The sequence below is a fragment of the Artemia franciscana genome, chromosome 12, assembly GCF_032884065.1.
Source record: "Artemia franciscana chromosome 12, ASM3288406v1, whole genome shotgun sequence".
Classification (NCBI taxonomy): Eukaryota; Metazoa; Arthropoda; class Branchiopoda; order Anostraca; family Artemiidae; genus Artemia; species Artemia franciscana.
Genome location: NC_088874.1, coordinates 27,918,629 through 27,990,717, shown reverse-complemented (window position 1 = coordinate 27,990,717; position 72,089 = coordinate 27,918,629). Strand labels below are relative to the sequence as shown.

At 34.1% G+C, this 72,089-nt stretch overlaps 1 protein-coding gene and 1 long non-coding RNA gene across 5 annotated transcripts in view; one reads left to right on the top strand and one right to left on the bottom strand.

The window, feature by feature from the left end:
* Window positions 1-19,917: 19,917 nt before the first annotated feature.
* LOC136033944 (uncharacterized) lies at window positions 19,918-45,716 on the top strand. Of its 2 annotated transcripts, none has more exons than XR_010619065.1 (5): window positions 19,918-19,954; window positions 33,291-33,449; window positions 35,463-36,896; window positions 42,040-43,835; window positions 45,582-45,716. XR_010619065.1 is itself a non-coding variant. In XM_065714965.1 (5 exons), exons 1-3 carry the CDS (start codon window positions 20,532-20,534, stop codon window positions 35,771-35,773), a joined length of 480 nt encoding a protein of 159 aa, XP_065571037.1. In that variant the 5' UTR covers window positions 20,517-20,531; the 3' UTR covers window positions 35,774-36,896; window positions 42,040-43,835; window positions 45,582-45,716. The 2 variants fall into 2 exon arrangements, 1 of the variants encoding a protein (XP_065571037.1); XM_065714965.1 differs by lacking the exon at window positions 19,918-19,954 and adding an exon at window positions 20,517-20,541.
* Window positions 45,717-66,772: 21,056 nt separating this feature from the next.
* The window catches only part of LOC136033943 (uncharacterized), a 14,547-nt gene continuing 9,230 nt past the window's right edge, over window positions 66,773-72,089 (bottom strand). For 2 of the 3 annotated variants that reach the window (XR_010619062.1, XR_010619064.1), the window contains exons 2-4: window positions 70,774-70,976; window positions 69,543-69,721; window positions 66,773-67,552 (exon numbers count right to left, since the gene is read on the bottom strand). This is a non-coding gene — a long non-coding RNA (uncharacterized LOC136033943). The remainder of the gene's footprint in view (window positions 67,553-69,542; window positions 69,722-70,773; window positions 70,977-72,089) is intronic. The other variant, XR_010619063.1, reaches the window with a different exon arrangement.

The window sequence follows — 72,089 nt, the reverse complement described above, 5'->3', positions numbered from 1 at the left end:
CTTTAAGAAGATAAAGAATAGCATACGGAACTTCAATTTTTCGTAAATTAGGGAATCATTTTTATTCTCTTTTCTCCTGATATATCACTTTGAAGAAAAAAATCTGCTACAAAAGTAAACTATCTCGTTTCATTTCGTATTGAATACTAATACGTATCAATAAATTGAATATCTTATTTTAGAGGAGATTTCATAAATGCTTGCTCTGTCAAGCCAGTTTATAAGCAAATAGAGTGACATAGTTTCTTTTTACGATAGTAGAAATTTAACTTGAAAAAGCTTATGCGGTTCACCTCTATTCTGGTACTTTCAGATGTGGTTTAGTTTGAAAAAAAAAATTGGGGAATATTGATTCATTTTAAAATTTATAGATTACTATTTTCACAATTCATTAGAGATGAATACAATTCAAGAGAGATCGTTTCTTGTGGGACACCTCCTGTATAAGAAACCCTGATGTGAGTTTACTTTCTAAGAACCTATTCTTATAATATTAGGCCCATCGGTGATTATGGACGCCAGCTTTTTCAGGGGTTTCCGGAACCCTTATGGTTGGCACCAGAAGAAATCTCAAATTAAGTCTTTCAGGGCCACCTCCTTCTGACGATACGTCTTGACTAGTGCTACCATTTGCTAATGGTATAATAAGAAACGCATGAATTCAACAATTCAAGAGAGCGAACCGTACTACTGTTTTTTATTTGCATGTCTCCAACTAGATCGACCCATATTCTTTGAAGCACATATAACAAGAGTTGTAGAATGTATCCTTAGATATCTTTACTTCTAGACAGAGGCAGAATCTGTTGATAGTAATGCCGTGTGACAATGCTTGTTGGGTATCTTGACAGAGAAGTAAGCCCCTGCTATGCAGCTTTTTTTTAGAAACAATTATTCGCGTTTTAGAAATAAATTTAAACGTTGATTTGTCATGGGATTCGAGGACGGAGAGTTTCTTAAGAATTAGTTTCGAGTTGAAAGGACTTCAAAATTTAAAGCATACTTCCAAATATTGTATTTGGGTTTTAGTTAATACAAAAAGCCTATAAAAATGTTTCTTGTGGTGACATTGGATAGTCTTTATTTTAAAGCATTTTAACTTAAACCTTAGTGAAGAAGATTCTTAAGTCTTACCAGTTTCAAACGTTATGCAAATGACTTAAATAGATTAAACTGACAAACAGGCTCTGTCAAGCTTTTCGAGACTATATATAGAAAAAACAGACTAAGCAGGTCCTTACAAAAGTTTTGAACTTTTAGCCTTTAGGAATTAAAAAACTAACTGAAACCTGCATTCTAATCTTGATAAATAAAAAATTCAACACAAGGTCCTGTAGCTTCTCCAGAGTCAATTGAGCTATAATCAATCACTTCCCAAATGAAAAATAGTTTTTTTGATAATTTTTTTTTTTTCGATTTTTTTCAAATGAATAATTGTTTTTTTCAGATTTTTATGCTAGATGGCGCTAAAGAGTAAATGAAGTCAATCCACTAAGTTTTCAGATTTCGGGGGGTTCTTGAAAAAAAGGTCAGCTGCTAAATCGCAAGTAACTAAGTGCTATTACTTAAGAAAAAGTGTTGAACAGTTGAACGAAGAAACAATTCAACCAGTGAAAAGCAGATTTAACAGAAAAAGCCAAATAAGTTCAAAACAAACGTCAGAAACCCATGTACAAATCGAGAGGCAACCGAAATACAAAGGAAAATCTATATATTTCTTCCTAGCAGCTTGAGCTTGAATCGGTGTTTTTCTAAACAAAAACATTTTCTATTCAAATTCTTGTGCATGAAGTGGCGAAGAAAAACACTAGGTTTTATAACCTTTCTAGGGTTTCTAAGACAGACACAGCACTTGCATCATAAGTAACTTAGTAATATTACTAAAGAAAAAAAATGTAGTACATGTAAAGCCAGTACAGTGAAAAGTAAAAAAAAAAAGAATGTAATTGTGTCAATTAATAACTCCGATCAGCCATTTCCAATGCAAAAAGACGAAGACAGAAAATTCAGAAACAAAACAATAAGGCATCATAAACGAAACAAAATTATCCACTACAAAAATACACCAACTACCAACCCCGAGTTGTTTTTCGTATAGTTTTTCCCAAGGTCAATATTTCGTCGCTTATTTGTTCCAATTTTTTTACGTCATGTTTAGCCAATGTGGCATTAGAATTTATTTATAGGGTACCATTAAAGCCTCGAGCATTCAATGTTCTTAGATTGCAGCTAATATTGTAAACGATTTCTTTGTGAGGTCATCGATAAATTTTCTCAGAAAGCTCATAGTCTTGAAGCAGTTTCTGCTTTGTTTTTACATAAATCAGTCTTCCACTAATATAGTTGTTTCTAATAAAGTTGTTCCCTATAAACGTCGATATATCATGTTGTTTCTTATTAATGCTCCAAGCGATGTTCCCTTTTTCCAAAAAAAATAGGATATGGAATAGCTTTATATTTTTTCAGGAAAAGTGGCCCAGAAGATATCATACTTTTATATTTTCAATTACGATGACCCAGCTTAGTATGATGATTCAGAAAGACAATTTGTTTGGGGCGGGGCAATTTAAAGAGAAACAGGAAGCCCATTTATAAAGAAAAAGTTGAGATTCTTCTGAAAACTTGTAGACCCGTTTGCTTGGAAAATGAGGAATAAGTTTCTTGAATATTGAACTCAAATTTATTGTATGCTTAAGTTGATTCAGGTGTTATCTTAAATTTAAACAAAACAAATATCCATTTAATATGAGAATCACAGGTGACATTCATAATAATAAATTTATATTTCTCAGAACTAGACCTAGCTGCTTGGTGAGTAAGAAACGATTGAGTGCTAATTTCATTTAACATGAAACTTACCTCCGCAAGAACTTTTGACTAAATTTCACCATAACCTTCAACACGAGCTGGAATTATCTGAGACAACGTAGGATGTATTACTAAATAGTATTTTTTCTCAAAACTTTGATCTATTTAAATGGCAAGTGAACGATAATTAAAAGAAGAGAGAGGGTGGAGGTTTTTTGAGCTCATTTATTATCTCATTAATATTATCTCTTATTATTTGTTATCTCGCCTGACAACATTTCAGAAAAAGTTGAACGCTTAGAAGAGTTAAGTGTAGCTTGATCTTGGCTTAGTTTTACATCGGAGTTAAGATTTAGCTTGTTTTGTACCGATTTATGACTTGGCACATTTTTCAACAAATCAAGGCTTTGCTACTATTTGAATCAAATTAGAACTTGGCTTGACTATAGACTGAGTAAGAGTTAAGCTTGCTTAGTCACATGCATCACCCAAAGCACTGAAGTTCAGAGTTGGCTCACGTCTGTGCCGAGCTAGAGTTTGGCTTATTTTCCCTTTAATGCAGGTGTCGTCTGTATATCTTTCTAAGAAGTTGACAGTTTGGAATGTTTAAATGAATACTGGATGATGAACGTTTTCCTGATGATTAAAGAGTTCAAATTTTATGAATTTCTGTTATATACAGAAAAGATTCTGCAGTTTGGACTTTGTTACAGTACCAATCAAGGCCTTACCTTTGTTTGACACCAAGTTAGCAAGCAACCAGGCTATGAAATACCATAATATTGACCTGTTGAATTACTTCGGTCGTTGGATAATATGGAACTTTGGATGAATGGGGTCATCGGATTTCACTTTTCTTGTTTTCCCCCCATTAGCTTGGTTTTCACCGTTTAACTAGAAATCTGCAGCTTAGGATTTTTTGAATACAATCAGAGCCTAGCGTATAATTCTCATAATCAAGACTTGGCAACTTTCTACACCGAATCAGAACTAATCCAGGGTTAGCATTGAGTCGGTCAACAACCTGGAATAACCTTGTTTCGTCTCCGAGGCAGAATTAATGTCACTCTGACACCAAGCTCCTACTGTTAAACTCATCCCCCCCCCCCCTAATGTTACAAAATCTCAAAATTGCATATAAATTGGGGCTAAACAAGGTAAAATCTTTTGCAAAAGCTTTTGGCATTTTAGTGAGAGGGTAGGGCTCATGGGTTAGCTGCTCCAATCATTCGAAGTTGTGGTGATTCAAATGTGACTCAGTTTTTAAACTGCAAGATACCCATTTCTTTTCAAAAATAAATTTCAAGATTTTTTTTTAAAAAGCGAAAAATAAAACTTAAAATAAGAAGAAATAAATTCTTATCTTTAATTAAACTTAAAACGAAGAGAAATCCCTATGCCAGAATTAATTAAAACAAAACAAGCCTAAATATCAATTACTGATCAAGTACGGGTCAAAATGAATAGAAAATACCACCAATAGAAATTTAGATGCATCGCCATCAAACCCCCTGAGAGTATTAGCGTCACCTGTCCAATAAGCACAATATATGAAATGTTGTATTATTTTGTCAAGTTTTCAAAGAAAAGCAACAAATCTAAAATGGGAATTTAGTCTACGTGAAGATTTTTTAACATTAACATATTTGCTAAAATGAATTCACTTTTACATATGTAAAGGAGACTTTTATTCAGCACATGCGTTTCTTCTCACCCAAATTATACAGAATTGAAACTAAAATATAAAAAATAAAACGTTATTTCTCCAACGTTGGAGATCTATGTTTAATTTTTGGTACGAAGTGTTATGCTGAAATAAAAATGGTAAACAGTATATATTTTAAAAAGATGTCTTTTTGTCATAACTGAAGAGCAAGATTAAACGAGATACCGGTAGTAATGGGTTAATATTTACAAATGCAGTCCCTTCCTGGTGTACTATTAGAGTTACTAACCGTTCAAATCTTTTAAATAAATACAAACGCATCCCTATCCTGGTGTACTATTGGATTTACTAAACCTCCATATACCTTACGTAAATACAAGCGTAGCTCTATTCCAGTGTACTATTGAAGTTACTAACCCCTCAAATACCTTACACAATTACAAACACAGCCCTAACACTGGCGCACTATTGGAGTTATTAGTCCCTTATATCTCATACACAAATATAAACGCAGCCCTATTCCGGTATAATATTGGAGTTACTAGCCCCTCATATACCTTACAGACATACAAACGCAGTCCAATCCTGATGTACTATTGGAGTTACCAATCCCTCGCATCTGGTCTTTAGAGATATTGACATTCCTGGGAACATCCCTTCCCAGGTGTTATTTCTGGGCAATACAATATGTTATTTTTGACAATAAAATCTTTTTGACGATTTTATTGTCCTTCACTCTTGTTTAGTATCAACCAATGATCTTCTAGCAAGAACATCTTAGTAGAACTAAAAACGAAGAATGGCAAAAACAAACGCAGATTTTAATTTTGTCCTCTATATATAGGATCGGTTTTAAGTTTTAGAGCTGTTCTTTTTTTTTTATCACTTCTTTCCTTGTCTTTTATGTCCAATCGATTGACGTCCTTTTCCTTTTCTATGTCGAATTTTACAGCTGAGCAGTAATTCATAACAAACCCTGTGGAAAACTTTTTGCTGTTGCCGTCTTTTTGTGTAATGGCGTTTGTTTTTACATAAAAAGTCGTTGCAACATAACAGGCATCAAGTAATTGTAAAATTCAAATAAAAATCAAGGATTTTCAATCTTAAATTCATTAAATTATCCGTGAAATTCTTGCTTTTGCTCCTTTCTCTCCCTTTCTCAAATTTTAAAAGAAACAGAACTCTTTACATTTTGGAATAAATTATCTTTTTTGCTCTCCCCTCACTAAAAGAATTTACTGCTCATCCAAACTCTTTTACTCCTTTATGACCTGTATGCTCCTTTTGATCCTTATATGGCCTGTATGTTCCTTTTGCTCCTTGTATGGCCTATATGCTCCTTTTGGTCATTATATGGCCTTCTTAAGCCAAGAAACCGCTTTTGGATTCAACAAACGGTAAAAATAAAGAATCCAGGACATTTTATTTTTCCTTTATTTTAATAATAATTGAAAAACTTGTTTAAGTAGAACTTTATTATATCGTTTTCTTATAGCTTATCATATACTTACTTCTTCATGTTCTTAGAGTTAGGTTTTATAGAAGAGACACAGATAAAAAGATTGAATAAATTGGAACGACAATCTTGCTCAACATCCTAATCCTAGAATTCGTCATTGTTTTTTATCTTAGAAAAAGAAGTGCAGTATCTTTGCGCTCGTTAATCTATACTGCTGGATTAACAGAATAATAAATATATAATAAATAAAATAGTCTAATACTTCAAATATAATTATAGTGCAGTTAATTGGCAAATCGATTCTTTCAGTTTGATTATTTACAGGAATGCATTTATGCTCTTAATTTGTAAAATTGTGTCTTCTTTATGCTGAAAAGAAAGCATTGATTGATTTTTTTCTTTTTGAAATAGCATTGTATTTGTGTATACAGTGCTTTTGTGCTGGTGATAGAATCGGGTAGACGGAGAAGTGTTCAAAGCTGGAATACTTGTTGTTTTTTGATGGGTATCTCTAAGCTCTGTTTTGAAAGCCAGAGCAAATTTCCAAGATAGAAACGCTAATGAAAATACTATAGAAGAATCTCAACTATGCTACAAAAGAACTCTACAGAATTTTAATCAAAAACCAGGAGTGTCCTGTAAAGTACTCTTAAATATTGCCGAAAATGATAATTGAAAGAGGATTTTTTTTTATAGATAGGTATATTATTCAAAAAAAAAATACTCTACTTCTTGTCAAGTTCTTTTTTTTCTTTTATCCTCTGATGATTGTTCTATTCTGAGATAATCTAAATGTAAATCCCTTCCATGTTTCCTCTTTCTATTTTTGTATGGAAAATAAATTTGTTGCCATCACATATTTCTTACAGTTATCCTACATTTTTGTTCACTATTATAACTTTTCTAACCTATTCAGTTTTGCATTAGTATTAAACCTCTGAAAGACCCAGTCATTTGCTAAATTCTTACTTCAAAGATTATGCTTCACTTTGAAAATTTTAGTGCTATCAAAAGAGGCCAAACCATAACGGATAATGTCATCTTTGTTAATTCCTGTGTTAAAACTCCTTTGAACAAAATCCAGCATCGGGGAAATTATTAGTTTATCTTGATTGTCCGTTTCTCGCATAGCTGAGCTCATCGGTTATTATTGGCTGCATGGCATCATATCTATTTCTTCTTTATACAAGTGTTTGGAGAACTAGGTTAGCTAGTCTTCAAGAGTAAAAAAGCTTCCACCTCCAGGAAATAAGTTTGGTGGCACGTCTTTTAAAACTGTTGTTTGCTTTTTTTAATATAGGGAGGATATAAAAAATTATAGCTTCGAGCTTAAAACCAATAAGTCCACCACACGGAAGGCTTGTGGCTTTTGGAGATCGATTGGAAAGGTTATACTTAACTAGCCGCATATTTCTTAGCATGGGTGCTGAAATTAAGTTCACTGTGAATAAAAAATCTCACTCGTTATTTACAAAGAGGATTGGATGGCTTCAAAGAAAATAACCACGCCTTATTTAGTATCTACCAACTAAAGGCAAGCCGACACATCAATTAAGATATGGCTTAAGTGTGAGATTTACGATACTCAGGGAACATATTCATAGACAGAAAACGTAGCAACGCTGGTCGGATATTCCCTCCATCACCATCATCAAGTCTTCCGACATATTAGCTGTGTTTCTCTTGAAGTCCGCACGGATGACTGACCTATTGCGGACTAGGCTGCCAAATTGACACATTTTGTGTCAAAATGACACAATTTGATGTGGAGTGACACAATGACACATTCAGTCAAAATGATGACACAATCGTCGTAAATGACACATTTTTCGATAAAAAATGACACAATCGACGAAAATGAAACATTTTTAAAAAAAAATGACACAATTTTGTCATCCAAGTCTTGTTTTTTAAATGATAATAAAAGAAAAGTAAAATTTAAGTTTTCTATCTCCAGGAAAGCTACAAATTAACGGAAGAGAATAGCACTATCTAACGGTGGTAGTAGTACACAAACAGTGTGGAATAAAGAGCAGATGCCATAACCATATTTAAAATTTAAACCACGAGAAGAAAGCAGCCGTAGGTGGAAATTTCAAATCAAAATGCACGTTTAATATCTGAACTTAATTGGCTGCTTAATTGAGTATGTGATGTAGCTAACTGGTACATACTTGAAAAGTAAACAGCGAACAGTTTACCAAATCTGTACGAATAAGCAGCAACTCAAATTTTTAAGAGTACAGGAGGGGTATCCCACCGCGGACAAGATTGCAAATTTTCAGAGAAGTCTATCCTTCATAATAATCCATCTGGCTTAAAAAGGCACCAACAAATATGACAAAAATACTAGATTGAAGCTAGTTGAATGGCTTACATATTGAGTAAATAAACAAAGCTTCAAAATTTCTAACTGAACATCCTTCTACTTTCAAACAAGATTACTTTATTTTAACCTCACCTTGTTTCACTTATAAATGATGAAAAAGGTCAACAAGATCAGTTGCTTGAATTTGGAGTTCCAAAGAAGTGACACTCGCATTCACAAACTCCTTTCCAGCTCAAGGGCAACCATGAAGTCTATCATGAAGTATTTTGTCAAAACTGACATCTTAGAGAATGATGATGCTTTTGTCATAACCATGATCTCAGGTTGTTTCAAGTAAATCTCCGAGATTTCTTTTGGTTCAAATACCGAAATACACGTGCTGAAATATAAGGATGTGATACCCTCGAATGATCTCAAACAGTTTAGGTTGAACTGCCTGAGCTTCCTTGTAGAAGTTTTCAAACAAATGAAGAAATGAACTCTTTATTCTGATCCCACTTTAAAAGCTCTGGCTTGTTTAGACCCAGTGACTGCTTTGAGCGGAAAAGTTGGCACTCTAGTGGGACTGACTAGTCGTTCATCAGCTTATTTGGAAAACATGAAGGTGAAGTGGAAATTTCAAGGAATGTAATAGAGACTCAGTGGATCTTGATGAGTGAGGACAGGGATGAGATTATCAGAACCATGGGAACTGAAATGTCTCCTTCGATCTTTTGGAAGACGTTATTGAATGCAAAAGATGTTCAAGGCAAGCCACAGTTCGAAGAACTGTTCCTTTTCATGGTCAATCTGTGTACTCTTCCGCATTCCAGTGCAGCTGCAGAACGTCAATTTTCAGTTCTATCAAATATAAAAGCAAAACTCAGTCTACTTCTCGACACGAAAGACTCACTGATGCATGCAAAGCAGCTGGTCTCTCGTACCTCAGGAACGGTGCGCGACTGGGATATTCCTTCCGATATGCGGAATAATTTTATGGCCTGGTACAGGGAGAAAGAAAAAATACCAATGATCCCTAGATATAGCCAGGGTCGAATATACTTGAAGTTCTGGGGAGAGGGGTCTGTGTGTGAAAGGTTACCAAGTTGTTCGGTGCTTATATATCTGATATTCATCTTTAATTTTCAGTACAAATATACGATTAATTTTGGCTTACATTTTTCCTCGGCCTCTAGGTCCATTGAAAGTACGATTTTAACCATTAAGATAGGAAGACGCCTTAGTAGTATTGTTGATTCAAGCTAAGCTTCAATGAGGGCACAATGAACCACAAACAGGTTGATAGACAGACAGTTGGAACTGTTTTTTATGGGAACTAAGTTTCGATGGCCGAATCAAAGTGGCATACTGTACAAGAGAAGAATAGTAGGCATACAAGCATGTTAAAACAAAAGAAATTGTGTTCAGGCGTTATACTTCATTTTTACGAATTTCTTCTCGATTGAATCCTGGTCTCGGACAAGTTTTATGCTCGCAAACTAAAAACTCAAACGCCCCTACTGTGGTCTAATATTTTTCCCCTTTCGAAGGTGTCAACTAAAGCTTAGCCGATTACGATTACGACGTCATGCGAAAGTCTTTAATTTACTGTCGGATTTGATTGTCTCTAAAACTTTTATAAATGTAAGCTTGCCGCGTTAGCCACCCAGACACTAATTCACAATGTGTAGCATTAATTTAATCGAAGGTTCCTATTACTTTCATGACGTCATAAACGTCTCGAACGCCTCGATTAAGATAATAGTTAAAGGTTAAGTTTACTCCTTTTTTAACTGATTTGGAAAAGATTATATATTCAAAATTCTAAATAAAGATTGGTAATTAAATTTGATACCACCTGCAGCCAAAAATGACACATTTTGTGACACATTATGGAATCTGAGATGACACAAAAAGCACATTTTCGGAAAAAATATGACACACTCCTTAAAGAAAAATTTGGCAGCCCTGATTGCGGAGCTCCAAAAAGTCGTTTTTCTTGCAGCGGAGAGTACCATAGCGTACATCAGTTGGCAGTGCTAAGAAAAACGTGAAGAAGCGACGGACTAAGCAGACTATTCAAATTCAAGATAACGTTGAAAGGTTTAAGTTAATACTAATAAGCATAGTTATTCAATGTCGTAACTTTTTTTGTTAAGAGTGGCATTCTATTATAATTAAATGATTTAGCGCTGGCTTAATATCCTCCGGATTTTACATATTTCACATTAATTTGAGGTCAGAGTGAGTTGAAAAATTATCTAACATACTCTCTGGTATATTTGAAGAGATAGGAAGGGGCTAAATTAGTGGAATCTTTGGTTAAGTTGTTCAGATAATATCTTGGAAAATGTTTTATTCATACTTTAAAAGCAAAATCATCTATAAAAAGTCCTAAATGATAAGATTTTGGCTTTGTTGAGCTACCCTATACAGAGGGTAAAATTCTAGTTTGACTTTTTTTTGTTTTGAATTTGGAATTCTAATACCAGGCTATAGATTAAATTTCCAGTGAAATCTCAGTTTAGCTACTTTTTGCTATCTTTGAAAGGAGTTGTGTTAGAAGAATGAAACTTTTAGTGATTAATCCATAACTAAAAATATGCTCTGAGAAGCTATTGCTAAGCTTATGTGATAACCCTCTTCTGATTTTTAAGTCTTAGAATTTTGCATACTTGACTTGTCTTTAACTATTAAAATTTTGGCAAAACAATATCTTACCTTAATTTTCAGCTAGCAGTTTCTATTTCTCTTGTTTTAGCTCTGAAAATGCAATTCTTGTTACTTGAGTAGAATCTTAAGCCATAGGCTATCAGTGTTTCATATTTGAATTTAGGAAATGTATTTCCTGGAATTTTCCAAATCTTGGAAACTTCATAAATTGGAATTGAACAAAGTTATGACCCTAAAAATGCTTTTTTTCTTGTCATCTAAGTAGAAGATTTATTTTGCACTTTTATAACACAGTCATTTTTAAGGGTGTAGACCAAATATTGAGATTTCCAACTGTCTTCATCACTAACCAGCAATTCTACAGGATTTAATCCTTATTTCATTGGACAATGTGATTTAAAGTAATTTAAGGTACATATTTTTAAGAGACAGAAGGAGTAGAGTTATATGCTTCAAAACACTTTCCCATTACATAGTTTAGTCTCTAGACCCATCCTTGAAAGTTTCATTTTTGTAACCTATACCTTTTTCAAGATAATACAAATTTATCTAAAATAGAATTTTACCAAACAGAGTTTTTAACCTCATAACTTGTAATAACATATTGTTCAGGCTAGCCTTTGCAATCCCTACAAATTTTGACTCTTCACAATAAAGCACTGTCATAGGCTTAGCCTAACAAAAGAACAGTAGACCTACCTAACTGATTTGAAAGCCAAATCTTATATATATAGAGAAGAAAAAATTCAATTTGACTATCGATATCTTACTCAAAACATAGGAACCCTGATTTCAGAGAGCAATAATTATCTAGAGTTTTATTTAGCTTAGAAACAGAGAAGTTGTTTTGAAGTCAAGTTTTAATGTCATTCTCTGGTTCTAACACTTCATAACCAACATGTCTGCAATATAACATTCTAATAGCTCTTTTATAGCCTAAAGCATAGCTATTTGTTATCATAAAAAATTAAGTGCAGTTCTATAATGAAAAGAAAATGGCAAACTGCTTAATCTTAATAAAAAAAAAATCTGAAGTGCTTTATGTTTCCTCAATACAAAATATATATTAATTTTGTTTTTAGTAGAATACTAGTTAAGTATAAACCAGCAAATGTGTAAGAATTTTTTGAGGGGGGGGGAGCAGCTGCCTAAAATTAACAAAATATTTCTGATAAGTACAAAAATATAACAAATTAAGCTAAACTAGGAAAATAGTTTTTTTTCCTCACTGAACTGTTACCATGACACATAATATGTTGTAAGATTTTTGCAGTACTTGTACATTATAGCCACCACACTCAAGTTCTATTGAGAAGTTAAGTTTGGCTAATGTTTATGACATAAAATAAAAAATGATTAATATATGACACTTTATCAACAAATTTATGAAAACTACAACAAAGAATCTTGGAATTTGTAAATCAGCATTGTATCTAAATATATCTTACATTGTGATAGATTGTTTTAATGCCCTACTGTACAGGGGTAAATATTTAAATTATGTATGATAGGCAATTATCAGAAGAGTAATCTATTAAAAGTCTCCTGAGAAATATAGGGAAGTTTTTTTTTCTTTTTTACTTGCTTTAGCTTGTATCCATTTTCTGATTGCCATATAAATTCCATAAGTCATAGTTAAATAACATAAGCTTATATATATATATATATATATATAGACTATAGCTTGTTGCTAATTTTTCTAGGTATAGAATGTTTGATTTGGTAAAGCCCTAGAGAAGGACCTGAAAAGAAAAAAACATAATACAAAAAATAATTCATGCTTCATAATTTTTAGAATAATAGCTGGTAACACGTTTTATGTACAACTTTGCTCTACTTTACCCCTCAATCCTCCAAATATAAAAATCTATTGCTGAAATTTCCAATTTCCCATTTTTTTTTGTCAATATGTCTCTCTAACTTCAACCCATGTAGCTGTAAATTAAACCAAATGTGACAAACAATAACTAGAGAAACAGGTGACAGGAGGTTAAATGCATTGAAAATATGAGATTTGGGCCATATTTCTGCACATTAGGAGGGGGATAGAGATAAAGCATATCCTAGCTGAATGATTTTCTCTTGCTATGTAGGGTAATTGGAAGGTCACTTGTGTATGATGCTGTCCCTTTTGGTTTTAGTTGGATAGAAAAAAAAATGAAAGAAAGTCCCCTTTGAAAAGATAGGAGTCCCAAAGTGAGATTATATTTGTCAAAGCTTGGAGGTTTGTCCCTTCTGTCTGTTTAAACAAAACAGATTCTTAATTGAAGCTTTGTTCATTTCTCTCTTAAGGGTGCCCAATAATTATGATATAAGGTACTTTTCTTTATTCATTTGTCTTTTTTGTTTTCTAAAAGACTTTATTTTAATCTAGATGTATCACAAATTGCTCATTTTTACCAGAGGTTCCTTTGACCTACTTTGAAATCCCTGGTCTCAAAATTACATTTGACTTTGTTAAAGCTAGGAGACATAGACCTTGTGTTTGTTTAAAGAAAGTGAATAAACATTAGTAAGTTGTATTGCACTAGAGCCCTAGGGCCATGACAATTCAAAACAAAAAAGAAAATTCACTTTAGAATATTCAACATTGTCTAACATAACAGAAACAAAGAAAAAAAAATACAAAATTTACTTCTGTGCTCTATTGTCAACGTGAAAAGTTGTCCAAAATTTTAAAATCTTGCAAAACATCCATCCCTTATCACATTTGTAAGCCATCTCTCATCAAAGCTACACTTCATTTCTCATTCCACTCAATTCTACACATACTTCAAATGACCCACACTCTCATTAGTACTTCCACAGATATGGCCAAAGTAAGGACCATCTTGCTTACATTTTATTATATCTAAAAGTTTTCTGTAGCTAAGTCAGTACTTAAATATTTTCTTACACCTTTGTAAAAAACCTCAAGATGGTAAAATAGGTTCGATTATCAAAATTTTTTGTGACCTCAATATATTTCAATCATTACCAAGTGTAATATAAAGGGCAGCCAATGGCAAAGGACCTGAATAAATATTTTAAGGTAATTAAAAAGGTTTATTACCCAAAAACTTGATAAAACTAAAAGGGAATTCTTAATGATTGATTACTTTAAAATATATACATTATACACAACAATAAACCTTTGCTATAAAGGGAAAGTCAGAAAGGCCCAAAGAACTATTTAATACTAATTGTGCTTTGAGACTGTTAGGTGATTGTCTAAATGATCTTGGAAATCAATGAAGATAAAATGTGTCCAAACTCAACACCAATATGCAAGTAAGTAAGTATGGCAGCACTGACACATCACGATCTAAACTGGCAGTGCTAATTTCCACTTTGTGACCCTGTGGCCAAGAATTGCAATGAAGGGCTGGGGGCCAGAAATCCTGTGCATTTGTACACCCCCCCCCCCCTGCTTACCTTTCCCGTATATCTCCATTTGCCCATTTAAAGCTGGTTTAAATCAGTCTAACATCACTGACCCCCATTCAAAACAAATAAACTGGCAATACCAGGAATCAAACCTGTACCTCATGGACAAAGGATTTCTAACTAAGAGTGCTTTCCACTTAGCCAGGAACACCATTATGACCAGAGTAAAACAACCATTTTAAAAAAAAATATGGAAAAAAAACCAAGATGGATTTACAGCCATTTTCACTAATCTTCTATACACATTATATTTTACTTAGACAAGCTATTTTAAGGCAGGTGTCAACAAAGCTCCAGCAGGGATTGCATTTACTCAAGATGCAAACTAGCATGGTGAATGCTTAGCTTTGTGATATTCTTGTCTTAAAATAATAAAAACAGCAAATTTACATTTGCTACTTGTTTTCTAAACACTCATTTAAACAAAACCATTTGTAACAGCAATACGCCCATGGTTAGGATCTATCTAAAATGCTTTACAACAGAAGGGACACATGTCTTCCAAAGCAAATATGCAGCTTTAATGCTGTTCTTTGTCATCTATGAAAATAATTAAACTGTATCAGATGTATATTGATTTAAGATACTTCTAAGACTTTTAGCCAATTCTGTTAAATAAAAGGCCAGGCATTTCTTCACGATTTATACAATGTGTAAAAGAGCACCAGGGGATTAGATTAAAAAAAAACTTTCAGGGACAGGTCTAAAGGCTAAAGTATGTCCTGGGAAGGTCTGCTTATATATAAAATACAAAGAAACTAGTTTCAGTTTCACAACTTTCCTCAATCCCACTTTACAAGGTTTTAAAGATATGCAAATACACTTCCTGAATTTTGAAAATCAATAATTATAAATCATATAAGTCTACAGTTATAAACAATGACAGTTTTGGTTAAATCAAAGTTCAACCAGTCAATTTTTTCAGGCAAAAACACTTTTCATGACAACCTTGTTTGTCACTGTTTCACGCAAAACAGCGGTTGAGCTCAACCACACCAAGTGGTTGAGCTTTGGTTGACGCAAGTCTCTACGGTATTATATTTGGTTGAGCATAGTCTCTTTGGTTGACGCAAAAAAAGGCCTTAGCCTTGGTCTACATGTATGTCTAATTTTAAAATATAATGCCGGAAACCCTTTTTTAATATTTTAAGAAACCTTGGATTAGTTTCCCATAAAACCAAGATAATCTTTAATGATGAATGGATAAGATTCCAAAATCTTAACCAACATCCTGAATTTTCACCTTTCAGAAGTTTTGAATTCAGCGCTTCTTTCCATTGATCCGACGGACGTCGGCCCCATTCACAGCGGATAAAAATTTAGCACGCCAGTGGACGACTTAAAAAAATGGAATTGAGCAAAGTTATGATGCTGAAAACAATTTTGTTGTACTTCAATTAAGCAGAAGATCTATTTTGCAAGGTTTCACTTTTATAATACACATATTTTTAAAGGTCATCAAAGATCAGGGCCATCTAGAGGGAGAAGGAGTGGAGGTAGTTGCTTCAAAATACCTTCCCAAGACATACTTTGGTCTGTAAATTCATCCCTGAAAGTTTCATTTTCCTAACCTAAACCCTTTCTCAGATAGCAAGAAGTCAATTAACTAGAATTTTATCCAAAATTATTTTCAGCCTCATGGCTTGCTCAATTCCATTTTATAAGGTTTTAAAGATATGCAAATAAATTTCCTAAATCTTGAAAAAAAAACATTGATATGGCTCCAAATTATACTCAAATAACAGGAATTGCATTTTAAGAACTAAAGGCAGAGAAAAACCAACTAGTAACTGAAAATTAAGGTAAAATGTTGTTTTGTCAAAATTTCAATTGGTGTAGACCTGTCATGTAGGCAAATTTCTGGGCCCTCTGGAGGGAGAAGGAGTGGAGGTGGGTACTTTAAACACCTTCCCAGGGTATACTTTAACCTGTAGACCTATCCCTGAAAGTTTCAAACAGTTCATGGTAACGAACTGTAGTAAGGAGCGACCTGGCTCAATAGTAAACAAAACTCTAAAAAACAATCAAAAAGAATAAAAAACATCAAAAGAATCGCATTTTCATGCTGATTTTAAATATATAAGTTATGTCAAATTTAGTCTTTGTTTGCAAAAGTTACGAGCCTGTGAAAATTTGCCTTATTTTGGAAAATAGGGGGAAACACCCACTAAAAGTCATAGAATCTTAACGAAAATCACACCATCGTATTCGGCGTATCAGAGAACCCATTAGCAAGAATTTCAAGCTCGTATCTACAAAAATGTGGAATTTCGTATTTTTTGCCAGAAGACAAATCATGGGTGCGTGTTTATTTGTTTGTTTGTTTTTGTTTTCCCAGGGGTCATTGTATCGACCAAGTGGTCCTAGAATGTCGCGAGAGGGCTCATTCTAACAGAAATGAAAAGTTCTAGTGTCCTTTTTATGTGACCAAAACAATTGGAGGGCACCTAGGCCCCCTCCCACGCTCATTTTTTCTCAAAGTCAACGAATCAAAATTTTGAGATAGCCAGTTTGTTTCACGTAGTCAAAAACCATAATAAATGTCTTTGGGAATTACTTGCTCCCCCACAGTCCTTGGGGGAGGGGCTGCAAGTTACAAACTTTGACCAGTGTTTACATACAGTAATGGTTATTGGGAAGTGTACAGACGTTTTCAGGGGATTTTTTTTGTTATGGGGTTGGGTTTGAGGGGAGGGGGCTATGTGGGAGGATCTAACCTTGGAGAAATATGTCAAGGGGGAGCAGAAATTCAATGAAAAGGGCACAGGATTTTCTAAAATTTCTATAAGAAAACAATGAAAAAATAAACATGGAAAAGTTTTTTTCAATTGAAAGTAAGGAGTAGCATTGAAACTTAAAACGAACAGAGATTATTATGCATATGAGGGGTTCTAAAAATACTTTAGCATAAAGAGAGAGGTATTTAGGAGGAGATAAATACCTTGCTCTTTATGCTATAGTATTTTTAGTAATTTCAACTATTTATTCTACGGCCTTTCTGATTCAGGTGTCATTTTTAAAGAATTGGGACAAAACTTACGATTTAGTGTAAAGAGTGAGGTATTAACAAGGGTAAAAACCCCTCATATAAATAATAAAAAATATAAAAATATAAAAGTTTGTTACGTAAGTTAATTCTTAAGTTACGTATAGTTTTTACTAATAAAAACATTTGTTAAAAATTAAAATTTATAGTTGCCTTTTTATGTAACCGAAAATTTACAGGGCAACTAGGCCTCCTTCCCCACCCCTTATTTCTCAAAATCGGATGATCAAAACTAAGAGAAAGTCATTTAGCCAAAAAAGGAATTAATATGCAAATTTCATTTTAATAATATATGTGTGGAGAGTCAAAATCAAATATTTATTAATTCAAAAACATTCAGAAATTACATAAAAAAAACTAGTTTTTTTAACTGAAAGTAAGGAGCGACATTAAAACTTAAAACTAACAGAAATTACTCCGTATATGAAATGAGTTGTTCGCTCTGCAATCCCTCACTCTTTACGCTAAAGTTTGACTCTTTGCCACAATTCTGCTTTTTAAAACAATTAAAAGCTTCAACGTAAAGAGCGAGGGATTGCAGAGCGAACAACCCATTTCATATACGGAGTAATTTCTGTTCGTTTTAAGTTTTAATGTCGCTCCTTACTTTCAGTTAAAAAACTAGTTTTTTTTTTATGTAATCATTTTCTTAACTTAAACCCTTTCCAAGATAGCAAGAAGTCAATTAACTAGAGTTTTACCAAATGAAACTTTCAGGGATGGATTTACAGGCCAAATGATGTCCCAGGAAAGTATTTTGAACTATCTAACTCCACCCTCTTTCCCTCTAGAGGGTCCTAACCTTCGATGACCTTTAAAAATATATGTGTTATAAAAGTGAAACCTTGTAAAATAGATCTTCTACTTGAATGAAGTACAACAAATTGTTTTCAGCTTCACATTGCTCAATCCCATTTATAAGGTTTTAAACATATGCTAATACATTTTCTGCTAATACATTTTCTAAATAAAAAAAAATATTGATCAAACAGTGTGTGGTAACGAACTGTAGTAAGGAGCAACCCGGCTCAATAGTAACCAAAACTCTAAAAAACGGAATTTTGATACCAATAGTTACATCAAAAGAATCGCATTTTAATGCTGATTTTAAATATATAAGTTTCATCAAGTTTAGTCTTAACCATCAAAAGTTAAGAACCTGAGAAAATCTGCCCTATTTTAGAAAATAGGGTGAAACACCCCATAGAAGTCATAGAATCTTAATGAAAATCATACCATCACATTCAGCGTATCAGAGAACCCTATTGTATAAGTTCCAAGATCCTATCTTCAAAAATGTGGAATTTTGTATTTTTTGCCAGAAGACAAATCATGGATGCCTGTTTTTTCTTTTTCCCATGGGTGATCGTATCGACCCGTTGGTCCTAGAATTTTGCGAGAGGGCTCATTCGAACGGAAATGAAAAGTTCTAGTGCCCTTTTTAAGCGACCAAAAAAATCGGAGGACACCTAGGCCCCCTCCCACGCTCATTTTTTTCCCAAAGTAGTCGGATCAAAATTCTGAGATAGCCATTTTATTCAACATAGTCGAAAAACCTTATAACTATGTCTTTGGAAGACTTACTCCCCCACAGTCCCCGTGGGAGGGGCTGCAAGTTGCAAATTTTGACCAGTGTTTGTATATATTAATGGTTATTGGGAAATGTAGAGACGTTTTCAGGGGGATTTTTTGGTTTGGAGGGGGGTTTGAGAAGAGGGGGCTACGTGGGGGAAATTTTCCATGAAGGAATTTGTCACAGGGGAAGAAGATTTCCATAAAGGGGGCACAGCATTTTCTAGCATTATTTAAAAAACAATGAGAAAATAAATATGTAAAAGTTTTTTTTTCAACTGGAAGTATGGAGTAGCATTAAAACTTAAAACAAACAGAAAATATTACGCATATAAGGGGTTCACCTCCTCCTGATACCTCACTCTTTACGATAAAGGATTTTTAGTAATTTCAACAATTTATTCTATGGTCTTTGTGATTCAGGGGACAAAATTTAAGCTTTAATGCAAAGAGTTATTGACAAGGTATTGACGAGTGGGCAAACCTTCTCATATACCTAATAAAAACATACAAACATTGAAGTTTGTTACGTAAGCTAATTTGTAAGTTACATATATCTTTTACTAATGAAAACGTTCATAAAAACTAAAAGTTCTAGTTGCCTTTTTAAGTACCCAAAAAACTGGAGAGCAACTGGGCCTCCTTCCTCTCCTTTTTTTGCAAAATCATTTGATCAAAACTATGGGAAAGCCATTTAGCCAAATAAATTCGCTTTAATTATTCATCTGCGGAGAGCCGAAATCAAAACATGGATTAACTAAAAAACGTTCAGAAATTAAATAAAAAAAAAGTTTTTTTTACTGAAAGTAAGGAGTGACATTAAAACTTAAAACGAACAGAAATTACCCCGTATATGAAAGAGGCTGCTCCTTCTTCAACGCCCTGCTCTTTACGCTAAAGTTTTTACTGTTTTAAAAAGTAGAGTTGAGAGAAAGAGTCAAACTTTAGCGTAAAGAGCGGGGCGTTGAAGAAGGAGCAGCCCCTTTCATATACGGGGTAATTTCTGTTCGTTTTAAGTTTTAATGTTGCTCCTTATTTTCAGTTAAAAAAAACTTTTTTTTTATTAAATAGGGCTCAGAATTCTACTCAAATAATAGAAATTGCATTTTCAGAACTAAAGAATGTAGGCAAATTTCAGGGCCCTGTAGAGGGGGAATGAGTAGATGTGGGTACTTTAAAATACCTTCCTGGGATATACTTTAGCCTGTAGACCCATCCCTGAAAGTTTCATTTTTCTAACCTAACCCCTTTTCAAGGTAGTAAGAAGTCACTAAACTAGAATTTTACCAGTACTGGTATGTCATGATTAAGTTAAATAATCTTAAATTTTGACTAAATGTCGAAATATATGTGTTTTTATCAAATTGGGATTGGTTGGATCAATACAGCAGAGGACCCAATAAATTATATTTAAATGTTTTTGAGTAATTAGTATTTACTTTTTCTTGGGGGGACTTCAAACCATGTTATTGAAATGACTATAAATATGTTATAGCCCAGTTCTAAAGATGGTTTTTGGTCACATCCTACTTCCTCTTGTTTTGCCTTTGCTGCTTCTACAGAATTGCATATCATGTATCAGGGTAGGAGTAATAAATATTTTGTCTTTTAAAGACAGGACTCTAATATCTTGCATCCTTTGTATTAATATGAATAGGATAATCATTTCTCAGTCTTCCCTTTTTGTGAGGAAAATGGTTTGTGTTAGTGTTAAAATATGTGCTGAAGAAGAGACATGCAGTATAACTTATAAAAATGGTTTTCAAAAATGGAAAGAAATGTATGATACTATTAGGCCTAAAAAGGAATAGAAATAAACTACCTTATGTTACATATTACAAGTAAAATATTGTTTTACAAATCAGAGGTGTATTACTTATGATTAAAAGATACATTATAATAAGTCAACCTTAATATCAACATGACTAGTTCTTTTTAATATTGCTTCTCGGATTCTACCTCTAGGGTTGAAATTTGTTCCATCACCTAGTTAATAGGCAAATTAAATGTGTAATCTGTTTAATTTAATCAGCTGGCAAGAGAGGGTGAGCAACAGAAAGAAGATTTATTTTTAGCTTTAGTCCATCTAAAGTTTTTTAATTTCCTTGGCATAAAGTAAAGGTTAATTATAAGTTTGTTCTAGCTGGCACAGCTATAATAATTTTACCCTTATGTGAAGATATATAAACAAAATTTATTTCCATCTCTTTCAAAGATGCTGTCCATGAAATTTTCTATAATTTTCATTTCTAAGAATTAGCTAAAATATTTTTATGAAATATTAGATATGTTTTTGCATCTGATACAGTGTTTTTCTATGCATGAGTGTATTTTGTTTTCCTGAAAACTGGCATTCCTTGTTTAAATGCTCCAGCCTGTGGAGGAGCACTGTGTTGGCTAGGGCTATTCTGGTGTGAACTGTGTTAACCCAGAAGTTTTATTTTTCTGATGTGCAAAGTAGTTTTAACAAAATGATTATCTCAAAATGTTTGTCAGATGAGTTTTTGAAAAAAGGACACAAGGAGGCTAGATCTGATATATTTGGGGGAAAACAACATGGTTAGGATGGCTAGTTTTCCTCCAATCACTTTTGACTCTTACTAGTGGCACTAGAACTCCCAATCTTCAATCAAATGAGCCCCCTGTGAATTTTATATAACAATCCCTTCCATATGAAGTACCTCTGGGAGAAAAAATTGCAACCATAGGCAGTGCTATAGCACTACCTCTCAAATACTCCTCCCAGTGGATTAGCATTGTTTATCTCGCAGACAAAGAATATGTCCAAGGTAATGGCATCCTCATTGCCCAACCACAGAGCCAATTTTTTTGTTATGTGTAAGTACAGATCTTGTCATTGCTGACACGATCTCACTAGATAATCCAGCAAAGACAGTTATTTTCAAACAGAGTTTCTCTTGTTCTGCAATTAGCTTTGTGCATTCTATTGATCAACTGAGAACAGAAAAAAAAACCTTTGCTCAGTAACAGTTGGGGCTTCAAGTTCTGTGAGTATACTGTTGATTTTCAGATTGGTTAAAATCTGAAATACTGCTTTGGCTATTCTGATGGATTGTTTTTTTTTTTTTTTTTTTTTTTTTTTTTTTTTTTTTTTTTTTTTTTTTTTTTTTTTTTTTTAGTCACAATGGGAAGCTACTGTACTGCCTAAGCACTTGAAGTTTGTCATGTTTTTTGCCTTTATCTCTTAGTTGGATTCCCGTGGGTGAATTTCCTCATTTACATAGTTTTAGACTCTGTAATGTAGATATGTAATTCAGATTGTTCTGCTTTCTTTCAGAGTTTGTTCAGAAAATTCTGACAGTTTTGCCTGTCTCTTTGGGTTAAACTATGGCATTTATGAACTCTTTTGGGGAGGGGGGAGTTATGTGCAAACATAGTTGGCAAAATTGACATCCTGGAGAGGCTTTCTTGCAATTCAGATTTGATTTTAATTCCCCTGACTTAGATGTCTTTGACTAGGCTGAAGAGAAAAGGTGACAATTCAGTCTTGCTTTTTGCCAGTCATCACTTTGAGATATTGTGTGTTGCCATCAGAAGTTTTTAACACAGCACTTTGTCTCTTATTACATGGTAACTATTAGACAGGCTTGCTTTTTGGGAATAATGACATTAATGTTTTGAAAAATATAGATAATCCTTTTATTTAGATTGAACATTATTTTGAAATATATGACTATGTTTGACAAAGTATCAGTAAGGGGGATTCTGTGTCAGTTCAACACAGTGGCCCTGCTTTATCATCTTCGATTTTGATGAATAGCGATAGCCCATATGAGAAACTCCCAAACTTGAAATTATAGGTGTTTTGTTTGACTGGTGTCCAAGATATGGGTAATTGAACATTGCCCCAAACTGCCTGATTTATGCCAACCAGCCAACAGTTAAACTGCTGTATCTCGACTCCTATTGCACCTAGAAACAAAAGTAAAATACCAAATAATAGCTATAAATCTAGAAATAGTTATTTTTATTAACCAGACAAATATGAGCAAATGTAATCTAGTAACCCTCAACTGGGTCAGTTTGTCCAAACAGAATTTTATGTGCTTTTATTCATACAAAGCTCTTATTGTTTCAAACAACTGGTGAAAATTTCAGAGTGGGATCTTCAAGGTTTTTTTGTTATGATTTTTTTTTAATGACCACCCATGGTACTGGGACATGTCCCATTACATACCACAAGTGGTATACCACTTGATGCACAGAAAAGTAACTGTAGTGCTGTAGTCATAAATAATCTTAAGTTGTTGTAAGAATTATAATTTCAATTGGCAGTTTTTAAAGGAATCAAAAAGACTCTATGAAAAGGGTAATTTATTCTTGGTTAAATTTTCAAATCTGGGATTAATTTTTTTTTTCTTACCAGATATTGGTTATCCATTTTAAAATTTAATAAATCCAGAGCAAGAATTAAATTTTCTCTATGGAATGATTGACTGTTTCAGGTAAACAAAAATTTTCCAAATATTTCTACAAATTGGCTTATCCACTAGCTCCTCTCTATTAACAATCCAGGGTGGGTTACCATTATCCTATTTCTTCCCTGAAATCAGTTTTTCCACTGTTTTATAAACTCTACTTGCAGGTTGTCTAAAATGTAACTTCTCCAGAATTTCTCAATACAAATCTTTCTTTGCTTCCCCTGTTTGACACCCAAAGGCTGCATATTGTCTTTGACACATTAGAAAGTTTGGGAATTGCCTGTACCTTCTTCTTGTCTCTAACAAATGTTTCTTTGCAATTGTACATTCATTGTTCCACTGAAAACTCAGTTTACAGTGACTAGGAACTCTCTCACTATTTAGAGTCAGTTCTTATGCAATTGCTAGGAGTGAATTTTGAAATGTCTCTATTTTCCCATTGACATCTTCATAACAGTTCACTTGTGACTCAACGTCTGTTTCTTGTAATTTATTCTTAAAAGCTTCCCAGTTAATTTTCTTTAACTTAACTTTACTAGGTTCTTCATAATTTGCGTATGTACTATTATCTAGAGAAATCTCTACCAAAATGGGAAAATGATCACTATATTGGGAAGATTCCTTATCACTGATTACTGCAACTTTTGGAGTGAAATAATGAAGCTGACCCTATGGTCACTGATCTTCCTGTTCTGCTATTGATTCTAGTTGGTAAATCCTTTGGGGTAATCGTTTGGGCTATTTGTTTGCATGATTCCCAAACTTTCAATAATATTACAGAGTTTATATACTTTTTCTCTGATAGGCAAGTTCTCTATGCTTACAATTTGTGGTGACAACACTAGACCAATCGCATCATTCTTGTCTAACATCTTGTATTTGATACATTTAAACAAGGTGGGATTCTTTTTAATTAGTCTACAATTCTCTGTAACAATATAGCAAACAAGCAAAGCAAACTTTCGCATGCAAACCGATTAGGGTTCGCGTAGCGCAGGTGCCGATCTCCTGATTCTCAGCCCTCGGCCGGGGTGCAATGCGTGGTTGGGGGCAAGCCATCCGACGCTTTCCCGTGCTTTTCCCTAGATTTCTCTAGGTACCCATTTGAAGCTGGGTGGACTTTTGGCTTGTCTTACGGGGAAACGCCACTAACCCTCGTCCTAAACCAAACGGTCGGCACCACCGAGATTCGAACCAGCGAACCTTCGCTTGTGAGTTCGGCGCGTTAACCACTCGGCCACGGACGGACAATATAGGCTAAAGGAAAGATATTGACTACCAAGGTTTTCAGTTTTATCTGTTCCAAACACCTATATAGGGTATAAAAAATAAAAGAAAAAGGCTGGTAATATTAGTCTTAAGTTTCCCCTTTTGAAAAATACAACAGCAACTTGTTTCAAGAAACAATTATCCTACCATTGTTTTTAATTTATCAAATTGCTTTTAAGGGAGGAAGCCCATGTTGCCTAGGCCCTATCTGTTTTTTAAGACATGTGGCAGTCATAATATTCTGCGGGGGGGGGGGATTTAAGACCCATATTAGCAGCTTATTGTTTTATTTCAGCTTTATTTAGCCTAGGCTGCTAATATTGGTTGCAAGTGCTCCAAACAAAATTAGACTATAACATCCACTTGCCTCATGAAACCAAGTGTCTTTAAAAACTTTCAAAATACCATCAGTGCATGCCAATGGCTTGGAAATTAACTGCCATCAATTTCTTTAGAAATGATGTGCCATTTCTTCTATTATATCTTGTCACACTTTATGTTAGCCATTGTAAATTATTAATTAAAGCTGCTCCAGCTTCTGATCCGTGATCTGTCCATATTGACCATGACATTCTTGGAAATTTGGTTGCTACATAGCTCCTTGCCTGCAATATTAGGGAATATTATGTGCTTGACTTTGGCAAACATAATCAACACTGGCAGCCTCCAAGGTGATCTTCTTTTTACAATATCTGAAGAAAAAGATCTCAGACTAAATATTAGGAACAGATTGAATTTCACCATCCATGCCAAAACTATATTGCCATCTTCTCATGAAACTGTTAAATGTATTGGTCTGATTGCAACGAGATTGGCCTACGAAAGTCTGTCTTTCTGCAAACATATGAAAACAATGTCTCTAAAAGTCTTGCGAAATATCAAATTCTTTCTCGTTCACGCCATTTTTTCCCAATATTTTTTTAATCCAAAATCCAAAAACTCACAAGTACAAAAATTTCTTCCTCCCTAAGGAAAATAATAAAATCTACTCTTAACGAAAAATGGCATTTTTCAAGAAGAGTAGATTTTCTCTTATATCGACGACGAATCCAATGGCAAAATAAGATTTTCCCTATACTTTCTGAGATACGACCTTTTCTCAACAGGAAAAAAAAAAGATTTCATGGAATTACCGTTACTAAAACCTTGAATAGATATGTTTAAATTGCTAGAAGTGGAAACTGGCCCTATTGTTGACAGAAAAACGCCAACCCCATCTAGTTTTTGACGATACTTGTCATTTTTAAAGGCGTAGGAGGGGGCCTAGTTGCCATCCAATCTTTTTGGTTACTCAAGAATGGCACTAGAACTTTTAATTTCCTTTTGAATGAGCTCTCCTCTGATATTCTACGACCAATGGGTCGATACAATAAAAAAAAAAAAAAAAAAAAAACACTCATCTGTGATCTTTCTTCAGGCAAAAAAAATTCCACGTTTTGCTGATAGGAGCTTGAAACCTCTACGGTATAATTCTCTTATATGCTGAATCTGGTGTCATTTTCATTAAGATTCTATGATTTTAAGGGGTATTTTCCCTTTTTTTCGAAAATTGGGCAAATTTTCTCTGGTTTGTAACCTTTGATGGATAGATCTAAACTTAATGAAACATATATATATATATATATATATATATATATATATATATATATATATATATATATATATATATATATATATATATATATTTGAAATCAGAGTAGTCAATTCTTTGAATATATCTATCGATGTCAAAATTCTGTTATTTAGAGTTTCGGTTACTATTGAGCCGGGTCGCTCCTTACTTACAATGTCTGTTATCACGAACTGTTTGATAATAAAATAACAAGGTGTTTTAAAATCTCTTATCTTCCCGCAGACTTTTTAGATATTGTACATAAATTTTTGCTAATGTTTTACTTCCCCCTTCTGTTGTGAAAGAACCTTGAGACGAGTCACATCAGTTTGTTTTAGCCTTCTGTTATTTATTCAAGACATCTAATAACAAGTTGTGCTTCATAACATTTTTCAACAAACACCCGTTAATTCGGAAAAAATAGAAAAATTGAAGCATTTTTAACTTACAAACGGTTGATCAGATCTTAATGAAATTTGATGTTTGGAAGGATATCGTGTCTCAGAGCTGTTACTTTAAATCCTGACCGGATCTGGTGATATTGGGGGGGGGGGAGTTGGGAGGGGGAAACCTAAAATCTGTGAAAAAACTTAGAGTGGAGGGATTGGGATGAAACTTAGTTGAAAAAATAAGCACAAGTCCTAGATACATGATTGACATAACCGGAACGGATCCGCTCTCTTTTGGATAGTTAGGGGGGGGGGGTTAATTCTGAAAAATTAAAAAAAATGCGGTATTTTTAACTTACGAACGGGTGATCGGATCTCAATGAAATTTGATATTTAGAAGGATATCGTTTCTCAGAGCTCTTACTTTAAATCCCGACCGGATATGGTGACATTGAGGGGGAGTTGGGAGGGGTAAACCTAAAACTTGGAAAACACTTAGAGTGGAGGGATTGGGATGAAACTCGGTGGGGAAAATAAGCACAAGTCCTAGATATATGATTGACATAACCGGAATGGATTCGCTCTCTTTGGGGTAGTTAAGGGGGGGGTTATTCTGAAAAATTAGAAGAAATGACTTATTTTTAACTTACGAAGGAGTGATCGGATCTTCATGATACTTCATATTTAGAAGGACCTCGTAACTCAGATCTCTTAGTTAAATCTCAACCGGATCCAGCGTAATTGGGGGTGGGGGCAGTTGGGGGAGACTGGAAATCTTAGATGAAAGTAAAGTTGAATCTGACACAATTTCATTATCAAGGTTGGAAGTAAGACCACCACGATAGTGAATATAAGTAAATAGAAGATCTTTATCTGCAAGATGGAATCCTCCGGGTAGTGAATCGAGAAAGATTTCAGATCGGTCAGAATTAGATAATAAGTCAGTGTTCTTGTCGCCGGCGAGAACCCATTTTGTATTTTGTTTTGAAAGGTCACTAAGTAGTGTTCGTTGGCGATTACATGCTTGTGAAAAACTAGACGATGACTACGCAGTCTTTTTATCACAGGGGAAATAAATGTTTATAAATGTGGTATTACCACATTTTATCGCTAAGATGTTAGCGTCACTTTGCAATAATATCAGCTGAGTCTTGTGTCTGAAATAGATGGCCAGACCTCCCGATGGTCTTCCATGGGTTTTCTGGACGGCTCTCAAGAAGGTATAATGGGTCCGAAAACGCTTTAGGCTATCAACATTCACTTTAGAGAGAAGGTGCTCCTGTAGAAACATAGTATCATTTTCAAGCAGCTCACTAATCAGTAGATCCTTGTCTTTTGTACCATTAATATTAAGGGACACAAAGCTTAACGGAGTTTGAGCATTCATTTATTTGCGTTGTTGAGAGCCGATCGGAGAAATTTGCTTTTCAGACTAAAACTTACGTTTTCCATAGTGCATTTTGCACATTTTGGTGACGCTTGTCAAGGGGTTTCCTTGGAATTCACATGAGGGCCAGAACATCTGGAACACTTGGGATGTGCTGGTGAGTGGGAACAAGCTCCAATCAGGTGATCAGTACTTTGACAGCGAAAGCATCGACGCGGAATAGATTGAAAGGGCTTAGTGCGAAAAATTTCGTTCCCAATACGGATTCCCGACTGCAGTACCGCGTTCAGAGCGGTTTTGTCGATAAACTCGATGCGAAAAGTGCGAGAATCGCCGATTTGATTAGCATTAATAAGTCCCTCTACTGAGGCCTCTAAATCAGCTCTTGAATAGTTGTGGGGTATTTCACGGACAACAGCTAAAGGCTTTTTATCAATTACTTTGGTTTCAACGTTTGGAATGGAGCTAGTAACAGCTGCAGCCAGCGTGTCGACTGAGCGTGTATCACGTACCATCGCAACCCAGCTTCTGCTGTGTGGCTCAGATTTCGGATTTACGATCCCGTCGTGACCATCCAACGTTTCGAGCATTTTCATGCGAAGGATTGGGTCGATGAAACTTGGTGGGAAAAATAAGCAGAAGTCTTAGATACGTGATTTACATAATTGGAACGGATCCGCTCTATTGGGGGGGGGGGGGGGTAATTCTGAAAAATTAGAAAAAAATTCGTATTATTAACTTAGCCTACGAAGGAGTGATCGGATCTTCATGAAACTTCATATTTAGAAGGACCTCGTAACTCAGATCTCTTATTTTAAATCTCAGGCGGATCCTGCGTAATTGGGGGGGGGGGCAGTTGGGGGACCGAAAATCTTAGAAAATACTTTAAGTGGTGAGATCAGGATGAAACTGGACGGGAAGAATAAAAACCTGTCGAAGATACGTGACTGATATAACCGGACCGGATCTGCTCTCTTTGGTGGAGTTGGAGGGGGGGATAATTTTGAAAATTGAGGTATTTTTTAACTTACGAAAGGGTGACCAGAGCTTAATGAAATTTGATATTTAGAAGGATCTTGTGCTTTAAAGCTCTAATTTTAAATTCCAACCAGAATCTGTGACATTGGGGGAGTTGGAGGGGGGAATTCTTGGAAAACGTGAAAATTGGGGTATTTTTATCTTACAAATAGGTGATCGGATCTTAATGAAATTTGATATTTAGAAGCAATTCATGTCTCAGAGCTCTTATTTCAAATCCTGACCATATCTTTTGACATTGGGGGGAGTTGGAGCGGGAAATCTTGGAAAAGATTCTGGAAATCTTTTGACATTGGGGGGAGTTGGAGCGGGAAATCTTGGAAACATCTTTGGAAATCTTGGAGCGGGAATCTTGGAGTGGAGGAATCGGGATGAAGCTTGGTGGATAGAATAAGCAAATATTCTTGATACGTGATTGACGAAACCATACTAGATTCACTCTCTTTGGGGGAGGGGTTCAGTGATTTGGCGAGTTTGGTGCTTCTGGACGTGCTAGGACGATGAAAATTGGTAGAGGTGTCAGGGAGCTGCACGAATTAACTTGATAAAGTCGTTTTCCCAAGTTCGACCATCTGGGGGCTAAAGGGAGAGGAAAAATTAGAAAAAATGAGGTATTGATAACTTACGAGTGGGTGATCGGATCTTATTGAATTTTGATTTCTAGAAGCACATCGTGACTCAGAGCTCTTATTTTAAATCCTGACCGGCATTGAGCCTCTTATTTTCCTTTTAAATCAATCTATCGACTCATAGAATTTTGTTAGAGCTCATGCCATATGATCTCTTGGCTCTTAGCTGTTCTTGCCTCGTCACAAGAGCCATATGAGCTCTTGGCTCTTGTCTTATCATAGTATTGGGGTAGAAAATTTTTTTTGAAGATATTTCATAATATAAAATTATGGAACATGACATTTTTCTACAGACTGGTAAGCCACTCTCCTTTAATGCAGCAATGGCAGGGGCATAATCAGGTGGTGTAGGCAAATTAGGGTAGCACTCTCCACGTGTTGGTACCAAGAGAAGAAAGTGGAAGGTTATGTTACTTCTGAAGTATACTTACCATGTAGTTTTTCCTCTGAGCTTGATCTAATCGTCTCCAAATTCAGACAGTATAACTCTATTTTTCTGAGATCTTACATAGCAAAATTCTTGAGTGTGTTTTGAATAATTAACAAGCACCAAATTTTGTTCAAAATAAATATTCGCTGATTTGAACCTTCATAGCCTAATCTTGTAGGAAAAGGAAGAGAAAAAGAAACATCGTATTTCTGAGAATATTCATTCATGAAGTAGTTGAACCAGCTACAACACAAGTTTCTGGGCCCTAGTTTAAAGTTTAATTCGTATTATATATTAAGCATAAGTATAGATGCTTTGAAAGACCAATATTTTTCTCTTCTAGAAGTCTCCATGTCTCCTAAAAAGTTTACTTGTAAAAAGTATCGTTACTCAAATTTTCGTATTTTTTACTGGCATAATCATTTTTTGGAAATTCATGTTCACATTTAGAAAAGTATTGGGGTTCCCTTGCCTGTAAAATGCCCCCTTCATTCCTCTCCTGGAAATCTTAATCAAGAACCAGAATTTTCATTTCATCGCTTTTAACTGTTTCCCTGGTTTGACTGGTATGCACCCAACGCAGTCCAAAAAATAAACTGACCCGATTTTCAACGCAACGGCTTGAAAGGAAAAGACTATCAAAACAATTAAGTGCTGTAAAAAAAACTCCTGATTTGAACAGACAGATCACAAGACAGGATTAACACAGTGTACGTAGAGTTGAACTTCTGGCAATTAGTGTTCAGTCACATCTGGCGCGATTGAAAAAACTGGGTTATTCTGAAACGCGTGGGAAGGGTTAAAAAATGGGGTGAATAGAAAAACAAATTTCGGATTGGCTTTAAAACAGATAAAAGGTAATAAAGTAGTTCATTCTCTGATTCAATAAGTAAAAAACCGAGCAGCAACAAACATCAATTTTAAAAGTAAGGAGTCAAGTGAGTCAGCTGTAGACATTTTTAATAAGAGCAATCAAAGCTCAATAAAAAGGAGCAGCAAAAATCCACACTTTCGGCAGCTAGCTGAAGGTCGCTGGCTGTCAGCTTGCTGAACGAAAGGAACACTATGAAAATGAAGTCTTGATTCATACTTTGACGACATGTCTCGCCCTCGACGCCTTTACAAGGAAATTGCCTCCAGTATACAAGTTAAATTTCAGACGCGCTATGAAAATGTATGACATCTACATCCATTGGCTGGTTTTCACTCAAGCAAGCCGCATGCCGCGTAGTCAATTCAGATGGTTGGTAAAACTCCCTACAAACATATATTATAAAATCACGTGCCTGCAGCAAGCCCGCTGATTCAGACGCATTTCATATGGTTGGTCCAACTGCCAAAGTTTTCAGAAGTTGCACCTTATGTATTCCTAGCAGTAGTTTTCACACCATGATGTGGCAAAAACCATGAGACTTTGTCAGAAATCTCCTCAGAAAAAAGGAATAAAAACAAGTAATTTGTTGGCTTTAATATGGCTCATTTTGGAAAAGGGTTGTTTCCAGGCTTTGGGCAAGCCATGGATGGAATTAGTTATAGGCCCAACTAAATTGAAGGGAAATTCAACTTCCTTAAACTTGAAACCCCCTCACCCTATTTGAGATAGGGTTTGTGATATCAGAGCTGGATATAAGCTCTGATCCTAGGCATCTTTAGTCTAGCTTTCATTTGGATCCGTCGTTCCATTCACAAGTTATACTGAATTCAACAAAAAAGCTCGAATTTTTCCAGCACTTAAAACCCACTCCCCCTCGTTCTATTTGTGCTAGGATTTTCATCTAAAAAATTGATGCCTTTCTTGGTCTTAGGAATCTTTGCTTCTATTTTCATTGAGATCCATCACTCCACTCGCTAGTGAATTAAATGAAAACTCACTTTTTTCTAGCACTTAAAGCACCTTCCCCCTCACCCTAATCTCCAGGGCCTCCTAATCTCTAGGATCTTCATCTCCAAACATCATGTATCTTATGGTTTTTGGCATCTTTGGCTTAATTATCATTGAGATCAATTACTTCATTTGCAAGTTAAACTGAGTTAAACAAAAAATTCAACTTTTTTTTACCACTTAAAGCCCCCTCCCCTTCGCCCTAAATAAGCTATGGTCTCCGTCCCAGAAATTAATGCTTATGATACTCTTAGGCATCTTCATTAAATTTTCGTCGAAATTCATCCCTCCATTCGCAAGTTACACTGAATTAAATGAAAAACTCCTATTTTTTTAACACATAAAGCCCTCTTCCCATCGCCCTAATTAAGCTAAATTTAAATCGAAATAGTTCAATTGTAGTCCAAATCCGACCGGTGGCTCTCCCGCTATGGTCGATTGCATAGACGGGAGAACGGACAGACGGATCTCCTATACGGAAACCTATCTTGATGGATTTTTTCCACCATTCAAATAGGTACTGATGCCTGGATGATGATATGCTATTCTTTCCTTTTTTGGGATCCAATGAGCCAACATGGCTACTACCTAAGACGTCGCAAAATCTGTCCGTCCGTCTGTGCAATCGAGTATAGTGGGAGAACCGCCGGCCGCATTTGGATCTAAATTGAACCATAGATGCCAAGGACGATGAGACACATCAAGATTTAAGATGGAGACCCTAGCTCAAATAGAACAAGAGGAAGGGGGCTTTACCTGCTAAAGACAAGTTTTTCGTTTAATTCAGAGTAACTTGCGACAGGAGTAATGGATCTGGATGGAAATTGAACCAAAGAGACTTAAGACCATGACACGTATCAAGTTTTAGGATGAAGACCCTAGCTCAAATATAACAAGGGCGAGTGGGTTTTAATTGCTGAAAAAATTTAACTTTTCTGTGAACAAACGGCTCTGAAGTAAATTAAGAAGCTACTAAAGCCTAAGGTTTCTGTGTTAGCTACTGGAAGGATTTTAGACTTACAAACACATATTCAAAGCTTCAAATCCCGCACTCTATTCAGTGCCCCAATTTAATCTACAAATAAAATTTCAATTTGTGAAAATTCTGTTTATCAAATTATCACGCTGGACTTAGTTCAATTTTTATATTTTGGGCTATTTTTCACATTTGTTTTCTGTTTTTTTATGTCTTGGTACTGATTATTGAGAATATTTGATCATATTTCGCTATCTCTTTATTTGTTTTTGTTATAGAAGTTGCATATGCTTCACTAGACGATATCGAAACGATCGGAGGAACTTGTATTTCTTCTGTATCACGTGAGCATCAACAGCAACCTTTGAGTTTTGCATCCAGAATATCCAATTTAACAGCTGTGTTAGACTCCCAGGATCTGGATTACAATGACGAAGGTATATTTGAAAATAATAGCGTTTAAAATTAGTTTGAAAAGGGAAATTACCCAATTCACGCATCATCCAACCCAACTTAAGTACTTATCTTCCATTACCCCCCACATCCCGCTGAAGTACTGCTTAAGTTAAACAGCGTAATTCCCATCATTTTCTAAAATAGTCAGGTATAAGGCATGGAAAGGTGGTCATTCATTAAACTCATAATGGAGTCCGCTTCTAACGACAACCTCGCCTTTTACACCAATGAGTAGTGGCCGCTGTTGGGCTTTGGAAGGGCAATCAAAAAGGGGGACAATTCGAATCTTGTGTTTATTTGTAATTACCAAACATAAAACTCAAAAATTAAAGCTGGAGATACTTCACCAATTGAAACTGAAATGATCAGAGAACATTCTATTTCTACTCTTATCATCTCAGCATCAACTGAACTACCTGTGGGCGCTGCATCCAGAATAACTAATTTAACGTCAGAATCAGACTCTCATAATCTGGACAGCAATGACGGAGGTATAATTGAAATTAGTAGTGTTGCCAACTTAATTTGAAAAAGGAAATATTTTGTCAAACATAATGATTTTGTAAATTTTACAAGCATAACATCAATATATATATCAAGCAATATGAGCAACACAACATAATTCAAATTCGAGCATTTTATTAACCTCATAAAGTGGAGAGTATAAAGAAAAAGAAAAATAAACAAACTGACCATATAAATATAAACAACAAACAAATATGAATACAGGCCAATATAAACAAACCTATTTCGTTATGAATTCTTAATTACATTTCATTGATAACATCGTAAATTTTAACATCAACAAGCAGCAAATCTGAAAAAATGGATATATTAGAAATTATGAAAATAACACTAACTGAATAAAGCAGAAAAAAATATTCTAGTTTCAATAATTTTGAAATTCCAGAGTTGGGCTATAGGGAATCGATTGCCCTGATAAATTATATTTTTGTTGCTTCTTTTTCTTTATCACAATGGGATCGTTCATCCCATATTGTTTTATCACTGATGACGTAGAATGAAATTTTGAAAGTCAATATAAAAAATTTCCAAAAAGTTTTTATTCCAATATTTGAACGATTAGAAGAACTAAAATATGGTAGCCATGCTAATTATAAAAGAGCTTGAGGAAGAGCTACAGAATTAAAAACATGAGTTAATGACTTTCTAGCCCAAAAGTCCTGCTGAGAAATTACCCTACCAAAACTGGCAGAGATGCAAGAAATACCGAATTTTATTATATTTACTTGACAAAGGGATAGTGACCATAAGGAATGTCTGAATAAAGAAATGAGCATTACAAAAAATGTTTTAAAGTGTCACATTATATGTGACACTTAAAAAACATTTTAAGCAGGATTTCCCACACTTTTCGTAAGCCTATCGTTTGAAATATAATCAATCAGTCGGGTGCCCAAAACTATCCATAGGCAATTTCTCTGGAAAACTTCTAGCAAATCTTCTTCCGTTCTTCGGAGCGCCCATACTTCTGAACCATATTTGACCACTGTCATCGTTGTAACTTCCAATATTCTAATTTTGGTTCGAAGACATTCTGTCAATTGTTCAAAATTTTCTTCAACTGTGAAAAAAACACCCTGAGCCTTAGTTATTCTACTGGAAAGTTCTTGTTCAATTAGTTTTCAAAGTAAAATTGTAACACAAGTCTAATATAAGTTCAATTAGGGGAGAGGGGCAAAAAAGGAAATTATTCGTTAAAACCTATAATTGTTTTTTTAATCCCGTATGACTTTCAAGTTTTAAAGCTGATGAGATTTTTCATATTATTGTTTTAATTCTTCTATGAAGTGAAACTAGCTTCAAGTTTCGTTCTTTCATTTTTGTTTCATTCGAAAGTGACAGGCAGTGTAGATCCCAAACAGGTAACAGTTATAGAATGTTCACCTTTCATTTGTTATTGCTATGATGTCTAATTATAGAGTCGTTTTCACCTTATTTAATTTTAATAAAATCTTTTTTTCTTACTTTAGAAATAGTTCATTCTACTGTGTGCAGTTCTGATGGCATGGATCGACCAAAACTCTTTGGCCCAAAACCAATTGTGAAGGGGAAGAAGTTGACAGAGAAGGCTATTGAAGAAATAATTGCTGGTATTTGGCTGGCATGCAGGCGATTTCTCTTGAAAACATCTAGCAAATCTTCCTCTGTTTTTTGGCTCACCCATACTTCAGATCCATATTTGACCACTGTCATCATCATAGCTTCCAATATTCTAATCTTGGTTCAAAGACATTTCTTCCTATTGTTCCAAAGTTTTTTCAACTGTGAAAAAACACCCTGAGCCTTAGTTATTATATCGAGACATCACGTTTAAACGGTTTCTCCCCAGTATGTATTCTTGGGTGCTGAATCAAACTGCTTGACTCAGAAAAAGTTTTTTCACATACATTACATTTAAACGGTTTCGCCTCAGTGTATACTTTTTGGTGCCCAATCAAGTTGCTTGAATCAAAAAAACTTTTCTCACAGACCTCACATTTAAACGGTTTCTCACCAGTATGTATTCTTTGGTGCTGAATCAAACTGCTTGACCGAGAAAATGTTTTCTCACATATATCACACTTAAAGGGTTTCTCCCCACTGTGTATTCTTTGGTGCTGAATCAAAATGCTTGACTGAGAAAAGGTCTTGTCACATACATCACAGATATACTGCTTTATCTTTATATGTGTCTTTATCCGTCTTTTTAATGTTTTCTGTTTTTTTACTATGCAAGGAACTATTCAAATATATCTTGTGATTGTCCAGGTTTTTTGCTTCGGAATCTATTTCGAATGAATTGAAACAAACATTTGTAGAATGATTCTATGTCACAACTAGTGATGTACTTCCCTGTAGTTCTAACTCAGACGCGCTTGGTGAAAAATGACCACGTATAACTAAATGTTGACTCACATCGCCAATACATTCACACAAATAAATAGGACATCTTCTTGTCTCTCCCATTTGGTGTTCCATAATGTGAACAACAAAATTTCTGTAATCCCTAAATATTGCAGGGTAAATGTCACATTCCATTGGTGAAAGTTCTTCACAGCCGGTGTCTATGTGAAGATCTAATATAAAAAATGATTTTTCTACTTTTGCACATGAGGGGCAACGCCAAATACCAGCAGTTAATTCTTCAATAGCCTTCTCTGTCAGGTTCTTCACCTTCACTGCTGGTTCGAAGACATTCCTTCCTATTGTTCCAAACTTTTTCAGACAAGGCGCAACGCCAAATACAAGCAGTTAATTCTTCAATAGCCTTCTCTGTCAGCTTTTTCACTTTAAACACTGGTTCGAAGATATTTCGTCCTGTTGTTTCAAACTTTTTTCAACTGTGTAAAAGCACCCTGAGACTTGGTTATTCAAATTTTAACATCTCCAAAGAATCCACGGTCTTCACTAATAATAGTTCCAAGGTAAGTGAAGCTGACCACTTGATTGATTTTTTCGTTAAACAAAGTTCCCGTTTTTTCACTTATTCTTAGCGTTAATGACTTAGTCTTCTTAACATTAATTTTCAAACCTATTCTAGCTCCCGAACTCGGAAAACCTCTAAAAGTTTATTTTTTTTATTACACTTTTATCTAGGTTATTTAAATCATCAGCATAGTCTATGTCCTTGAAAGTTATACTTCCCCATTTTATTCCGTGTTCTCCCATTGCCTTTCATGTGCTTTTTAAGACAAATTCCATGAAAATAATTCATATAAACGGGGATAGAACACAACCCTGCTTAACTCGAGATTTAATGCGAAACTAGCCTCTATATAGCTTTAATACGAAAGAATAACTTTCCAGGACATAGAATACGCTGATGATTAATGCGGAAATACGAAAAGCCTTATTTCCTACTTTAACCAAATTAATATTATTCTCTTATATAGCAAAATTTTTTATTTTCATCAAGTCAGTATTTGTCTGATATACCATGTAAGGATAAGTCTGGTTTGTAATAGCGTAATCAATAATGTTAGTTGTGAATACAACTCACCAAAACAGACGAAGTCAATAACAAGTATCCATTAGTCAGAATCACGTGCGAATGCTTTGTCGTTTACTAGGATATAATTCCTCGAATGGCGCCACTTCTCAAATGAGAATAGTATTGACCCCAATATCCCAAGTCTTGTGGGTAACCCGACATGGTTAAGGCAGCCCTCTGCTGAGGCCTTTGTCCATAGATCTGGATGTTACGCCCTACCGCAGTTGTCCTGTACAGAATCTTCCCACGATAGTGTTCTGTGTCAAAATGCAATTTAACCCATTGCTGGGAGAAGATATGTAACTCACTGGACGTATCCTACTCCGGTGGGCCCTGCTGAGTAATACATCAGAGGGGCCTTCTTCCTTCTCTACCTGTATTTACGGTCCCCGGGAGAGGGTGTCCCAGTTTCATTTACGGACCCCTAGGATGCGTTTGCTCCTAAGAAAAGGATTGAAATCAATTTGAAAAATTGAGAATTCAAAAGAAACTGATAAGTCGGGCTTAGTGCCAAGAGGCTGTAAATATTTGTAAAATTTTGATATTTTGGTTTATTTATTATTTAAGGTGGGCGTCAATTTTCATGTATTGGGAAAGAAAGACATTAACTATAGAACAATTTTGATAAAGAATCATGACACCTTACTAACAATGACAGTTAAGGAGCAAAGAATAGGTTAAACGATAAATAACAAAAAAAAGTGTGCAAGATTTCAGAGTTCAAAGATTTATTCATCAATAAATACGAAATGAAAATACAATACTCTTATTCCCCCTCGGTAGTCAGGGATACAAGGGGAGTGCCAGGGATCAGTTTTAATTATTAAAATTTTACTCGTTGTCGAATTTAATTAAGTAATTTTGCTTATTTATTTTCACAGTTCAAGGTGATACTTATGAAAATGTGGTACTCACCGAAAAACTTCATAATTTTGAACCAATCTAAATAAAAATATTAAAAATGAGGTTTCAGTTACGAATATACCTAAAATAGGACTAAGGGCTTTTTTTTAAACCGTCCATGGTACTTTAAACCAATCAAAGAGTTACGCCTGCCAAAATTATGTTGACCAATGTAAAAATCCAGATTACAGTTTTCACTTCTTCTGGTCTTGATAGATGCACCCCAATTCAGGCTTAATTATCTGTTAATATGGGTATAAGTAAACTTCACCTTGATACATTTAGATTTGAAATTATAGTTATGTTAATCAAAGTTTAATAATTGAGAAAAAAGTACACTCTCCTAGAAGCCCCCATCCAAATTTTTACGTTTGTTAATTGAATTTCATTATTCCAGAGATGAGTAAACTGTTTTCAAAGTAAGTGAAATTTTGAAGAGTGGGAAGTGGCGTAAGTTAAAGACAGCTTTTATTTAACCAGAATAGAAGCCATGGATTATATTTCAAAAGGTCTGTGACAAAATTGAGCTACCAATTTTAAAAACTAAGTTTAAGGGTCAGGATTGAATTCACCAAGTAAAACCATGTTAGGTTCCTGGTGTAATTGTGATTTTAAAAAAGTTAAGCGTCAAAAATTTACAATCCAGAAAGAGCTAAAGAAAATATGCGTATTTCCTAAAGCCATTGTCTTTTTTTATGGTCTTCTAGACCTCTATCATCATGGTGATAGCAATGCTAAAAAAAATTGCCCCCTTAAAGGAATTTCTAAATAAGTGAAAATCATTAACCCGAAAAACTAAAACATTTCGGTCTATTAAAAAGGTTTGTAGGCTAAGAACGAAAGCTCAACATCAATTTAGTTTAAATATAAGTATGTTCAAGAATCAGGGGGAAAGGGGGGAAGTTTTCCTTGTAGATATCCATTTTTAGAACTACATAATTAGTTTCTGCTGTCTTTGAGTTTGTTGATACAATGGCCATTCTAATTTATGGAACGTTGTTGTTCAATTAGTTTTCGAAGTAAAATTATAAACAAGTTTAACATAAGTTCAACTAGGGGAGAGGAGTGGAAAAGGAAATTATTCTTTAAAACCTATCGTTTTGTAATTTAATCCTGTTCAAATTTTAAAGCTCATGTTGTTGTTCTTTGGGGTTTGACGCGTTCGATCAATAGGTCATTTATCTCTTATATTGCTATTAGTAGGTGGTTATTAATCTGCCGCAATTGCCTGCGTTGAAAAACAGAAATGAGAGTAATCCAGCTGTGCTTTGTCAGACGGTAATTAAAACACAAATATAACACAAATAAAATAATGGAGTTACGTCATTGTTGTCACATACTTCCAACAATAAAAATCTAAGCTCAAGATATAGATAATATAAAAGCAAATAAAAGGAATAAAATGTTAAATTTTGTAACTCTAAAATGAACTCTTATAGGGGTGAGAAAAAAATCTTATAGAAAATAAACCAAAACAGTAGTCTTAATAAATCTAAAGGTTTGTGCTTAGTCGTCTAGTCCAAGGAGGAGACGCGTGATTTCCCAGAGCGGAACACATTTTGCATGCCTTAAATGTCTTTTCATAGCAATTTCTTTGTATTTCCCTTTCTTTTTCATATTTTCTACTGTTGAAGATGATGTGATGTATGTCTTCATACACTCCTTATGTGTCCAAGTTGAGGGATGGGGCTATTTCCAAATGGAATATTGTTGATTTTGTCTTTTCATGGTTACATGTAAGAGGGAAGAGGGAAGTTAAAATGATGCGAGATGTGGGGTATATTTTTTATAGCTTCCTATAATCATAGAGATCTAGGAGCTGGGTATGGGAAGAATGGGTCCAAGCCTCTTCTTCCTCCAAAATTTTTGAACTGATTCAGCACCAGTAATAGGAGTTTGAGTGATCAGACCCAGTTGAGACCCTTGTGTTGCAGCCTTGTCTGCTAGTTCATTTCCTGTTATACCACAGTGTGCTGGAACCCATATAAATACAACTGATATACCCTTTCTTGCTAGTTGTATAACCAAATTTTCAATCTCAATGGTGACATTTCTTGGTTGATGTTAATGGTGTGAAATGTAATTCGAAGCTGACACTGAATCAGTGTAGACAATATACTCCTGATGTATGATCTCTGTTGGCTTGACATGGCTTGAAGAGAAAACTTAATTGCAATAAGCTTCGCAGAGAAAATTGTCAGGTTAGGAGGTAAACGGTAGGAAAGAGACACGCTCGAAGAGGGTATAACTACTAAAAAAATGCATTTTTTTTTCTGTCTTTGAGCCATCTGTGTAAAGTTGGATATAGTCCTGCTATTCTGCTAACTTTCCCAGCTATATAATTTTCATTATTGCTTGGGGAAGGCCCTTTTTTGCAATGCTCTAGGAGAATCAGCATCCAAATTAACAGTCAGCCTGCCATTCTCCATGAATTTTTCCATGCCAGGGAGGCAAAGGAATCTCTGAAAAGAGGGCATCTATGTTAGTTCAAAGTGGATATCAGGGTTGTGGTGGCTATTGATTCCTCTGTAGATAATGTGGATCTTGAATCTTATTTTCTTTGCAAAATTTCTTGCAAGGAGATATTTTCTTCCGGAGCGAAGAAACTGGATCCTCACAGTACATAGTTGCAGCGGGAATTGATTTTAGGCAACCAAGGGTTCTTCGTAAGATTGCAAGGAGGGCAGTGTCAAGTATCTTCAAGAGACATTTCTTAGCAGATCCATATATAAATGATCCATAGCCTATCTTAGAGAGCACCACTGACTCGACAATAGTTGAGGCAAAGACTGTGGGGGCTCCTCTTCTTCCATGGCATAGAGTATTAATGAAGTTTTGTCCTTGTTTGAGACTACCATCCTGATAGGATTTCCTTGTCATTTTTTTTGTCAAATACAACTCCCAGAAAGCTTGCATGTTCTGCAACTACAATCTCTTGTCCATTCAGGCTCACCACCGGTTTGAAAACAGCTAGGTTATGCATTTTGTGGAAAACACTAGCTGACTTATGGCTTGAGAAAACCATAGTTGTATAATTTGCCTGAATTGATAGAATATCTACAGCTTTTTGGGAGGCTGCTTGTAAGCATAAAGGGTCTCTCCCCACAACAGCAATAGCAATATCATCAGCATACAGAAAGAGCTTTGCTCCAACAAAATTTTCCAGGCTTATATCATGACAATAAACTGAGAAGAGAAGTGGACTTAGAACAGCCCCTTGAGGAAGTCCAATGTCACGAGCTTTTCTCTTAAACTCTTCTGAGTAGGAAACCCACAGGGAGGCTTGAACTCCCCTACCCGTCAAGATCTGGTAGATCCGATTTATGGAAAGTTCTTGTTCAATTAGTTGTCAAAGTAAAATTACAATACACGTTTAATATAACTTCAACTAGAGGAAAAGGGTAAAAAAAGAATCATTTTTTAAAAATCCCGTATGACTCAAGTTTTAAAGCTGATAAGATTTTTTATATTATTATTTTAATTCTTCTATGAAGTGAAACTACTTTCAAGTTTCGTTCTTTCATTTTTGTTTCATTTGAAAGTGATAGGCGGTGAAGATCTCAAACAGGTAACAGTTATAGAATGTTCACCTTCAATTTGTTATTGTTATGATGTCTAATTATCGAGTCGTTTTACCTTATTTAATTTTAATAAAATCATTTTTTTTACTATAGCATTCTACTATGTGCAGTTCTAATGGCATGGGTCGACCAAAACTCTTTGGCCCAAAACTAATCGTTAAGGTGAAGAAGCTGACAGAGAAGGCTGTTGAAGAATTAACTGCTGGTATTTGGCTTTGCTCCTTCTTTGCAAAAGCCGAAAAATCGTTTTTTATGTTAGATCTTCACATAGAAACCGTCTGTGATGAACTTTCACCTATGGAATATGACATTGCCCTGCAATATTTAGGGATTACAAAAATTTTGTTGTTCACATTATGGAACACCAAATGGAAGAGACAAGAAGATGTCCTATTTATTTGTGTGAATGTATTAGCGATGTGAGTCAACATTTAGTTATACATAGTCATTTTTCACCAAGCGCGTCTGAGTTAGAACTACAGGGAAGTACATCACTAGTTGTGACACAGAATCATTCTACATATGTTTGTTTCAATTCATTCGAATTGGATTCCGAAGCAAAAAACCTGGACGATCACAAGATGTATTTGAATAGTTCCTTGTGTAATAAAAACTGAAAACATTAAAATGGCGGATAAAAACACATGTAAAGATAAAACAATATATTTGTGATGTATGTGACAAGAGCTTTTCTCAGTCAAGCATTTTGATTCAGCACCAAAGAATACGCAGTGGGGGAGAAACCCTTTAAGTGTGATATATGTGAGAAAACATTTTCTCGGTTAAGCAGTTTGATTCAGCACCGAAGAATACATACTGGTGAGAAATCATTTAAATGTGAGGTCTGTGAGAAATTTTTTTTTTTGATTCAAGCAATTTGATTGGGCACTAAAAAGTATACACTGGTGCGAAACCGTTTAAATGTAATGTATGTGAGAAAACTTTTTCTGAGTCAAGCAATTTGATTCAGCACCTAAGAGTACACACTGGTGAGAAACCGTTTAAGTGTGATAATGCAAGATAGGATATTCTTCTAAATTAAATCTTAATAATCATGTAACAACGCATTCATAGAAAAAGTACTAGTTCATTTTTTACAATAACAATTTCTGTAATCTTGCTGAATCCTATTGTACTCTGCTTCTTTATTTTGCTGTTCTTTTATATTTTTATCAGTTCACATATACTGGATTCATTTTTTCTATGAATATATTTCGTTTTCTTCTTCAGCGGTTTTGTTTTAGTTTGTTCGTTCCCTTTTTCTATGACCCCCCCCCCAAAAAAAAAAGAATCCAGTATATGTATGTCTGTGTAAAGTCTATTTTATTCTTTTTATAATTTCTTGCCAATTTTCTTTGCTTATCCTTTTGATTTATTGATTCGTGAAATATTTTTGTACATTTCTTGATTGATTTTTCTTTTTTCATTTGTTTTAACTTGTCTTTTCCTTTATATATGACTCCCCCCCAAATAAGTACATTTGTATGCATGGTTGTATTAAAACCCCTATTAAGTCTATTTTATTCTTCTTTTAGTGTTTTCCCACCGTTTTTGAAAGTTTGGCCTGAAACATTGTGAATAATGATTAATGCAGGTTTTGGTCTGTCCTGAGAGAATTAAATCTTAAAAATTGTGATTATCACCAAGGTTTATGCCCTGAGAGGAGGTGGGTTTTCTGCTAATTAAGTGAGTGTTCTTATTATGTGAAGTTCTTTTCAAGTGGTTATATTGTCTTTTGGACACCAATTCAGATAATAAAGAAATGAGGAACATTTTTCTATCCATACATTTAAAAGACCGAAAGCTTTATTTTCTAACTTTGGAAATCTTAATAATCGTCGAAAGTAAGTCGGTATGTGTATGCCTGGTTGAGTTAACACCCATTTGAAGTCTATTTGTGTTGCGAGAGCAACACGTTGGTTTTGTCGTGTTTTTTTTTTTTTTTTGTTCCTAGCACCCCGATTTCAGCTTATTCCTAGAAAGTGGTAAGGGTCTAACCTCTGCGGTTTTTACGGAAAGTATGGACCTTAGGCCGGATTGATGAATATGACTTTACATTTTGGAAAGCTTCGTAGAACTCTTGCCTGGGGCCAAAAAGGATGGTTTTTGCTTGTCCTTGAGCCAGAGCCTATAGTGTGTGAAGTGAAGAGGAGTTGTATAGCCTATGTCAGAGAGGACTATCTGAAGTTATGCAGCCAAGCTTCCGTTTCATCAAACCATGTTTCTGCTTTCGAGTGGAAAGCTCCGTTCTAGCAGGCAAGCAGGCAGGCACCAGTTTCAAATTGAAGATGGACTAAAATCTATAAGTGTTAAATACATGGGACAGTTACCCTGCCCCACAGCCAATATATCTTCTTTGAGTGATAAATAGAAAAATTTAGAGAAGAAAAAAAGCGGCATTTTCCCACGGGTCCGAAAGTGCTGCCGTGATTTCGGCTGAGTTTATCATTCGGTTTTTCGCACTTGGGATTGCGGTAGAGAAATGGTATCAGATGTGCCTCTTAAACTTTAAAAGTTCTCTCATTGCTAAAGAAATTATAGTTTATCCTTTGCTCCTTTCTAAGTAAAGACGTTAGAAAGTTGGCCTACGGCAAAAAAGTCAACTTTTGAACTAAGACAGATAGATTTTTTTTCGACGGCAGTCGATAGCTTTTGATGAGCTGATTAAAGTATATGTCATCCATTTTTTTGTACAAAAATTCCTTCATGAGATATACCAGTTTGAAAGTTTAAAGGGGTTGACAACTTCAGTAGTAAGGTGCACACTGAAACCAAAAATAGGCCGATACCAATTGTGAGACATATAGGGGAGTTGTAAGCAGCAGTCGGCTGTTAGCTCATAATCATCCTCGGCAATGAGGGGTTCGCAACTCTTACTAGTTGGTGTACCTATTTTTTGTTTCCGTTGTATTTGATGGTAAGACCAATTTGGTTCCAGTGGTAAGACATGTAGGGGACTTGTAAGTAATAATCGGCTGTTAGGCTACAATCATCTTCAGCGATGAGGGGTTTGCAACTTTTGCTAGTTGCAATGAGGGGTCTGCAACTTTTGCGAGTTGATGTACCTATTATTTGTTTCCGGTGTATTTGATGATAAGACCAATTTGGTTCCAGTGTTGGTAAGTAAGACATGTAGGGGACTCGTAAGTAATAATCGTCTGTTAGGCTACAATCATCTTTAGCGAAAAGGGGTTTATACCTTTTTCTAGTTGGTGTAGCCTACCCATACTCACTGTAACCTAGAATTAAGTGTTTACGCAACGGCTACAAACGATTCCGTAAAACAACGAGGCAGTTTCGTAATAATTAATAAAGTGTCATCTATGATAATTTGATCCTTAAAAGTTACGGATATCTTTATAATACCAACTAGATTATATAAGATATTGTTCCAAGTTTTCATTCGTCACGATGTCTACGATTGAAAAGGATAAAGTTCAACTGGCTGCAAAGTCAATTTAGTCCCTTCTTTTGATACTATTTTGTTTTTTTTTCAACGCTGAGGAATGGCCTTTGATCATCTGATTACTGATCAATAGCGAAGAAACAAAACCAAAGTGTTGCTCTCGCAACACTTTAGCCGGCGAAGCCGGACAAAGGTTGCCGCAACACTTCACGTTGCTCAGGCAACGTAGGTCTAGTTTACTCTTCTTTTAATGTTTCCCACCTGTTTTGAAAGTTTTTTTTGCGTATCCTTTGGATTGAAACATTGTGAATAATGAATAATGCAGGCTTTGGTCTGTCCTGAGAGAATTAAATCTTTAAAACTATGATTACTACCAAAGTTTATACTCATGGAGGAGGGGGTTGTTTGCTCACTAAATGAGTGTTCCTATTTGGTGATGCTCTTTTAAGTGATTGTAAAGTCTTCAGGATACCAATTAAGAAAATATTGAAAAGAGAGATATTGGTTTTTATCTATTCAAAAGGCCCTAAAGCTTTATTTTCTGACGTAAGAACTTTAACAACTTTGGAGAGAAATTTTTATTCTTTTTTGGGTTCTTGACAACAAAGGGACATGTGAAGAAATATTTTGATGAAAATATAAAGCGTTATACCATTTTATTTTACTCCAAAATTGGCCGCAAATTCTAGTTTTTCAATCAGCACAAAACTCTGGTTTGTTGAATGAGCCAGGGGGATTGTGGCTCTGACTGGTTAAAACCCATACTGTAGGTCAAATAGATTTAATTCACAGAAAAAAGAAGCTCCTTGTTCTTGTTAGGAATATTTGTATGTGACGAAAAAATGATCTATATAGTCTTTTGGGCCACATATTTTACTTAATTTTTTAGACTAGGGCACTTCGTATAGAAGGAGCTGTTGCAGAAACTTGGAAAGGGACTCACTCTATTAGAAATTGAAAGACCAAGTGCCCTTTTAAAAGGTCAAAAATGATTGGAGGATAATCATTCCCCGCTCCTACATCGACCATTTCCCAAACATATCCAATAAAGTTTGGGTTAGCCATTTTGTTCAGCGAGGTTGAAAGTTTCAGTAATTGCGTCTTTGATGATGACAGTCCTCTACAGCCCTCAGGACAAGCAGGGACTACAAATTGTATTAATTGCTTTTTTTTACTTACAAGGTGGGGGGCTTATAAACTTCAGAAGGGGGTCATTGGAATCTATATCAATAGTTTGAGTATCCTTTTAAGAGTCTAAAGTGATCAAAGGGCAATAAGCCCCCCCCCCCCCCCCCACATCGCTTTTCCCCAAATACACTCAATAGAAATTTTGAGATAGCTATTTTATTTGGAATAGTATAAATATCATATAAAAAAGCGTTTGGGGTTGAAGCTACCCCTCAGAACCCGGAGGCTAATTTTGTAAGTTATGCCCTTGGGGCATATAAGATTTTTAATGGAAAGGGTGGTCGTATAACTTCGATGGATGCTCATTTAATTGGAAATTGAAATTTCTTTTTTTTAAGAGTCAGACTTGATTAAGGGCAACTAGCATCCTTACTATGTGACTAATGTATCTGATAGCCTTTTGTTCTAGAAAGTCCAAAGAACATATGGCAATGACTTTAGGGTCTACGTAACTAGCAATAGCACTGAGAAAAGGGTTGTAAAACATGCCATGGAAGCATTATGTTTTTTTAAAAGAAACGTATGCATACTTAAGCTTACTTTCCAAAAAAATGAAATACATTCCGGCGAGCCTTTCAGAGAAAGTTGACGGGTGTGGTGAACTATATCGAAACGCGTTATATGAATATGAGGCGTCAAAAGGGCGTAACTTAGAAATGAGTGAGCATATCAATTTGGAACTTCCTGGAAATGATAAGAAAGATGACCAAAAGGGTAAGATATTTGTACTTTTAGAGAATGCTTAAAGGGGAAGATAATTGGACCAGAGCCAACATATGTGCACTACAATTAATATTACTACAACTGCTAAATTTACTACTTCTATAACAGCTACTTTTGAAGCTAAGTGCATTAAGATGAAAATCTCAAGAAGCATATAATTATACAGGTTATCAAAAGAAGATATCAGCAACGTCATAGCATTGGCTGATTGTATTAAGTTGCAACTTCCAGGACTTGATGAGAGGTATATCCATCCGACGAAAAGGTCATACATTAATGCTGATGCTATTACTAGTGCTAACACTATTACTGTGTCTACTGTTACAACTATGACAAGGGTATGAAGGTAAAATTTTCAGGGAATTTTGAGGTTTTTGGCTGTTAAATTTTGGTTTTCATTTGCACAGAAGACGCCTTGTTTGCTACAACTTATCTTGTCTTCTTCAAATGGCTATAGGCCCTTTTTTCCTAGCTTTTCGTCTGTTTGTTTACCATTCAACTATTAGAGGGATAATCCAAATATAATATGCGAAAAATAAATGAATATGTATGACTCATAAAAGTCACTTTACAACAGCAACCACTCAGAAGGTGTAGCCGGGATAGACTCAGAAACACTGTGTGCCAGACCTACTAGAGAAATTTATGCAATCTGGTTCAACCATAATAGGCGGATATTACTGGAGCGAGAAGCCTGAGTGATCACTGATGGCTTCTTCTTGGGGGTCTTGGTACTTCAGGAGCCACAGGTGGTGCTAAGGTCTAGTCATAAGAAAAGAATAAAGAACATGGGGACATCTTACCCAATGATTTTTCAGCACCCCACGAAAGACGGACCACTCTCCGTCGTAAGGCAGAATCTAATTGAAGTTGATTTGGTATGAAAACTATGAAAAGATATTAAGCACGGGTGGCGTCAAAATGTGTTTGAAAGTAATTTTTTTTAATAATTTGCACTTAAAACTGACACAGGAATTATAAAAGTCACCTGTCCATACTGCACGATTTTTTTTATGCCGCTTCACCTGTTTCTAGATTCAAGATGAACATTATCTCTCGTACTCTTCAGTCCTCTTTTTTTCTTTGTCATTTGTTTCTTTTTTAAAACATTCGCAACGTGTTACTTTTTTGTGTTTTGTACACTTTTAATTCCTTATTTTTAGAATTTTTCTTAAAGTTTTTTTTTCATCTATGTCAACTGGTTCTTGCCGCAATAATTTGGTAGAGTCAAAAAGCAACTTGCTACTTTTTTGTATTTTACTTACTTTTAATTCCTTGCTTTTGCAAAAAAATTTCAGTTTTCTCATCATATATGTCAACAGGCACTTGCTGCCATAATTTGGCAAAGTTCTTGTCAACATTAAAAATAATATATTTTTTTCATTATAGAATAACCTTCGTCCTTGTCCGCACCGGTAAATTGAATGATGTCATTTTGAAGATGCTGAAAACTAAGAATTATAAACAAAATATAAGACTTGAAATGAAAACTGATTAAAACATCATTGGAACAAAGTACCAAAAAAAACTTGAAACAAATTTATTGCTCAATTCAAAAAACTAATTGAAAGCCTTTCTACCGGGAAGTCAGTGACGTCTTTTTGAAAGTGCTAAAGGTAAAGAATTAGAAACTAAATCTTAGGAATTTAAATTAAAATAAAGTGAATCGGAATGTAATTAAAGGATGGAAGAAATAAATTGCAAAAATTTAAACCAAAAGAATCACGCCATTCTACTACGCCTACTAACAGTTGACTGCAGTAAAAACAGCCGTGCGCACTCCTCCATTCCAATATATTCAAAGCTTCCATCTTTACACCATCCAAAGAAGTTACAATTTCTTATTAATCTGTTCGCACGAACTCGTCCCATTCAATTGGGATGGCAAAGCGGTACTTAAAGAGCCAAATCTTCAAGGATATCGAAGAAATGCGCTTCTCCAACAACAGTCCGAACTATAAGAGGTAATATGTTTTGTCTCGTCCCTTTCCCAACCCAACGAAGCTGTAGAGTAGCCTAAAAATCAAGAAAAAATCAAAAAAAGAAGCAATTGAAAAATGAAAACAAAATATGACAAAGCCCTCACTTCGTCCAGAAAATCTCATGAAAATAGATGAATTTACAGAGAAGAAAACTCAGACTGTGAAAAAAAGTGAATTGTATCGAGTTGCAAACGAACGGGATTGCCAAGGTGTAAAACTAAGGTTCAAGACATGGCAACACTGAAAAAACCGTGATTCTATACTACTGTTATTCAGTAATTTTTTCCAAAATAGGATTTACGATACTGTTGATGTGTTGACAGCGTTCATTGCATACCTTTCCAGCACACATCTCCAGCATCCCATTCAATCGAAACGGCCTGCTTTTCGATTGGTCCTATATAAATGATCCGCTCTTTACGCTAACGTTTTTATTGTTTTAAATAGCAGATTTGAGAGAAAGAGTCAAACTTTAGCGTAAAGAGTGGGGCTTTGAGGAGGGAACAACCCCTTTCACATGCGGAGTAATTTCTGTTCGTTTTAAGTTTTAATGTCGCTCATTACTGTCAGTTTAAAAAAAACTTTTTTTTGATATTTAATAGCATTATAGAAGAGAGCTTCCTTTCTTGAATGCCTGATAAGTATTAAAAAACAAGTTCATGAAAAAACTTGCCGAACAGGTTTCTTAAAAATCCAAACAGGCTATTTTTTCGTCCTCACTGATTGAAAGCTAGTTTAATACTGGCAGTCTGTATTCAAATTTCCATCCAGGCTTCTGAATTTCTTTTGGTTTCATTTCTAAACTTTTGGCGGAAGTGTTCCAGAGGTAATCCAAATCGTCTTAGCATCGCTTTTTTTTAGTTTTAGTTTCATTGCATTGTACCTCACTAAAGCCACATAGGCATCTTGCCCCTTGTGATTCAAATTGGACTGTATAATTGTCCCCCAATGTTCTTCAGGCCACCAACTCAATCCTGAACGTTTTGAAAATTAGTGATATACATATATACATCTTATTTTTTGCATTGGTTGGAGATTTGCAATGCCCATTAAATGTATTGTTGACAATTGTTATTGAGGCTGGGAATTTCTCCCTGTAGCTATTTCCATTAATAACCCCTTTTTTTCTCTATATGCTTCCTTTTATTGTTCCCTGCCTTCATTTTGTTCTCCTTCTGTCATTCTCCCCCTTTTATCCTAGGTTTCCTGTGTTTGTCTCTTTCTTTCCTATTTTTTCGTTCTCTACCTTCACTTTCTGTCTTCTTGAAATTTAATATATTCTTTACACCCCCAGCTTTTTATCCTCTTGATCCTTACCTCGAGCCTCATCCTATTCTACTACGATTACTTTGTCTATTTTATTTTTTCCCGTCGTAAAATTCTCTGAATTAATTTTCTGAGTCTACCCGTTCTGTATTTCTTCGGCCAGTAGGCCTATATGTTTTATCTCTGACTGGTGATGCCTTTTCATTTTGCATAGCATCTGAAGGATGACTTTGTATGGGTTCCTGCGTATTTTCTTACCCTACAAATCCGATTGATACACTTTTATATTACCGGGCATACTCCTTACCGATGGCATTATTTGTATATCCATCTCTGTCTCTCTATCTTGGTATCCTATTTTTAGAAATAATTGTATTTAATACAGAATGTAAACTAGATCACACTTTTCACGTGTCTCAGTTAGGTATACTACTGTCTTTTCGGAAGATGCAAGTGCAGAAACAGGGTCAAAACTGGCTATTTTTGTAGCTGACAAAAATTGAGTGTCACTTAGTGGTGGATTTGCTTTTATACTCCTACCGGAAGTTCCGTATAAATGAGAATCTGAAAAAAAAATTTTGTTTTATGGCAGTAATTTTTATCGGGTTAATATCTAGCTCAATTAAGTTTTCTCTTTGCCTGATAGACATTGACCTTTGTTTTCTACTGGTTCCGTCCGATATAAATTCAACTAACACAAATTGTTTCAATTCACATCAGAGTAATTCCTCAAATGGTCAAATTTACTTGTGGTAATATCAATTCTTTTTCCTATTCTTGTGAAAAATTGCTAACATTTCAATTGCTGGTCGTCATTTAGTAGGCTTTTAGGGGTGTTTTTCTTCCTAATACTTGGTCTTCTAGGCGAAGCCCAAGAAATGTTCCTAATAGTATTGTAGTATATTATCGGTTAACCAGACTCCAAACAAAAATTAGTTTAAAATTTTCTGTTATCTTTATATGGTACTTTTCATAGACTAACAACTTAGCCCAAATCTTTGGAAAACACGAGTTTATCTTACTCCCATTGTTTCGATAGTGTCTTTCTTCTTACTACCACCAGTATTCGCCATTTAAGGTGACCACTGGGCCTCTGCTAAAGTATAGTAACGCATTCAACTGGTCACATGGGTTCTACTCGTTCTTTCCGCACTAATAAGTGTACTACCTGTGGGGGTATAAGTGGTGCTCTATTTTTTCCGAGATGCCACGACTTGTTTCATCACAAGTAAGTATATCCTTAGAGGGGGAAGGGTCCTAGTTGTTTGCTATAATGACGATATTTCTAAATACTCTTTTCCTAACTCCACCAAGATTCGGGAAAAAACAATCGGTCATAGTTACGGTCATAGAAAATAATTCGCTTTTATTACGAATGTCAATTCCAAATATCAACTGCGAATTCTACACACGAACTCTGAACACGAATTAACTTTAAAAATGTATGCATAAATGAAAATTCGAAACCAATTTTGAATTGGTTTCGAAATCAAACATACTTTACGCATAAATTATGTTTCAATGGTGAGAGTTAGCTAGATAAAAATATTATTTCAAACCAATTTCTTCTCTTTTGCAAAATTACTTTGAAAACTGGATAGCCTCCAAAAGCTTTTAACTTTTAAAATTGAAAATATGTTGAAGGCAAATCTGTGTTAAAATAAAAGGGACATTTATCTGATAAATAGGGCACGGGCCTCATCATCCCTTAAATTTTTATTTAAAAAGGTCATAGTAGTAACAGCTGCTAGTTCTGTCTCAGGCAGGATAGGATGCTGGTACATAGAAGGGCCTAACAATGGAAATTCACCAATCAAAAATGACGGGACGATCGCAGTGCCTATGACCCCCTCAGAATGTGCTATGGCATCATACTACTATTATATGCTCCTGTAGAACCGACTGATGAAATTAGTATAGTAATTGTCGATTCTGCCTTACCTAGATCATCCCATTCAATTTACATCATTTTCTGTCTATTTTACCTTATTTTAACAGCAAATATTGACCATTTTGAACATTTTCTATCCCTGAATTCAAAATGAAAACAGGTCCGGTAATCAAATTTGGTTTCATTTTTATACATTTCACACTGGCCCCGCATAGATAACCGATTCAATTTACTCCATTTTCAATTGAATTACCACCATTTGAAATAAAAATTTCCCATATTTTTTTATAATTTACTATCCTGAGCTTTAAAGTCAAAAGAGGTCATGTGAAATAAAAATTTGATGAATTTTTAAAATAAGAGTTTAGTTATGCTCCATTTTCCCTATACTACTGATAAAATGTAATGATTGAATATGATTTAATATTTAGTGGATAGTTCGATATCAATATCTAAATAATGTAATACTATCTTTATTTTTCTTTCAATAACTTTTAAAGTCATACCTTTATCTAATTTTAAAATTTTCTTTTCAAGATCAGCCGCTTTATTATTAAAACGCTTAGGTGCAAATAGATCAATCATTTCACCTTTAAGATCAATAATGATAACAATTTCTTTCCATATTTGGTTATAAGACATTTCATTCCTTTAATCGCGTATTCCATTTCAATGTCTAAATCTTCTTTCTTAACAGTTCGATTAAATTTATTTTCCCCTTTCATTTCGCTTAATAGTTTCTCCATTTGTTATTAGATAACTCTATTAAACGAATTTTCTGAATCAGAAAGAATTTTTTGTTTAATTTCCTTTGGCTTTCTTCGCAGAATTGTTTCACGTGGCGAAATAATTCTGGGACGAAATTGAAACATACGTCAGAAGCAATTTGAATAATTTCGTGGTATTCGGTTCGATGGTGTGCCATAGCATTTTAGAAAAAGATGGTTTGTATAATAAGTTTGTATTTTCATTTTGCTTAGAAGTTTCACAATTTATTAGTAAATAATTTTATTCAACAAATTTCCCAATCGCAAACAATATATTTATTAACGTATAATTTACTATCAATGATATCCATGATTGCCTTTCCTTCTGAAAATATAACACAGTAAATGTTATATGGATTAGCAGGTACTTGATCTAATAATAGCTTAGTCTCTATATCAGAGCTTGATCCACTTCGATAAATATTCAATTCATGCTTTAAAACATTAAAGCGAAAGAAAGGAAATCCTTTTTTGAAATCAGTTTAACTTACAATTGTTCCACTGTCAACATTTTTATGTTAATGTCCTAAATGTAAAATCGTTGATAAGCGTTAGAATAATCTTCATCGGCATCACTGAGCCCACATTTAAACTCTTTTTGGGGATATTTATATCTATTTAATCTCACTTATATTCTGTGAGTGTTCATATTGTCGAATACCATATTGTTTTGCGTAAAATTGTTATTTTCTTCAGATTTCTCTCTAACACCAATAATTTTAGTTGTATTATAACGTTCACCGACTATCCTCCATGTTAATTCTTTATCCGTTTTGTTATCACTTTTATCGGTATTACAGGCTTCCCATCTTAGTTCAAATAAGCTGCTCTTTCCTAATCCAGCTTTTAATTGTTCCGCTTTCTTCGTTAATCCAGCTTCTAATTGTCGCTATGTGTAAACTGGGATGCAATACTGGAAATATCCATGTTAAATGCATTACAGCTACTTTAAAGTTCTGGGCTCTAGATTTTATAAACCTATTGGAAAAATCGGTTCTCCTTAATATAATCTGATGTGTGACACCTCTAAAAACACAGTAATATCTTGAAATCAAAATAATTGTGATAATGGTAAATACATACTAACCTCGTGACTTTCTTTTTTATTCGATCTTTTAAATAGACCAATATTAAAAGTGTTATTTCGTTTTGTTGTAATGGTTCAACCACCTGCTGCAAAAGGTGTAAAAGTACTTTCAGGACAGAGGATAGGGACGAACAGAGGAGGAGCCGAGGTTTGGGCGAGACAACCCTAAAACTCCAAATATTCCAACTTCTTGAAGTCCCAGATCAACTTATCAGACCCTGTTTTACAATTGCCCCCTCCCTTTACCCACAAACGAAAGTCATTTGTGGCTTCCAGTCTAGCAATTTTAGGGTAGGCACAATTTTTCACTATTAAACCTTTCAACTACGAATGAAAATACAATTTGTATAGGAAATTAATACCCTACTAGTTATTATCTCTGATAGCTAAAATTCTCTAATTAAAATTTTTAGAAGACACCCATCAGTGTGTTCGTCCTCCAATTTTGTCCCATATTCAGAAAAACATGGAAAAGAAGGAAGTAATATGGACTACTTTTCTAGAAAAAGCACTGAAAAGGGGACAAAAAGCAATAAATAGAAATAACTTTTTAATTCGGTTTTAGCAGAAGGGATGGCTGTCCTCCTCTTATTTACGCTATTCTTTATTAACTTTAACTTTGAATACATTATTCATTTTAGTTTCAATTCAATTTAGTTTCATTTTAGTCAATTCATCTGTTTACCCAAAAAAGTTTTAGTTATATTCATGTTTAATGTTATTATTCATCTTAATTTCTAGATTTTACTAGAGCTCTTTAATTTATTTTGGAAACCTCTTTTTGGAAATTATGTTTATTGATTTCATTGAAGGGGAAGGATATTTTTCTAAGGCAACGCTAGAACATGGTCTCTGAAAGCTTTTGATTGGAGTTTAATATTGTTTATGGTTTGTGCTGGGACCAAATGCATGTAAATTCTAAGGATAAATTCGGGAGCTTCTTTATCCAAAGCTAGGTAGATATATGTAGCTAGAATTTCTTTAAAAGATCTTCCAGGGAGGGTGGCAATGGGCAGAAGACGTTTTTGTTTAATTTTGTTTGTAGTGTTGGAGAAGCTAGATATGACCTATATTTCATCGTCAAATTTGCATCGTAAAATTCTAGGCGAGAATTTTACTCGAGAATTATGAATGATATGTGTGTTACCTTGTGTTTTTACTCAAGAATTATGAATGATATGTGTGTTACCTTGTGTTTTTACTCGAGAATTATGAATGATATGTGTGTTACCTTGTGTTTTTACTCGAGAATTATGAATGATATGTGTGTTACCTTGTGTTTTTACTCGAGAATTATGAATGATATGTGTGTTACCTTGTGTTTTTACTCGAGAATTATGAATGATATGTGTGTTACCTTGTGTTTTTACTCGAGAATTATGAATGATATGTGTGTTACCTTGTGTTTTTACTCGAGAATTATGAATGATATGTGTGTTACCTTGTGTTTTTACTCGAGAATTATGAATGATATGTGTGTTACCTTGTGTTTTTACTCGAGAATTATGAATGATATGTGTGTTACCTTGTGTTTTTACTCGAGAATTATGAATGATATGTGTGTTACCTTGTGTTTTTACTCGAGAATTATGAATGATATGTGTGTTACCTTGTGTTTTTACTCGAGAATTATGAATGATATGTGTGTTACCTTGTGTTTTTACTCGAGAATTATGAATGATATGTGTGTTACCTTGTGTTTTTACTCGAGAATTATGAATGATATGTGTGTTACCTTGTGTTTTTACTCGAGAATTATGAATAATATGTGTGTTACCTTGTGTTTTTACACGAGAATTATGAATGATATGTGTGTTACCTTGTGTTTTTACTCGAGAATTATGAATGATATGTGTGTTACCTTGTGTTTTTACTCGAGAATTATGAATGATATGTGTGTTACCTTGTGTTTTTACTCGAGAATTATGAATGATATGTGTGTTACCTTGTGTTTTTACTCGAGAATTATGAATGATATGTGTGTTACCTTGTGTTTTTACTCGAGAATTATGAATGATATGTGTGTTACCTTGTGTTTTTACTCGAGAATTATGAATGATATGTGTGTTACCTTGTGTTTTTACTCGAGAATTATGAATGATATGTGTGTTACCTTGTGTTTTTACTCGAGAATTATGAATGATATGTGTGTTACCTTGTGTTTTTACTCGAGAATTATGAATGATATGTGTGTTACCTTGTGTTTTTACTCGAGAATTATGAATGATATGTGTGTTACCTTGTGTTTTTACTCGAGAATTATGAATGATAGGTGTGTTACCTTGTGTTTTTACTCGAGAATTATGAATGATATGTGTGTTACCTTGTGTTTTTACTCGAGAATTATGAATGATATGTGTGTTACCTTGTGTTTTTACTCGAGAATTATGAATGATATGTGTGTTACCTTGTGTTTTTACTCGAGAATTATGAATGATATGTGTGTTACCTTGTGTTTTTACTCGAGAATTATGAATGATATGTGTGTTACCTTGTGTTTTTACTCGAGAATTATGAATGATATGTGTGTTACCTTGTGTTTTTACTCGAGAATTATGAATGATATGTGTGTTACCTTGTGTTTTTACTCGAGAATTATGAATGATATGTGTGTTACCTTGTGTTTTTACTCGAGAATTATGAATGATATGTGTGTTACCTTGTGTTTTTACTCGAGAATTATGAATGATATGTGTGTTACCTTGTGTTTTTACTCGAGAATTATGAATGATATGTGTGTTACCTTGTGTTTTTACTCGAGAATTATGAATGATATGTGTGTTACCTTGTGTTTTTACTCGAGAACTATGAATGATATGTGTGTTACCTTGTGTTTTTACTCGAGAATTATGAATGATATGTGTGTTACCTTGTGTTTTTACTCGAGAATTATGAATGATATGCGTGTTACCTTGTGTTTTTACTCGAGAATTATGAATGATATGTGTGTTACCTTGTGTTTTTACTCGAGAATTATGAATGATATGTGTGTTACCTTGTGTTTTTACTCGAGAATTATGAATGATATGTGTGTTACCTTGTGTTTTTACTCGAGAATTATGAATGATATGTGTGTTACCTTGTGTTTTTACTCGAGAATTATGAATGATATGTGTGTTACCTTGTGTTTTTACTCGAGAATTATGAATGATATGTGTGTTACCTTGTGTTTTTACTCGAGAATTATGAATGATATGTGTGTTACCTTGTGTTTTTACTCGAGAATTATGAATGATATGTGTGTACCTTGTGTTTTTACTCGAGAATTATGAATGATATGTGTGTTACCTTGTGTTTTTACTCGAGAATTATGAATGATATGTGTGTTACCTTGTGTTTTTACTCGAGAATTATGAATGATATGTGTGTTACCTTGTGTTTTTACTCGAGAATTATGAATGATATGTGTGTTACCTTGTGTTTTTACTCGAGAATTATGAATGATATGTGTGTTACCTTGTGTTTTTACTCGAGAATTATGAATGATATGTGTGTTACCTTGTGTTTTTACTCGAGAATTATGAATGATATGTGTGTTACCTTGTGTTTTTACTCGAGAATTATGAATGATATGTGTGTTACCTTGTGTTTTTACTCGAGAATTATGAATGATATGTGTGTTACCTTGTGTTTTTACTCGAGAATTATGAATGATATGTGTGTTACCTTGTGTTTTTACTCGAGAATTATGAATGATATGTGTGTTACCTTGTGTTTTTACTCGAGAATTATGAATGATATGTGTGTTACCTTGTGTTTTTACTCGAGAATTATGAATGATATGTGTGTTACCTTGTGTTTTTACTCGAGAATTATGAATGATATGTGTGTTACCTTGTGTTTTTACTCGAGAATTATGAATGATATGTGTGTTACCTTGTGTTTTTACTCGAGAATTATGAATGATATGTGTGTTACCTTGTGTTTTTACTCGAGAATTATGAATGATATGTGTGTTACCTTGTGTTTTTACTCGAGAATTATGAATGATATGTGTGTTACCTTGTGTTTTTACTCGAGAATTATGAATGATGTGTGTTACCTTGTGTTTTTACTCGAGAATTATGAATGATATGTGTGTTACCTTGTGTTTTTACTCGAGAATTATGAATGATATGTGTGTTACCTTGTGTTTTTACTCGAGAATTATGAATGATATGTGTGTTACCTTGTGTTTTTACTCGAGAATTATGAATGATATGTGTGTTACCTTGTGTTTTTACTCGAGAATTATGAATGATATGTGTGTTACCTTGTGTTTTTACTCGAGAATTATGAATGATATGTGTGTTACCTTGTGTTTTTACTCGAGAATTATGAATGATATGTGTGTTACCTTGTGTTTTTACTCGAGAATTATGAATGATATGTGTGTTACCTTGTGTTTTTACTCGAGAATTATGAATGATATGTGTGTTACCTTGTGTTTTTACTCGAGAATTATGAATGATATGTGTGTTACCTTGTGTTTTTACTCGAGAATTATGAATGATATGTGTGTTACCTTGTGTTTTTACTCGAGAATTATGAATGATATGTGTGTTACCTTGTGTTTTTACTCGAGAATTATGAATGATATGTGTGTTACCTTGTGTTTTTACTCGAGAATTATGAATGATATGTGTGTTACCTTGTGTTTTTACTCGAGAATTATGAATGATATGTGTGTTACCTTGTGTTTTTACTCGAGAATTATGAATGATATGTGTGTTACCTTGTGTTTTTACTCGAGAATTATGAATGATATGTGTGTTACCTTGTGTTTTTACTCGAGAATTATGAATGATATGTGTGTTACCTTGTGTTTTTACTCGAGAATTATGAATGATATGTGTGTTACCTTGTGTTTTTACTCGAGAATTATGAATGATATGTGTGTTACCTTGTGTTTTTACTCGAGAATTATGAATGATATGTGTGTTACCTTGTGTTTTTACTCGAGAATTATGAATGATATGTGTGTTACCTTGTGTTTTTACTCGAGAATTATGAATGATATGTGTGTTACCTTGTGTTTTTACTCGAGAATTATGAATGATATGTGTGTTACCTTGTGTTTTTACTCGAGAATTATGAATGATATGTGTGTTACCTTGTGTTTTTACTCGAGAATTATGAATGATATGTGTGTTACCTTGTGTTTTTACTCGAGAATTATGAATGATATGTGTGTTACCTTGTGTTTTTACTCGAGAATTATGAATGATATGTGTGTTACCTTGTGTTTTTACTCGAGAATTATGAATGATATGTGTGTTACCTTGTGTTTTTACTCGAGAATTATGAATGATATGTGTGTTACCTTGTGTTTTTACTCGAGAATTATGAATGATATGTGTGTTACCTTGTGTTTTTACTCGAGAATTATGAATGATATGTGTGTTACCTTGTGTTTTTACTCGAGAATTATGAATGATATGTGTGTTACCTTGTGTTTTTACTCGAGAATTATGAATGATATGTGTGTTACCTTGTGTTTTTACTCGAGAATTATGAATGATATGTGTGTTACCTTGTGTTTTTACTCGAGAATTATGAATGATATGTGTGTTACCTTGTGTTTTTACTCGAGAATTATGAATGATATGTGTGTTACCTTGTGTTTTTACTCGAGAATTATGAATGATATGTGTGTTACCTTGTGTTTTTACTCGAGAATTATGAATGATATGTGTGTTACCTTGTGTTTTTACTCGAGAATTATGAATGATATGTGTGTTACCTTGTGTTTTTACTCGAGAATTATGAATGATATGTGTGTTACCTTGTGTTTTTACTCGAGAATTATGAATGATATGTGTGTTACCTTGTGTTTTTACTCGAGAATTATGAATGATATGTGTGTTACCTTGTGTTTTTACTCGAGAATTATGAATGATATGTGTGTTACCTTGTGTTTTTACTCGAGAATTATGAATGATATGTGTGTTACCTTGTGTTTTTACTCGAGAATTATGAATGATATGTGTGTTACCTTGTGTTTTTACTCGAGAATTATGAATGATATGTGTGTTACCTTGTGTTTTTACTCGAGAATTATGAATGATATGTGTGTTACCTTGTGTTTTTACTCGAGAATTATGAATGATATGTGTGTTACCTTGTGTTTTTACTCGAGAATTATGAATGATATGTGTGTTACCTTGTGTTTTTACTCGAGAATTATGAATGATATGTGTGTTACCTTGTGTTTTTACTCGAGAATTATGAATGATATGTGTGTTACCTTGTGTTTTTACTCGAGAATTATGAATGATATGTGTGTTACCTTGTGTTTTTACTCGAGAATTATGAATGATATGTGTGTTACCTTGTGTTTTTACTCGAGAATTATGAATGATATGTGTGTTACCTTGTGTTTTTACTCGAGAATTATGAATGATATGTGTGTTACCTTGTGTTTTTACTCGAGAATTATGAATGATATGTGTGTTACCTTGTGTTTTTACTCGAGAATTATGAATGATATGTGTGTTACCTTGTGTTTTTACTCGAGAATTATGAATGATATGTGTGTTACCTTGTGTTTTTACTCGAGAATTATGAATGATATGTGTGTTACCTTGTGTTTTTACTCGAGAATTATGAATGATATGTGTGTTACCTTGTGTTTTTACTCGAGAATTATGAATGATATGTGTGTTACCTTGTGTTTTTACTCGAGAATTATGAATGATATGTGTGTTACCTTGTGTTTTTACTCGAGAATTATGAATGATATGTGTGTTACCTTGTGTTTTTACTCGAGAATTATGAATGATATGTGTGTTACCTTGTGTTTTTACTCGAGAATTATGAATGATATGTGTGTTACCTTGTGTTTTTACTCGAGAATTATGAATGATATGTGTGTTACCTTGTGTTTTTACTCGAGAATTATGAATGATATGTGTGTTACCTTGTGTTTTTACTCGAGAATTATGAATGATATGTGTGTTACCTTGTGTTTTTACTCGAGAATTATGAATGATATGTGTGTTACCTTGTGTTTTTACTCGAGAATTATGAATGATATGTGTGTTACCTTGTGTTTTTACCTTGCTCGAGAATTATGAATGATATGTGTGTTACCTTGTGTTTTATTTACCTTGTGTATTTTGTGTATATTGTGTTACCTTGTGTATTTACCTTGCTCGAGAATTATGAATGATATGTGTGTTACCTTGTGTTTTTTCTCGAGAATTATGAATGATATGTGTGTTACCTTGTGTTTTTACTCGAGAATTATGAATGATATGCGTGTTACCTTGTGTTTTTACTCGAGAATTATGAATGATATGTGTGTTACCTTGTGTTTTTACTCGAGAATTATGAATGATATGTGTGTTACCTTGTGTTTTTACTCGAGAATTATGAATGATATGTGTGTTACCTTGTGTTTTTACTCGAGAATTATGAATGATATGTGTGTTACCTTGTGTTTTTACTCGAGAATTATGAATGATATGTGTGTTACCTTGTGTTTTTACTCGAGAATTATGAATGATATGTGTGTTACCTTGTGTTTTTACTCGAGAATTATGAATGATATGTGTGTTACCTTGTGTTTTTACTCGAGAATTATGAATGATATGTGTGTTACCTTGTGTTTTTACTCGAGAATTATGAATGATATGTGTGTTACCTTGTGTTTTTACTCGAGAATTATGAATGATATGTGTGTTACCTTGTGTTTTTACTCGAGAATTATGAATGATATGTGTGTTACCTTGTGTTTTTACTCGAGAATTATGAATGATATGTGTGTTACCTTGTGTTTTTACTCGAGAATTATGAATGATATGTGTGTTACCTTGTGTTTTTACTCGAGAATTATGAATGATATGTGTGTTACCTTGTGTTTTTACTCGAGAATTATGAATGATATGTGTGTTACCTTGTGTTTTTACTCGAGAATTATGAATGATATGTGTGTTACCTTGTGTTTTTACTCGAGAATTATGAATGATATGTGTGTTACCTTGTGTTTTTACTCGAGAATTATGAATGATATGTGTGTTACCTTGTGTTTTTACTCGAGAATTATGAATGATATGTGTGTTACCTTGTGTTTTTACTCGAGAATTATGAATGATATGTGTGTTACCTTGTGTTTTTACTCGAGAATTATGAATGATATGTGTGTTACCTTGTGTTTTTACTCGAGAATTATGAATGATATGTGTGTTACCTTGTGTTTTTACTCGAGAATTATGAATGATATATGTGTTACCTTGTGTTTTTACTCGAGAATTATGAATGATATGTGTGTTACCTTGTGTTTTTACTCGAGAATTATGAATGATATGTGTGTTACCTTGTGTTTTTACTCGAGAATTATGAATGATATGTGTGTTACCTTGTGTTTTTACTCGAGAATTATGAATGATATGTGTGTTGCCTTGTGTTTTTACTCAAGAATTATGAATGATGTGTGTGTTACCTTGTGTTTTTACTCGAGAATTATGAATGATATGTGTGTTACCTTGTGTTTTTACTCGAGAATTATGAATGATATGTGTGTTACCTTGTGTTTTTACTCGAGAATTATGAATGATGTGTGTTACCTTGTGTTTTTACTCGAGAATTATGAATGATATGTGTGTTACCTTGTGTTTTTACTCGAGAATTATGAATGATATGTGTTTTACCTTGTGTTTTTACTCGAGAATTATGAATGATATGTGTGTTACCTTGTGTTTTTACTCGAGAATTATGAATGATATGTGTGTTACCTTGTGTTTTTACTCGAGAATTATGAATGATATGTGTGTTACCTTGTGTTTTTACTCGAGAATTATGAATGATATGTGTGTTACCTTGTGTTTTTACTCGAGAATTATGAATGATATGTGTGTTACCTTGTGTTTTTACTCGAGAATTATGAATGATATGTGTGTTACCTTGTGTTTTTACTCGAGAATTATGAATGATATGTGTGTTACCTTGTGTTTTTACTCGAGAATTATGAATGATATGTGTGTTAGCTTGTGTTTTTACTCGAGAATTATGAATGATATGTGTGTTACCTTGTGTTTTTACTCGAGAATTATGAATGATATGTGTGTTACCTTGTGTTTTTACTCGAGAATTATGAATGATATGTGTGTTACCTTGTGTTTTTACTCAAGAATTATGAATGATATGTGTGTTACCTTGTGTTTTTACTCGAGAATTATGAATGATTTGTGTGTTACCTTGTGTTTTTACTCGAGAATTATGAATGATATGTGTGTTACCTTGTGTTTTTACTCGAGAATTATGAATGATATGCGTGTTACCTTGTGTTTTTACTCGAGAATTATGAATGATATGTGTGTTACCTTGTGTTTTTACTCGAGAATTATGAATGATATGTGTGTTACCTTGTGTTTTTACTCGAGAATTATGAATGATATGTGTGTTACCTTGTGTTTTTACTCGAGAATTATGAATGATATGTGTGTTACCTTGTGTTTTTACTGGAGAATTATGAATGATATGTGTGTTACCTTGTGTTTTTACTCGAGAATTATGAATGATATGTGTGTTACCTTGTGTTTTTACTCGAGAATTATGAATGATATGTGTGTTACCTTGTGTTTTTACTCGAGAATTATGAATGATATGTGTGTTACCTTGTGTTTTTACTCGAGAATTATGAATGATATGTGTGTTACCTTGTGTTTTTACTCGAGAATTATGAATGATATGTGTGTTACCTTGTGTTTTTACTCGAGAATTATGAATGATATGTGTGTTACCTTTTGTTTTTACTCGAGAATTATGAATGATATGTGTGTTACCTTGTGTTTTTACTCGAGAATTATGAATGATATGTGTGTTACCTTGTGTTTTTACTCGAGAATTATGAATGATATGTGTGTTACCTTGTGTTTTTACTCGAGAATTATGAATGATATGTGTGTTACCTTGTGTTTTTACTCGAGAATTATGAATGATATGTGTGTTACCTTGTGTTTTTACTCGAGAATTATGAATGATATGTGTGTTACCTTGTGTTTTTACTCGAGAATTATGAATGATATGTGTGTTACCTTGTGTTTTTACTCGAGAATTATGAATGATATGTGTGTTACCTTGTGTTTTTACTCGAGAATTATGAATGATATGTGTGTTACCTTGTGTTTTTACTCGAGAATTATGAATGATATGTGTGTTACCTTGTGTTTTTACTCGAGAACTATGAATGATATGTGTGTTACCTTGTGTTTTTACTCGAGAATTATGAATGATATGTGTGTTACCTTGTGTTTTTACTCGAGAATTATGAATGATATGCGTGTTACCTTGTGTTTTTACTCGAGAATTATGAATGATATGTGTGTTACCTTGTGTTTTTACTCGAGAATTATGAATGATATGTGTGTTACCTTGTGTTTTTACTCGAGAATTATGAATGATATGTGTGTTACCTTGTGTTTTTACTCGAGAATTATGAATGATATGTGTGTTACCTTGTGTTTTTACTCGAGAATTATGAATGATATGTGTGTTACCTTGTGTTTTTACTCGAGAATTATGAATGATATGTGTGTTACCTTGTGTTTTTACTCGAGAATTATGAATGATATGTGTGTTACCTTGTGTTTTTACTCGAGAATTATGAATGATATGTGTGTTACCTTGTGTTTTTACTCGAGAATTATGAATGATATGTGTGTTACCTTGTGTTTTTACTCGAGAATTATGAATGATATGTGTGTTACCTTGTGTTTTTACTCGAGAATTATGAATGATATGTGTGTTACCTTGTGTTTTTACTCGAGAATTATGAATGATATGTTTGTTACCTTGTGTTTTTACTCGAGAATTATGAATGATATGTGTGTTACCTTGTGTTTTTACTCGAGAATTATGAATGATATGTGTGTTACCTTGTGTTTTTACTCGAGAATTATGAATGATATGTGTGTTACCTTGTGTTTTTACTCGAGAATTATGAATGATTTGTGTGTTACCTTGTGTTTTTACTCGAGAATTATGAATGATATGTGTGTTACCTTGTGTTTTTACTTGAGAATTATGAATGATATGCGTGTTACCTTGTGTTTTTACTCGATAATTATGAATGATATGTGTGTTACCTTGTGTTTTTACTCGAGAATTATGAATGATATGTGTGTTACCTTGTGTTTTTACTCGAGAATTATGAATGATATGTGTGTTACCTTGTGTTTTTACTCGAAAATTATGAATGATATGAGTGTTACCTTGTGTTTTTACTCGAGAATTATGAATGATATGTGTGTTACCTTGTGTTTTTACTCGAGAATTATGAATGATATGTGTGTTACCTTGTGTTTTTACTCGAGAATTATGAATGATATGTGTGTTACCTTGTGTTTTTACTCGAGAATTATGAATGATATGTGTGTTACCTTGTGTTTTTACTCGAGAATTATGAATGATATGTGTTTTACCTTGTGTTTTTACTCGAGAATTATGAATGATATGTGTGTTACCTTGTGTTTTTACTCGAGAATTATGAATGATATGTGTGTTACCTTGTGTTTTTACTCGAGAATTATGAATGATATGTGTGTTACCTTGTGTTTTTACTCGAGAATTATGAATGATATGTGTGTTACCTTGTGTTTTTACTCGAGAATTATGAATGATATGTGTGTTACCTTGTGTTTTTACTCGAGAATTATGAATGATATGCGTGTTACCTTGTGTTTTTACTCGAGAATTATGAATGATATGTGTGTTACCTTGTGTTTTTACTCGAGAATTATGAATGATATGTGTGTTACCTTGTGTTTTTACTCGAGAATTATGAATGATATGTGTGTTACCTTGTGTTTTTACTCGAGAATTATGAATGATATGTGTGTTACCTTGTGTTTTTACTCGAGAATTATGAATGATATGTGTGTTACCTTGTGTTTTTACTCGAGAATTATGAATGATATGTGTGTTACCTTGTGTTTTTACTCGAGAATTATGAATGATATGTGTGTTACCTTGTGTTTTTACTCGAGAATTATGAATGATATGTGTGTTACCTTGTGTTTTTACTCGAGAATTATGAATGATATGTGTGTTACCTTGTGTTTTTACTCGAGAATTATGAATGATTTGTGTGTTACCTTGTGTTTTTACTCGAGAATTATGAATGATATATGTGTTACCTTGTGTTTTTACTCGAGAATTATGAATGATATGTGTGTTACCTTGTGTTTTTACTCGAGAATTATGAATGATATGTGTGTTACCTTGTGTTTTTACTCTAGAATTATGAATGATATGTGTGTTACCTTGTGTTTTTACTCGAGAATTATGAATGATATGTGTGTTACCTTGTGTTTTTACTCGAGAATTATGAATGATATGTGTGTTACCTTGTGTTTTTACTCGAGAATTATGAATGATATGTGTGTTACCTTGTGTTTTTACTCGAGAATTATGAATGATATGTGTGTTACCTTGTGTTTTTACTCGAGAATTATGAATGATATGTGTGTTACCTTGTGTTTTTACTCAAGAATTATGAATGATATGTGTGTTACCTTGTGTTTTTACTCGAACAGTAATTCTGAATGCGCAATCCAGAGGTATAAGCATCCACTATTCAAAAATGCAATTTTTTAAGGTTTTATATATGATGGAACAAAAATTTAAAACTAAATTGCAAACTGCACTGTAAAGACGGGGAAATAAAGAAATACGACTGGAAAATTTTAAAAGTCAAATTTAAATTATTTCTATTTTAAATTAGAGAGAAAAGCAAAGTGAGTACAGAAGTAAAAACTTTTTCTAGCATACAAGTAACCGGTAAATTCATGTAAAAAAAAATACATCTTGTTACATCACAGAGCATAAAGACCTAATTGAGTTTAAACCCATCCCTAAGAATTTTGCTCTCAAATATGCGCTTTTACCAATAAATAATTGCACAGTCCTACATAGCCCCGATTTGAATTCTGCGTAAAACTTTATAGCAGTAAGTGGAAGTGAACTGGTTTTAAAGAAAAGGCAAAAACAGTATTAGAGTCAAAACTATAGAACTTATAAGATTAATTTTCTCAAAAGTGTGATTCATCATTGAAAGTGGTTAAAAAGGCAAACTTGATGCAAACATATTTTCAAGGAGTGGGGGTGTTGGCACAATTTCTTCAAGTTTGAGATAGAAAATTCGCTGAAGTCCCTGGACAGAGAGACTCCGTAGCTATGGTAGTCTTCCAAGAACTCTTGAAAAATAATTAGACTTTTTCTGAGCTTCAGGATTATACGTGGCATGATCTCTTAAGGACCCAATGATTCGTGTTTGAAGCTGTTCAACTCGGGCAGGTTCTCGCAAGCCATGACGCTCTAAAAAAAAGAAGAAAAAACACTTTAATGTTGAAATTTTTAGGCTGTAAATTTTTCTGGCAAAAATAGAACACGATCCCTCGTGTCTTCAGCGTCATGTATCTATAGCTAAAACTCAGAATAAAACTCACAAAACATTGTATTTCGGAATCTGGATGTAAAGGTAATATTTCTAAAATTCCGTCCGCCAAACGTCGCCACATTTCATTGATTAATTTTTGTTTAGACAAGTTTTTTCAAATACAAGTAAAGAGAGTGCTTAAAACTGAAGATCAGAAAAATCTGCCCGAAACAGGAAGAAAGAGATTCACCCTGGCCCACCATTCATGACACTCAATCAATTCCATATTCTTAAGAATAGTAATTTGATTATAATTTGGATAAATTACTCTGGATTTTAGAAATTCTTCTCCATCTTCTATAAGTGACAACAACTGGCAGCTTTCATTGGTACAATCTTCTAGCATTCACTAATTCTAAAAAAATAAAATTAAAAAAGGAACAGAAACTGCTACCAATGCAAAAATACAATTTCCTTTATTTTTAAAGATTGGAATTACATGGAGTTGGTGATTTTTGGCTACAGTCCTTGCATTGACGTGCTTTTTATTCCAATTTGCTACAGTTTTGAAGATACTAGGGCTCTTTCCCCGAACTGTAAAACTTTCATATAGCCTTATGACCCATGAACCAGATTATTTGCCTGCTTTACATTAGAATAGATTACTATCAATTGGTGCTCTTAACAAGGAAAAATTTATACAGGATGTTTTGCTTTTGGGTTTTCAAAATTATCGTTGCTAAATTGAAATGTTTCATTCACGACCGACGATTGTATATCACACAGTACGCATAGCTGACAATATTTGGCGAATTAAATGACAAACGAAATCATGAAGACGAGGAAACTACTTCATGTAGTTAAAAAGAGAATAAGATTACAAAGACGAAAAAGCAGAAGAAGTAAAGAAGAATTTAAAAGAGAATGATTATCATTATTATTATGTGTGAGAGAGAGAGAGAGAGAGAGAGAGAGAGAGAGAGAGAGAGAGAGAGAGAGAGAGAGAGAGAAAGAGAGAGACAGATTCCTTGCACTACAATCCCCAACAAAACCAGTTCAATTTCCGTGCTGACATACTCATAATTTATAGTCGAATTTAGCAATATTTTAGATACCGGCCTAAAATATCTCTTTGAAAAATTTCCAAGGCTCCCTAAAACAAAAGAGAACTCTAAAGAAAAATTTTCTTGGCTCCCTAAAACAAAAGAGAACTCTAAAGAAAAATTTTCTTGGCTCCCTAAAACAAAAGAGAACTCTAGAGAAAAATTTTCTTGGCTCCCTAAAACAAAAGAGAACTCTAAAGAAAAATTTTCTTGGCTCCCTAAAACAAAGGAGAACTCTAAAGAAAAATTTTCTTGGCTCCCTAAAACAAAAGAGAACTCTAAAGAAAAATTTTCTTGGCTCCCTAAAACAACAGAGAACTCTAAAGAAAAATTTCCATGGCTCCCTAAAACAAAAGAGAACTCTAAAGAAAAATTTTCTTGGCTCCCTAAAACAAAAGAGAACTCTAGAGAAAAATTTTCTTGGCTCCCTAAAACAAAAGAGAACTCTAAAGAAAAATTTTCTTGGCTCCCTAAAACAAAAGAGAACTCTAAAGAAAAATTTCCATGGCTCCCTAAAACAAAAGAGAACTCTAAAGAAAAATTTTCTTGGCTCCCTAAAACAAAAGAGAACTCTAAAGAAAAATTTTCTTGGCTCCCTAAAACAAAAGAGAACTCTAAAGAAAAATTTTCTTGGCTCCCTAAAACAAAAGAGAACTCTAAAGAAAAATTTCCATGGCTCCCTAAAACAAAAGAGAACTCTAAAGAAAAATTTTCTTGGCTCCCTAAAACAAAAGAGAACTCTAAAGAAAAATTTTCTTGGCTCCCTAAAACAAAAGAGAACTCTAAAGAAAAATTTTCTTGGCTCCCTAAAACAAAAAGAACCAACCTGTGACCAGAGCAAGGGGTGCTAAGCAAGATACTGCTGATCTGTCAATATCTATGGTGCGCAAACTTCTCAAGAATTCAAGAATACTTGGAAGCCAATCACCGAAAGCCCGAATTGCCTCTTGACGAGTAACTCAAATCCCATTGCAGAAAATGAGTCTTTAGTCCAATGCCTTTGTTCTACAAGGAAAAAGTGCCACATAAAATTATGCAATAACATTTTGGACTAAATTGATTTGTACTAAATAAAAATTTGCTCCAAATTAATTTGTTTTTTACAAGTTAGTTCACATAGTGGGTCTAAATTGCTAGTGGTAATTAAATAAGACAGATTTGAGATTGCACAAAAAAGAGCTGTGAAAATTATGCTTGGACACAACTGCTCATCATACGATAATGCATTAAAACAACTCAACTTGAATTCCCGTCGAAGTCGTAGGCATGACCTGACATATCGATTTGAATTAGCTTTTTGGACTCTCCAACTGAGTGGTTTATTATCCGGGTTTTACTGTAAACAAATCTGTAGTTATAAATTGTGTAGTGTTTTTTTTGTGTGTGAAAATTGTGGCCTACCCAAAATAAAAGCTTTCTCTTAATAAAGGATTTAAAGTTCCAGTCCAATCAGATATAATTGTTGGTAGGGTTTAGATCCCTGCAATGTGTCCCAAGAATTGATTGTGCTATACTAAAGGGGGAAAAGCGGTGAATAGGACACCAAGGGACAATCATCCCTGACGTTAAAATCACTGTAACACTTTAATGAAAAAAGTAGCCTAATCTTAAGCCATATACCCCTCCCCCTCCTGTGCAACAAGGAAAAAGATTCAGAGAGTACCCACGATTCACTTGATAACTGGCAGTTTTGATCGAATGGAACAGTATTAGGACGTAGCAAATATGTCTCCTGTCTTCTTAGCTTTTCAGAAATGGCGTCCAAGATTAAACCAGAAAGAAACTACCCTATATTGTCACTGGGTTTTCGCTCCCCAAGAAATTCCTTGCTTAATTGTAGAGCTCGATTTGTTGTTCTTTACTGAAAACATAACTACCATTCACAAGGATTTTTGTAGCCAAGAAGCTTTTGTATTCATTAAAAAAATGTCATATTTCTTTGAAATTTAAGTTTGTGTGGTAATATTTTTTATTTGAAGTTTTCCTTGACAGACAGTATTAGGTAAGGCTAGAACACGAGGAATAAGTATGAAATATAGCTATTCCACTATCCTTACCTGTATGCGAGTCCAAGGACAAAGAGTTCCAGACAAGCCGATTGAAAGAGTAATTCTTGGTCTTCTTGATAGAGGTCTAAAAATCCAGGTATACGCTCAGACCACGTCCTTATCACACCAATCGATAAAGTAATTAGTTGAAAAAAGCGACTTATTACTCCAGAGTCAGATAAAGCATGTGGTTCGATGTCAGAAATTTCACTCTAAAAGAAAACAAATAATAAAATTATATCAAACAATTCTGAAAAATAGATAAGCCACAAACACTCGCATTTACTCTTCTGGGTTCGTATCTTTTTTTTTGGCCCAAAAATTTAAAGGGTTCAAAACAATGACGACTATCGTTTACCTGGCTTAAAATCTCAGAGCTAAATGCTCGACTGCAATGGAATTATAATGCTTATATTTGAAATGTGCCCAGTATTACAGGTAGAACTTTAAATTTTCTCAATAACCAACAATATATAAAATTTTTCAGGGATGTAAAAGCGAGTTTTAAAAGGGGCTGAGTCTCCTAGGAGGTATTCAGACCATCTGAAATTCTTTAGACCTCACACTTGCCTTTTCTTGAAACTTTGATAATGCATTAATTTTGTAGATTCAAGGCTAATATTATAGTTGTAGCACGATAACTTTCCGAGAACTTCTATTTATTGTCTTCTCTTTTTCTTTTTACTGCAAGGGATCATTGATTATTAGCTATTGCTTTGGGCTCTGGTCATGAAGTACCAAAAGAAAAGAACACGTCATAAAATTCTTAGCATTCCATTGGATGGATTTAGATGAAGCTTCAATGAAATTAAAGCTAAAATTTCTAAATCCATCAAATTTTTTTTATAAAGACAGCAACTGCTTCCACTTTAGTCATTGGAACTTTAAATCTTTTTAAACTCAAAATTCACCCAGAATTTGCTAGTGTTCAATTGAAACTCAAAATGAACTGCTTTCTGGAAAATAAAATCATGTCAAATTTTCCACCATACCTGCTCCAAGCTTTAAATCTCCTGAACAGATTTTGACAACAGTATTGGTGGAGAATGAATTAATATTTATGGGAAAATAGATTAATAGGCACTTAGTAATTCATTTATTTGATTGTAACAGAAATGGTTAAGGCAATGGCTTTTATATTTCAAAAGAATTCTTGTGCAGGCCTAGAACTGCAACACTGATTAGTATAATAAGCCCTAAGCACATAATATACATGAAAAGCCTGATTGCCCCTTCTGAGGAGTGGACCAATCCCAATAAATATATTTTATGGTTAAATTTGAGAAATTACAAAATAAGAAAAAAGAGTTAGAAACAAATTCGAA

Excerpts from the sequence above, each read along its gene's own strand:
- LOC136033944 (XM_065714965.1), top strand. Across the intron at positions 33,450-35,462 it reads TCTGGATTACAATGACGAAG|AAATAGTTCATTCTACTGTG; the intron begins GTATATTTGAAA and ends TTCTTACTTTAG.